We start from the raw sequence: 72,089 nt of genomic DNA on the forward strand, positions 1-72,089 counted from the left end.
TCCTGTCTAAACTAAAGTCTCAGCCTGTCTCTCTGACATCTTCTTGTGGATGTCTAGCCCTCAGCTAATTCTTAACACAGCTAAACCAGAGCTCTTAATTTTCCCCCAAGCTTTCCCTGTTACCTCCTTTCTTGATCACTGTGCACAACACCACCATCCTGACCGTCATTCAGGTATGTTCTGGGCATCATTTTCAAAGTGTACTTCTCTCTAGGTTCATACATCCAGGCTATATCTTTCCAGTTCTTTCTGTATAACATCTCCAAGATACAGCCTTTCCTATCCATCTACACAGCTAAAAATACCATCATCTTGACTTGCGGAACATCCTTCTCTCAGGCCTTGACAGTGCACTCTTGCTTTATTCATATCCATTCATAATATCATGGTAAACATCATTTTCCTACCTGTTGTATGGAAGCCAGCACACTGGTCACTTAGAACAGTGCTTCTCAAGCTATCTGATGTGGGGGACCCACAATTTTTTTTCCATTGTGCGCGCAGACCAGCAGCCGATGGCTCGCGGACCGGCACCGGTCCGCGGACCACCACTTTGAGTAGCACTGACTTAGAACACCTAGGGCACTTTGTGTGGTGAAGACAGAAGACTTGTATTGTATTACACCTGCTGGTAGCCTGATGAGTTAATGTAATAATTAGCTCACCATCTGGAGACCCAAGAAGGAAAGCAGACAGTAATAAAGGCTCTCCCAGGGAGCAGAAAGGGGCTGCTTGTGACTGTTGCTATATGGTTGTTTTGTACCTGGAGCTTAAAGAGGCAATGAACAATTAACACATGTGGTGAAGGTAACTTGGCGTACCTGTGTGCTGCTTAATTCACCAAGAAGGCTTACAAGCCAGGGTTTTCCTGGAGAGGAAAGGGGAGGTGTTCACACTGTGCTTTTGAACATATAACCTTTCTCTTTGTATCCCTCCACCAGCTCCCCACTTCCTATCACATCAAACAAAAGTTGCTTGTCTTTACTTTGAAGGCCTTATATTACCCTTTCCATGATGCTTACAAAAAACGTGATAATGGTTAGACCATTGGTGTGCTGAGAACACTAACTAGTGTGTACATCTCTATTGTTTCATTGTTTCATTTCATTCCCTGTCTGTCTCCATTTGTTGTCTTTTGTTTTATACTTTGTTTTATATTTGGATAGTCTAGGGCAGGGACTGACTTTTTGTTCTGTATCTGCACTGTGCCTATGGGATCCTGGACCATGACTAGGTTCCTATGCACTACGGTAATACAACAATAAATAATAATAATAATTCTAGACTTGGAATTGCCCAAGATGGTGACATTTTTGTATGTAGAAAACCTCTTTAGATCATTTTTAGAGGTTTTGCTAGCTTCGTATGAGCCTTGTTCCTTTGGATTAATGATAACTAAGGCTTTTGGTTTTATAGTCAAAGGGATATGAACAACAGACTAAAAATTTTAAAACTCTCTAACATTTCTAAAATGGCACATGGCCTATCCAGCCCACATGATGATGGGGTATGGTAAAAACGTTATACTGGCACTCACTTGGGATGAGCTATGTAACATGCTTGTGGCTTCATCACTCATGAGTGACACATCCACCCTTCATGGTAATAAAAGAGTGAAATTCTGACCCTTTTGAAGTTAATGGCTTTTGGTCATTCTACCACCCCACACCATCATCATGTACTACCTCCATGAAAATGACCAAATTACTCTACATAGAAATTCTGCCACTTTCCACTGTCAACAGTTATTTCACAAAAATGCCAGAAGTATTCTATCATCCAGGCTTCGATACGGGGTATACACAATAGCCATGATCACCACAGAGGTTTGATCTTGTGCTTCTTACTGAAAAATAAAAAAGGAAAATTCTGCTCCTGGAAATAATTCTCACCCCTACTCCATGCCCTAGATGTAATAAAAACCTTGATACTGACATGAATAATCTGGCTGTCAGAGAGGCAAGTAAGACAATGGGTACATCTCCCTGTACATTCATGTGGTTTGTTTTGCACCATTCACTGACCTCAATCTTGTAGTTTACTGCTTGGGAGGTAAACTGCTGTGCAGGCTGCTTGCATTGTGAATATGTCTTATACAGCACACATTAGTTACAAATCCCACTTGAGCCCCAATACTCCACAAAGGAGCCCAGGATTGTTTATGATTGCTATTGTATTCATTATACTTATTTATAACCATCATCATAGTAACTGGGCGTAGTTGACATGGTCTAAAGTTAGGCCTGTAAACATTGCCAAAGAAGTGAGAGCAAGTTAGGGAGAGGACAGGATGATATGGGTGTGTGTACATGTACACATGAGGGGGTCCACTGGGTTAGTCAGACCACTGTACACCGCCAAGTCTGTTATCTACAGTACCGGTGGAGAAGGTGATTGTTCTGTGGATTGTTCTGTTCCCACCTCTAATTTTAAATAAAGTATGGCTCTTGCTTACATGCTCAGGAGCTGTTGTGAGTTCTTTGTGTTCAAAGCATATTCAAGGAGGCCTGATTTTCAGAGATGCTGAGCGCCTATAACTCCCACTGCAGTCACTGGGAACTGCAAGTGCTCGGAACCGCTGAAAAATGTTCCCACTTCTATAGGAGTTAGGTATATGGGGAAGGACTTCAGGATCAGGTCCTTATTTACTGGAGCTGGGCAGAAAATGGTAATTCTGTTTCATGGAAGATTTTTAGATTTTAAAATTTGGTTTCAGTTCAGAATGAAAACTAAGTTTCCAAATTCTTTGTGAAATATAATTACTATACTCTATCCATCTTTATTGGCAGCCCCAGGAGGGTTCCCCAGAGCCAAGGACTTCACAAGGATTTGGGGCTCTCACCTCCCTGTCATCCTGCCAGGCAGCCTATGGAGGAGCCAGGAGGACAAGCTGGCAGGAAACCAGGCATGTTTCAAGAACTACTTAGCAGGCAGGCTTCCATCAGAAACCTGCCTGGTTTCAATGGAATTTCATTGAAATTGACATGGTCCTGGGGAACATTTTGATTTTGACGAATCAGAACATTCCCACAAAAATGTGTCCTAGAAATTTCATGGGACAGCTCTAATATTTACATTTTTGGGGGCATTGGGCCTGACACTTCAAGACTCATTGGTTTGCATTACAAGCCTAATGATACTTACCCTTAGCTCCTTCTGCGTGAGATTTCAACACCTTTGCAGTTTTCCAGATATTTTGTACGGAAGATTACAGCACCTGAGCAATAAAATCACAGTAATAGTTTCTCACTGGCTTAGAAGAAACACATTACTGTTAAAAAAAAAAAGAGTAACAGTTAAATGGCCTCTATCCTATCTAGCAGCTCAGGCTCATTATAAATAAAGACAACCAACTGCAACATAAAATAGCCCCCAAACATTTATTCTTTTAAAATTTATTTTACGTCTGTTTCTAAAATGGTTGACAAATCTAATAAAATTAAATTAAATGACAAGAAATGTCAAGAAGGAAACAAATTTAAAAGTTAACAAAGCCCAACATAAATTTGCAATTGCATGTCCATTAAAGGTCTTAAATAGGGTTAATTTTATCATGGAAAGAATTAACACTATTGGAACTTTAGCAAGAACAATTATTTTCATTGCAAATTACTTAAACTATTAAACTGAGAATAATTCAGAAATATCATTAGCAGTCAAATTACTTAAAAATCCTTGTTTTCTTTCTCCTTTGTTTAATTTAAACTTAATGTCTGCTTATTCTCACACAAGCAGAAAATGCTGATAAATAATTCCAGAGCATGCCTAAACATCTCCCTTCACAGCAAGCTTCTAATTTGATCTCGGGAGACCCTTTCTTGGTAGCTGAATAAAATATTTTCATTTATTCTAGGAGAGGCTACATCACCATACGTTTCTAATCTCATGTTGCTTGGTAATGCTGCAAGATGAGGTCCTCAGCAAATCATTAAACTTGTTCAATAACAATGTTACAAAACACAAGAGATTTGCCGTTAGTGAAACAAAGACAATTTTCAAACGGGGGATAGGTGGGGGGAGCTTTTAATAAGCTAACTTGTGTTTCTAGGGCAGTTTCAGAGATTATTTAACACTTTAAACTTTCTAGCATGCACAGTGCAGGAACAAAGACTTCAATGCATAATGTCAGAATAGTTTGAAAGAGCCATATTTTCATGTTATGGAAGAATACATCGCTTTGCTGATAGAATCAAGTGTCAGCTCACTGTGCCATTACATGTTCCCTGCATTTGAACAAAATGTGGCCTTTTAAAATATTCAAAAATTTAATTTAGCAATATTCATCATTTAATAAATATCTATATTACCTAATGATTGGATAAAGTAAATGACTTTGCCATGAGATTCATGAATCATCGAGTCCTGATTTGATGAGAGGAAATTAAACACTTGATACAATTAATCTTTCTTATTAGGCTAGGAATTCACGATTCACACTTCTAATAAATATGATGTTAGATTGCACATGAATTAATCACGTGAGATTAGTACCTTTTATAATAGCAAATAATATTGGACTTAATTGACCTGGACTCTGGCTTTTCTGCTCTAGCAGGGGCTAGGAGGGTTGTGGAAGTGGTACACTGTCCTAGGGGATGAAAGACTCGCCTTGCTTGACACTCATCACTCTTGTTTTGTTGTTGGTTTATCACATTTCTTCTATATCTATCAAACAGTTTGCTCTCTGAAAAAAGTTTGTTGGGTCAGATGTTTAGGATCAAATCTAACGCCCCCTCACGCAACAGTAGGTAATAAGACTGCAAAGACGCCAAAACTGGACGTAGGAGCTTGCATTAATTCCAGTCTGTTAAGCCTTGTAATACCTTTGAGTTCATGAGAATGTTTAATTGAACCTTGCAGTTTTTGCATTTCATAACACGCTGGGAAAGGAGAGCTTCATCTGAGATTTTCAGTATTTCATATGTCTTGCTATAAAATGTGTTGCTATAAAATAATGTTTTGCACATTTGTGCTCAAGCAAAGAATGCAGCTGATTAGAAATTTTCTTGCTGCTGCAAATCCATCTTATGCACTGATAGTCTTCATCTTGAGCCATTCTTCCTCGAGAGTCTTTGCCCTGAGCACTTCTTGTCTCTCCTCCACTCAGCATGCAATTCCTGAAAGATCTTAAACTGCATTAAAGAAAATGGTCAGCACAGATGTAGCTAGTATAAAGGAGATCTTCTGCTAGGGTGAGCTGGTGTTATTAGCCCACACTCTGCCATCATCTCAATAATTACCATATGAAGCTGGAGAGTAGCTGACATGCCATGTATGTATTTGGAGTTTTCTGCAGGCAATGCAGCTTTTGGGGCTATTTTTACACCGAATATTGAAACCAAATTTATTTGGTGACTATATATAAATAATGAAACACACACCTGGCTGATTACTGTATAAAATATTATTTGATTAATTTTGCCATTGTTTGCTGAATAACATTTTCAATGGATAGTATGATGGGGTATAAAAACTCTACATGGGGCAACACAGTGTTAATGAGTTATTGTGGGCTCAGCCAGCCCCACCTCACCTGTGAGAAAGTACAGACCTGAGCGAGGAGCTTAAAAAGGGAAAACATCTCACAGTTGGTGCCCAACCAAAGAGGAGAGCACCCCACTAGTCTTCAGCTCCTGGAGAGATGGATGGCTGAAGGCAAGAGATTCTTGGATGACTTCTGCCTGACAGCACCTCCCTGAAGGAAGGGATGGCCTCATGGTGACTCACTTTTGAAGGGACTATTTTTTTTAATATTAGCCTGTGAGCCCACTTGGGGCCACAATTTAACAAAAGTCCTCTGAAGAAAGAGGTCCTTAGCTCATACGTGGGACAATTAATTTGTGTTTATTTCTTTTTTATATTTGTTGGCAAACCAGGGATGGGTGGATTGTTCAGGGCTCAGTCAGAGGGCTGAATCTTTTGCAACTGGACGGACATGGTGGAACACCCAGATATTGTACCACAGAGGGTTGGGTGAGTCCAGGATCTAGGGGATAACCTGTGGAAGGAACGTGGTGACATGTATTCAACTAGCTTGTGTGTGTGGATGCATGTGTTCATTTGAGCGATGCTTTTGTTTTGCAGGCAAATATCACCCCAGACTGTTGTCTCATCAGATTTTACAAGCCAAGCATGGTTGAGTCTGGTCAGTAGTGGGTGACTTCCAAGGAAAACCTAATATGCTGCAGCAGGTGGCATTGGCAATTCATTAGTGTTGCTTCTTCCTCAGAGTCAGAAATCAACTAACGTAGCCGGATAGTGCTAAGGGACACATTGTTATTGAAAGTACTGAAGTGACGGTGAAACATAAAATGGAAGCCCTGACAAGTTGTAGTAATTAAAGACTGCATTGCACATTTTACCATCCCAGCCTGGGTAATTATAGTCTTACCTACTGAAATAAAATCTCTGTTTCATCAGTTGGATAAGGTTTCTTCTTCACTTTCTGTTCTTCCTCTCTTGTGTACTGTTGCTGGTGCCATTATCTGAGTTCCACAACCCACTCCACGTCCATTTCAGTGGTTGCGAAGAAATGTTGTCCTCCTATTTAATGAGCTGCAATTCTGTAAATGATTTGAAGCTTGTGAAAAGTGCAATATACACCATTACATTATAATCATTGCATTTTGAAATTTTTAACTGAAGCAGGTGTCAAAGCTATTTTTGCCAAGTAGGCAGGTAATGGAATATTAGGATTGCCATTGGGCAGTTATACAGGACAGTGCTGGTTTCACACAGGTCATCCCACATCCTGCCATGAGGCATGCTACAAGTCCAGCTCTCTTCAGTATTTATAAATCCCAGAAATCATGAATTGTCAGAGCAGATTTGATTATCTGATATTTTTTTTTAATTGAACAGGTAACTGAACTGATTCACTGCAATGTGCCCCTTGCACAGAAGACATATGGAACTACCTTAGCTTTGACCAAGAGAGTCTACAGATAGATGGTATAGCCACAACTATTTGTGATTAAAATGTACCAGAGAGAGAGAGAGATCTGCTCAAGATAGTGATAACTGAAATTATATTTCCCTTTGAAATGCATGTGCAAGTCTTTGAATCTCCTATACTACTAACTGCACACTGATTGCCATCTGCCAGAAGTGTCTCTTCCTGTTTTACTCAAACAATTAACTAGGTTTCATTCTTAGGACCTTGGATTATCACCTGTCCCCCCACCCCTTCTGAAAAAATGGAGGGAGCAAATGTGTAAGGAAAAATAGTATTCTGTATACTCCTGTGGCTACTCAACTGACAGAAGCATCCCTGCACAATTTACTTTTATTATTGTGGTAGCACCAAGGAGTTATGAACAGAACTCAGTTGTGCTGGGCACTTTACAAAACAGATAACAAAAAGATTGTCCCTGCCCCAAGAAGCTTACAATATAAGTATAAGACAGGAGACAACAGGCAGATACAGACTGAAGGGAGAACACAAGGAAGCAATGAGACTAGACTGGTCAACATGACAGGCAATGCTCCCCAGACACCAGCTGTCTAACTGTTATCAAGTTTTTTTTGGAGGCATTACAACAAAGGAAAGTTTGAAGAAGGAACTTGAACATGGCTTTGCAGCTGTTGGGACATCCTGCCTTCAGATCTCCAGTACAATGCTGGGGCCTGGCTGGACTTTGGAGCAGTTTCTACACATGGCAGAAATGAAAATTCCAGGGCAAGTTGCTTTTACAACACAGCATTTCTCCACCACGGGACTTGCAGATTTGGTACTTGGTTTTCCTGCAAATTACTGACCTATTACCAATTCATCTTTCAGGAGGCCACTAATAATGTTGTCCAGGGGGAACAACTGATACAAGTACATAATTTTTTTGTATAATATTTTTGGAATTTTTTTTCCAGGGAAAGGGAAGATTTGTGCCCTAGTGTTTAGGAGCTTTGATCTTACTCTGAATCTGAGGGCATAATTTGTCCATTAATGGAAACTCGTTGTGCCCTGTAACTTTTGGAGGTAACTGAGGGTATTGACGCCAAGAGCTCAACCAGTGGTACACTGAAGGGGAATTGCACACTGGTTATTGTGTTCCTTGTACTTTGTTTGATATAGCTATAAGAGTATATGGAGATGTTATTTATTGAGCTGCTAATAACCCTTTTCTTTGTGAACTAATTAGCTATGTTCTTTCTGGTTTCTTTTATATGTAAAGAGTAATCCGAAACTGCTTTACAGCAATTCTGCTCTTTATAGAGCCATTACTATCTACTATTTAAAATAAACCTGGCTAGTTAAGCTTTAGTTCAGACCCACATATCTTTTTCACTCTCTTTTAAATTAAAGCGAATCCTGAGAAGTAAAAGTGATGAGGGCATATAGATGGAGATTCCCTGTTGTCAACCTGGCAGTTCTGCTGAGCTTTAGCTACAAGGCATATTACAACACTTTGGGTGGGTTATTTTGGGCACCTAGCTACTTTCATCTTGGAGGTGCCAATGTAGAAGCTGCTAATTAGTGAATATTTTGTATCAACTACATGTAGAATTCCATATCTTGCAGTTTTAAAAGTGTACATTTCCTTTGTGCCAAATTGGACTCCATATGAGTATTGCGTAGATCCAATTAATGTCATATAGCATTGCATACTGTTTTTGTACATACTATAGCATGATATGCTTAAATTAGGCCTCTTTTTCAGGAGATGTGCTCAAGTTTAAATGGGGGTGAGATAACCCACATGCCTTTCATCAGAACCAGATTGAAGCCTTATTTTATTCTAAACTAGATTATTCAGATAAGGATATCACATAACCTCATCTGGCTTCTTTCCCTCCTTTATGATTCACATATTCCCCTCCAATCTCAGTCACCTCTGGTTCCCTCTGTCTGGCTGTGACAACTGTCTGGCTGTGACAACTTTCTAGCTACCTGCTACCTTAAAATGCCTTGTAAGGTTCACATGCTTCATTGATGGGCCTTGGATATGCCATTGCAGCTGAAGGTGAAGTAGAGGAGCTGTTCCTAAGAAGCTCAGATAAGCCCTCAACTTCTTGACTTTTAACTGAAGTAAACTACACATCCAAATATTGTGAGGTCTCATCACTAGTCATAGGTGAAGGGAATTGTTTTTTCTTTTTTTATGAATAGACAGGCATCACCAGGCAGAGATTAAGATATTCAGTTAATCAGTCAGAAAACATCAAACATTACAGTGCCAGCAAGGGTGCAGATGCTCCGTTTCTAAAGGAGACAGGATAGAATAACTTCAGCAAACTTGGGATGAAAGCTGGTAGCAAAGTGGATTCATGTGAACAGGTTAATCACATGCAGAGATTTTGGTTCAGATTCGTTTAAGGAATGCTATGTACATACAGAGATTTACAGACACTCGTGCATGGTATCTACCCAAAGGTGCTGATACTCTTATTCAGACAGAAAAATATGATACATAGAAAAACAGTGCAGGCAGAATATAGCAAGGGAATGTAATATTAGCAGGCTTCATAAAACAATCGGATTTCAGCGAGGAGAGAGGGGACACTTGGAAATGAAAAGGAAATCTGTTGCTAACATTGTGCGTGGTATGAAACAAGACACAAAGATGAGTGTGGGAAGGAGAATGAGGGCATATTAGAGAGGACTTGGAGGATTACAGGAAGTGCACAAGAGAAAGTTGTAGGAAACTAAGAGAGATATGGCTGGGGGAAAATTCTAAAGAGCTATGAAGTAGTAAAAGAGAGGAGCCAATGGAATTCAAGAAGGAGGAGCCGGTGATGTGGCTGTTGATGATGTGGTTAGAATGATAGCCCAGGAAGGTGATTTTAGCAGCAACAGTTTGGAGAGATTGGAAGAGATGTGATATGCAGGAAGTCCAGAAAGGAGGAGGTTATGGTACCAGGGTGAGAGAGAACCAAGGCATGGATCAGCATTTTAACAGGAAGAAGATGAGGAAAGGACTAGACTGAATCACAAGATAAAATTATATGATTGCTCATAGGGATCCCCTGAATGGAACCAAAGATCAGGACTGGAGGTCCTGCAGCTCAGGACTGAAGAACACAGCAGGGAATTCCAACAGTACGTGTACACCTTCATCTTTGGGTATAGACCACTGGTATGGGAAATGGACAATTAATTCTCCTGTGCTACCTGCTCCTGCTGCCTGCCTCTGACCTCCTGATAACCTGCCTGCCTCCTGACCTCTGACTCTATCTCCCTCTGGCCTGCCTCAGATTCTGCTCTCCCAATATCCAGACTGGGCCTGCCTCCTCGCTCCCAACTCCTGCTCAGACCGCCCACATCCATGTCATGACAGCCACAAACCTGCTTCACATGATGTGGCAGCTGTAGGTCTAAGCATTCAGATACAATACATTTATGGGGGTGGTGTGGGATTACCCCACATGAAGGTACCCATCAATGAAACATTACTAGCAATCTGATCCAGTTCCCACTGAAGTCAATGGAAAGCACTCATTGGTACCAATGGGAGCTGGATCAAGTCCTAAGTCTCCTAAATCTTTGTGACTGGAGAGTGGTTGAGCAGACATTAGCCCATCTGGAAAGCTGCACTTAGTTCTTACTTCTGGCTTTCCAGTTTATATAGAGGTTACCAATGGGTACAGGAATCACCTCTGGCTAATACAGTTCACAAGGAGGCAGGAGGGGATGTTATATGTACAATGAGCTGGGGAAGAGACTTGGTGAAAGGTGGGAAGCTGGTGGGGTGGGAGGGAGGAAGAACAAGCTACTGAATAGCCTTCTTTGTGTAATTCCTGTAAAAAGTTGGGCCCTTGTTTACCATGCCGAATACAGCAAGAGGGTGTTCAATGCATGTTCACTGGGCCATATATGTGCTATTATTCTAGATATCCATACTACAGTTTATATACAAAGAACACTGATGGGGTTAAAGTAACCAACACTTGAGCTGAACATATTTCAAATAATTCAATCGCTAAAAAGGAAAGACTATGAATTTGGTAATTTCATAGTCTTTGTGATTTATCTAAAAGTTCAGGTATTTTAATATTTATGCATATATCTCAAGTTGTTAAAAATAAACCCTTCTATTCATATCCTCAGGGAAAAAAAATCAAGCCAGATAGGTCAGGTCTGTTTCTGTTTATCATGATTTATCTATCTTTCAGTGAGCCCTTCGGTAGTTCTGACAATAATCCATTATCTCTACACCTTTCTGAACATCTGAAGTCATGAAATGACTGAAATTTGAAAAATGAGCACAGAGAAGCATGAGACTTCTATCCTGCATGAACCTTAAATCACTATATATGCCATATAAAGTGCTGGTACTTACCTTAAATGCTGTGTTCAGTGCTGGTCATCGCATCTCAGCATATAGCAGTAGAAGAAACGGTCCAGAGAAGGGCAGCTAAAAGGAAGTCTTTTCATTATGAGAAGAGATTAAAAGGACTATGATTCCTTAGTTTAAAAGAGGAGGTTAATAAGAAGAGACATGATAGAGGTATATAATTTAATAAGGAAGAATAATACAAAGGGTGCTAAAATTACAAATGTATATCTTGGTCTTTATTCTACAATTCCTAATAACAAGCTGCCATGTGTATGATAGGAATACAAAATGCCAGCCAATTTTCTTCTCCAAAAGTGATAATGTTATCAGCGCGTGAAATGATCCCTGTATATACAGCAAATCTGATTTTAAAAGTTTCTACCCACTTTTACCCCTTCTACCTGTAGTCTCCATTTTACGTTTATGGGATATTTCTTGCACTGATTATAAATGAAAGGAACTTTTAAAGCATGACACTATCTAATTCTATAAAGGATTTCAGGATCTTTTGGTGATAAGTTATTATATAAATTACTGGTGGCTTTACTTGATTATTTTGGACCAAATTCCTCAGCAAACAAAACTCACTGACTTCAATAGAATATGTGCCTGGTAGGGAACTATGGCCCCGGTTCAGCAAGATACAGGAGTAAGATAGAATATACTTAACTACCAGGATCTGACAGATGTGGCATTTGTGGGGTGAAATCTTGTCCCTATTGAAGTTAAAGCAAAACTCCCTCTGACTTCAGTGGAGTCAAAATTTCATTCCACGCACTTTAAAAACCCATCTGTAACAAGTCTTCCTTAAATGGCATGACTGATAACTTGTTCAATCTGTCTTTTCCTGTGACTAATCTTAGTTTGATTATTAATCAGAGCTATTCTGGGAAAGAGCGATCACCTTCACTGTTTGTGGCAGCAAGAGTATATTCAGGTAGATTATGAAAGCTGCATCTATGTTTCAAAAAGTTAATTGAAATTCTGTAGAGGTTAAAGATTTTGTTTCTTTGTCCTTTACAGTTACAAAACTGAACATGTTCCATACAATTGCTGTTGGGTATGAATCCTGATTTTTCAAGATTTTACATCTTGTGTATTCCATAACACGTATAAAGAATGCAGTTTGAGTATAAAATTCTACCATTCTAATTTGCACCCACTGCATATGTGCATAGGTGCAAAGACAGTGGAGAATCAGGCCCTTATCTTGCTAATTTTCTACCATAGGTTGGTATACTAACTGAATGATTAATATAGATCGGCATTTCAGGGTAGACCGGCATTTCAGTATAACTGCAGGTCTTTTAAGCTTCTTGGCAGTGCTGTGATTCATCTCTTAAAAGACTTATTTCAAGAATGACAACACTGAATATTTTGTTATAAAATCATATCAGATTATAGAGGGCTACTGGGACATCAATTTTTTTAGGATAATCAAATTGCTTGTCTCTGAAATCCTCATTAACACTTTTTTTTTCTTTTTGGAAATAGGAGTGATGTGTTTCTCCTGGACTTGACCCAGGGTTCCAAAAAAGAAAAATAAACAAACTTGGAACCAACAAGACACGCATGCTAAATTTTACAACTCAGTCTATTACCTTTTGTTTCAGATTATCTCATCATTCCTCTATACTTCAGCTATTTAGGATGTAAAACTCTTCAGGACAAGGATTTTGTCTCCTTACTTTCTGTAAATCACTGGTGTGTGTGTGTTCATGTTCTTTTCTGGTGAAACAGTTAATAAAACTTAGGGTTTCCCCCTTTTTTTCTTCATTTTTTTGGGGGGTTTCCTTTTAAAATAATTGTTGTTTCAAATTGAAAAGAATGGTTCTGTTTTGAGATGAAAACCTGATTTTTTTTTGACAAAAATGATAGTATCTCGCAGATTTCCCATTTTGTCAAACATGCAATATTTGGTTTTGTTTGTTTTGTTTTTGCAAAAAGATTTGGAAAGAACATTTTTAACCAGCTATAGCCTGTGTTTTATTTGGACAAATTCAAAAGAAACAGATGGTTTTGTGATTGAACTCAGCACCACAAGCTCTGGTCAAGCTAGAACAAAATACTGCATGTGATAATATTATATCGTAGTTGTTTGTTTGGAAAGCACCGAGAGATGTTGCTAGTATTAAACAGGTACTAATATTGATATCCATGTCATGCAAAAGAGAAATTTGAAGAAGCTTTTCCAGGATGGTCTCAACTGGCAAAGATTTAACAATCCTTTTTTTTTTAGTTTGACCTTTGAAGGTAACATAGTGGGCAATAACCATTAGTTACTCAAATACAAGAAGTGTCAGATGTGGAATCATCACTGACAGAAATATTACATCTTTTTAAGCTCACGAACAATCGCTGACAAAACCTGGAATCCCATTAAGATTATACACTTTTCCCCCACAAATGTTCAGTGATAAGTATGATGAGTTGTGTCTTCCACCATTGCCCTGCTCAGCTAAGCGTTCAGCTAAAAAGTGATCAGACGGACTAACGTGTGCTATAATTCTAAGAAATTAATCATTGGGTGATGACCCAGTTTATTCCTCATTATCAGCACCTAATGCCAGGCCCCACTGAGAAATAAACAGAACTTTAACCACGCACTTAGACAATTTTCTGTAATATGTACAGTGCTTCACTTAATTGTATTGCTTTCTATTAATCCAAATAATTCAGATTAACACTGAATTTCCAAAATTGAGTGTTCACTAATTAAAGCAAGATGCGTAAGAAGTCTGATTTTGAGGACACTGCAGATTACTCAAAAAATGCAAGCAAAGAGAAACTTGAACAAGTGAAAGATAAACCAGAACCTATGTTGTAGATTTGTGGGCCTGATTCTTTCCATTTTATTTTGGATTCTCTGCACGCGTTATTATTTTACATTAGGGCAAGTTCATTGTCTTGAATTATTTATTTCTGATTTACACCAATGCTATTTAGAGGTGAATGAGGTCCATAGACTCACTGTTCTAAAGATTTCAAATGACTACAGAAGGCAGGATGTTATTCTGGCAAATTGAAGGCTTCTTTTAAATGCAGTGCAGGGTCACCAGTTCAAACCGGGAAGCCATGTTTGTACTGAAAGACTTGACAACATTATGCATAAATCTGAGATATTGTTGCTTTTAAATATAGCCATACCATTGGGCTAAGCTATAATAGTAGGAGCTCCCTAGGCTGTTTTGGGATTTATCACCATTTGTATATGTTACTTCTGATTTGACTGCCTTTCTGTGTGGTTATGTATCTATCTGTAATATTTATAACAATTTATTTTATGTATCAAAAACTGATGAAAAGACGGGGCAGATCCTCAGACCTGGCTCCAGCTACTCACTGTGAAGCAGCTGGAAGACTGCCCTAAAGCAGCAGCCAAAGAATACCCCTGACCGAAAGGAATCCTTGAGAGGATTATAGATCCAGCATAGGTGGCTCTGCCATATGAACTCCTGCACAATCTGCAGAGAGAGAATGTTGAGGGGGCTGTTGGGGGCATGCCAGAGACACAGGGTAGCAGGAATGGAGAACATGGAACTCCCCCTGATCACTGGCTGTTGCAGCAGTACCCATGAGACTACCTCTGCTCTCATAACTTAGAGCATTCCTTAGGCTGTTCTACATTACACTGACACTCGTTTCAGCCACTGTCTGGCACAGCATCAGGGGAACAGCAAAGTGGCTTATGTACTGTGACAAGGATAGGGCTCTTCAGTCTGTAAAGGGTTAACAGGTTCCTGCCTGTCCTGCTCGGGAAGGTTATAAACAGAAGGGGAAGCTGTGGCAAAAGGGAACAAAGGGGAAGGAGTGTCCGGTTCCCTCCTGATGGGTTAAAGCAGAGAAAACCATTGGCCATTATTGCCCCTGTGTTCTTCAGTTGATTTGATTTTTCTTTTGTGATGTGCTTTGTGGACAATAAAACTAGCTAGCTAAAGTGGAAAGGGCCTTAACAGACCAATGCCTGAAGTTTTATTTCCCTTCTATGGCTGGTGAAACTGCCCACCAGCTTACAGTACAGGTATCCTTCCCACAACTCTCATTAGCTGTACTGAGTATAAACTTAGCACAGATGAAGATCAGACTCATTATATGTAAAAACATAGTAGACCAAACCCAAGCTGAATTCTGTACTAAGAGTAGTCTTGCCAGAAGCAATATAAACTAAAGACCTGCTGGGTACAAGTTCAGGTTCTGATTTGGCACTGGAAAGGCCAGAGGAGTGGGCACTAAAACTGAATGGTAGTCTGAGGGTGATTTTTTTTTAAAAAAATAACAGCTGTTCTGTTTTTTCTCTGACTGCAGTTTTATTTTCTTTGCATTGTTGTACTTTCAGCTTGATGACATGGCTATTATTTTATAGCAGTTTCAAGCAGTTAATTAATTAACTGCACACAAGTGACATGACACCACCTTGCCCAATTATCGCTGGCATCTCGTTTTATGGTACAAAGTACTGCCACTTTGTGAATTGTCTCAGATTGCAAATTGGCTCTGGAAGCAGTTATTTTAATAGCCAAAACAATACAACAATAGTGCTTTAGTGGTGACATGTACCAACACAAATTACCATGCCTGATCTCATGGAATTCACTAAAGAACTTTGAGACATCTGATAAAACCTCTTCGTTCTGTGGTTAAGCATCTCTCTTTTGTATGCCACAAAATCTCATGAATTGCCATACTAATGGAATCCCCTATTAACTGGCAATCACTACCTGTTATGTCTGAATGATAGAACATTAGGGAGCAGAGAATGAGGGAGGCCTAGGATGTGAAAAGACATAGGGTCAGATTCACCTCAGGATTGTGCTGACTACATAACAGGTAAATATTGTTAATTACTAGAAACCAAACGTGGTAAACGAATAATATTTTAAGGCCAGATTGTAGCTTGCACTGGATTTTCAAGGAAGGGAGAGGATACAAGGAGCCCCTTACAATCCATGCCTGGACCTTGTGCATATATAGAATCCTAGCACTCAGGAAGTACAAAGACTGCAGGACAAGTGCTATTGCCAATGACAGCCACATTAAAAGGGTGGAGAAGGGTGTGGACAAGTTGGTAGGTCGCTGGCTCTGCCCTTTCTGACTCCACCAAGCAGCAGACCTAGCTGGCTATGGAGGACATATTGCATCTGCTTGGAAGCTCTGGGATGCACTGTGTTCTGCACTGACCTTATGCATGACTGTGACTTAATGCCACAATGTGAACAGGTGTCCATCTCAACCTGCTGTACACCCGTCCCCACACTATGTGAAGTCCAAACTCACCCCCTTCCTGGGGTTTGGCTTCATTTTAAAAAAATCAACCAACATGATAGCATGCTGGTGAAATTCACCTCAAACCTTCTCCCCCAGGTTGTCAGCTACTAAGGTTCTTCCATCAGGACTTGTCATAAATATAAAGGGAAGGCTAACCACCTTTAAATACCTCCTGGCCAGAGGAAAGAACCCTTTCACCTGTAAAGGGTTAAGAAGCTAAAGATAACCTCGCTGGCACCTGACCAAAATGACCAATGAGGAGACAAGATACTTTCAAAGCTGGACCGGGAGGGAGGGGGGGGGGAACAAAGGGTTCTCTGTGTCTGTGTGTTTCTTTTGCCGGGACCAGATCAGGAATGCAGGTCAGAACTCCTGTAAAGGGCTAATAAGCAATCTAGTTAGATATGCATTAGATTCTGTTTTGTTTAAACGGCTGATAAAATAAGTTGTGCTGAATGGAATGTATATTCCTGTTTTTGTGTATTTTTGTAACTTGAGGTTTTGCCTATAGGGATTCCCTATGTTTTGAATCTGATTACCCTGTAAGGTATTTACCATCCTGATTTTACAGAGGTGATTCTTTTACTTTTTCTTCAATTAAATTTTTTCTTTTAAGAACCTGATTGCTTTTTCATTGTTCTTAAGATCCAAGGGTTTGGGTCTGTGTTCACCTATGCAAATTAGTGAGGATTTTTATCAAGCCTTCCCCAGGAAAGGGGGTGTATGGTTTGGGAGGATTTGGGTGGGGAAGATGTTTCCAAGAGGGCTCTTTCCCTGTTATATATTTGTTAGACACTTGGTGATGGCAGCAATAAAGTCCAGGGGCAAAAGGTAAAATAGTTTGTACCTAGGGGAAGTTTTAACCTAAGCTGGTAAGAATAAGCTTAGGGGGTTTTTCATGCAGGTCCCCACATCTGTACCTAGAGTTCAGAGTGGGGAAGGAACCTCGACAGGACTACTCAGTCCACACCCTAAATCCTCTCTTCCCAGAAAAGCTATTGTAACTTTCACCAGTGACTCAGAAGAGCACACTTACCAGCTTCCAAGCAAGATGAACATCTACTAATAGCGTGGGGGTATTTCAGGCAAACGCTCCCTACTTGTTAAATTCACTTTAGACTCCGATGCTCACTCTATTCAACTCTTAGCTGTGTTTGTATTTATAATGCTATAAATGCAGCAAATTATCCCCACCTTGTTATTTTTATGCGCTACATTGCAAATACAACATCAGCTATTTACTTCCAGTGTTCATGGGAAAGTTCCATCAACTAAACTGGATAGAAATATTGCTAATTCTCTTCCTGACACTTTATTCTACATGTTTAATGAAACATATGTGTTTTCTTTAATTAATTTCAAACAAGTGCACAAATTACCAATTATAAATGAGCACAGAAATATGCTATAATTGAAGAACAAATTTGTCTCCCAAATTGTAGGACATACACACACAGTGAGTATCTCTCTCTCTCTCTCACCCCCCCACCCCTTTTCCTATATGAAAAGTACAGAGCTGAAAACAATGAAGGTTTCTGTTTTGAAATGAAGTACTTACATAAGCATTTCCTTATTGTAACATGACCCTGCATGTCAGCATTGTCTGATTGTGAAGAAAAAGTCAGATGAATTGATTTTACTAAGTTTAGCAAACCAACACCCGAAGCATGCATTTTAAGTACTGATGGGCTGTAAGAAACCTCCAGAAGCTCAGGGTTCACCCTTGATCAACATCCAAAAGTCCACATGCTTTTCTGAACCTTTAACAAATTTTTGACCAACCTGAAGAGCTCCTGTTCACAGCCATGGAACCTCTTACTGATCAGCATTCTCATCCAGGCCCACAACAATCTTATTCCTCCACTATCACCCTCAACCTAACAAAACTCTCAGGACCCGCCTTCCTGGTGACACTTCTTTATACCTTTGGGCTTGTCTGTACATACTAACATTCAGCTTGCGGCAAGATAAGGTGTGAAACCACCCCACTGTAGCTGACTGCAGTCCAAATGTCCATGTGGACCTGGGCTGCCATGCATTAAGTTTGTTAATATGCTTTGATTTAGTCATATTTGAAATGGGAACTGTTAATGCACATCAGCAGGGTCCACAAGGACAGTTAGTCCATGGCAAGCTAGCATGCTCTCACCCCTGCAAGCTAATTGTTCGTTTAGACAATCCTTTAGGTACAAATGATGCCCATTACTTTAGGATCTGAGCACCTGGTGATATCTGAGATGGTATGATGGGATAACATGGTTTTGGTAATTAAATATTCATGGTAAATAGGCCCAATGGCCTGTGATGGGATATTTGATGGGGTGGGATCCGAGTTACCCAGGAAAGAATTTTCTGTAGTATCTGGCTGATGAATCTTGCCCATATGCTCAGGGTTTAGCTGATCGCCATATTTGGGGTCGGGAAAAAATTTTCCTCCAGAGCAGATTGGAAGAGGCCCTGGAGGTTTTTTGCCTTCCTCTGTAGCATGGGGCACGGGTCACTTGCTGGAGGATTCTCTGCTCCTTGAAGTCTTTAAACTACGGTTTGAGGACTTCAATAGCACAGATATAGGTGTGAGGTTTTTTGCAGGAGTGGTGGGTGAAATTCTGTGGCCTGTGTTGTGCAGGAGGTCAGACTAGATGATCATAATGGTCCCTTCTGACCTAAATATCTATGAATCTATGAATCTGCAACACCCTTGTAGGATAGGGAAGACAATATGTGGGAGAAAGGAAGTATGATCCGCATTTTACAGATGGGGTTGAGTAGAGACTTAGTAACTTCCCAAAGTCATACAAGAAGTTTGTGGAAGAGCAGGGAATTGAAACCAGGTCTCCCAAGTCTCAGGCTACTTATCTAACCATTAGACAATCCTTTCTTGTCCCATATAGATTTCAGGTTCCACACTTACACACCACTTTTTAAAGTTTAGCTGAAGTCAAGTTGAATCTCTGCTGAAACTGAGTCACTTTGTCTTCAAGTTGTGCGTGCCTTGGTGTGCAGTATGGTTTGGGGCACATCAAGAGGCAGAGTGAACCATAACGTAAGTTTAGTAAATAAGGCACTGTTGTTCATCAGAGATACAGCAGCACCTATCATTAATCTTTAGAGGGAAGGACAATCTCAAAGGCCTGGAAGACAATGAAAAAGATTATTAGAACTGGAAGAGGGAAGCTGGAGACCAGGAAGAGAGGCCAGATAGCTCTGTATGGAACTGGATCTTGGACTAGGGGAGGGAGGTGACATGGGGGAAGAGAGATGGAGGCTGTAATTGCTCTTGGTCTATTTAATCTTAAAAAAAGATTTGAGTTTTTTTATGGATACAGAAGACCGAGACCAGAGAGTCCCACCACTTAGAATGGCGCAGCATGCTTCCCTCTGTGCTTTTTTGCTGTTTCTCTCTTTCGCCAATATACTTCCACAGTGGCTTGGCAAAATATTGCTCTTAAAGGAGACTGGTCACTTACACAGTTTAAAACAGACACCCCATTAGGATTAGACCTCATACTTCGCAGGATCTGAATACATTACACAGCTCCTCTTTTTATAGGGCTGCTCTGTGATTTTAGTAATGTTAGGTTTTAATATTAAATGATGTTTATTTGGTGGCAGAGAGAAAGAGGTCAGATCTTGCAAGTGCTTGGGGAATTATGATCAAATAAAAGGGATAATAGAAGCTCTAAATCTGAATACACCAAAATAATTCTTAATTCCCAATTGATGGCATATGGAAAGAGCATGCAACTCCGTAACCAGTTATCCTGTGGAAGTGGAATTCATACAGGGACCCTTTTTGAAGAAGAAATAAACACATGCATGACTGTAAGTGTTTTAAGAAAAAATAATGATCAGAATCTGCTCATAGTTGTGCTTCTAATGCAATTGTTTTAAAATAGCAGAAATACAGGAAGTATATATGCAACACATCTGCTCAAAAATCCCTGCTTTTCAATATGGTAATTCAATGCAGGTGCTCTAAATTACTGCAATGTTTGAAGTCACAGTTATGCAGACCTCCACGTATCGAAAACTAGAAAGTCTATTTCAGCCTCAGAGGGTTTTTTTCTTTACCTCCTTATTTAATTTATCCTAGCTGCAAAAGGCCTCAATTATTATATAGATGTCCGGCTATACCAGAAGGACTGGGGACACTGCATGTGGTTTAATTATGCTGCAACTTTATTCCTAAATGTCAGGAGTACCTGGCAGACACAAGTGTACAGTACAGGTAATAATGATCATAATCATTTACATATAAGTGGGGGGTGGGGCTGCTGTCAACCCTCCCCCTTTACCCATCCTGGTCCCCAGCCAACATGCTGCTGGGATCTTGCCACCTGCTCCCCACAAATGAGGCTAAAGATGGTGGGGTTGAGTCCATGCTGTACCAGTCATAGGGGCCCCAAATAGCCCCATTCCCCCAGTTTCCACTCCTTTAAAGAATATGTCCTTTAAATCCTTTTCCAATCCATTTTATCTAATCATTGTATCCCTTCCCTATGGAATACATGCACTGGACATCCACCACAAGGAGGTGCTAGCAATTAGATTTGCTGCCTTTCCCCATACCTAGCCTGGTTCCCAGACATCTGCTAATACCCTCTTTAATAACTGGTCCAAAACGTGTCAGCTCCCAGGTGGACCCCATCCTCCCTGAATAATTCTGGTGTACCATATTCTATGTTTGGATGAGAAATTAGTGACCCGCACCCCGCCCCACCTATGAATTTGGCCACCTCCCATTCACATACCTCCTAGTGTTGTCAACTGGAGGGCTCTTCACAGCTCCCCACCATGCCCTGTATTGTAACATGTCAAACCAAATAATTTTTTTCCTGGGAAAAGTTCCAGGATCTTCCCCAAGTTCCTCATAGCTCTGATCATTAAGTCTACCCTTCTACACTGTCCCAATCATTTTCTCACAATTGTATCTGGTGTCTGCTCATGTACCTCCATGATGTAGAGAAGGGGCAACAGCTGATCCCATAACATGCCCCTCCTTTCATGGTAGCTCAGGACTGCTTCACCACTGAGGCCCAACTGCAAACCGCAGGCAACCTGGAAACCTGCCTATGTGCCTAGTCAACAATACTGTGCCTGCAGATTCACACCACCATCTGCCTGGCCCATCTGCTAGAATCTGGAATGAAAGCACAAACAAAACACCATCTAAGTAATGTACTACCTGCCATAAACCAGGTTTCTGCATCACTGTCCATCCCATGGGCATAGCTTGATCAAAATAAAATTGTCCTTCAAAAGAGAAACCCAAAAGGTTAAAATCAGAAGGATTCACTGGCAGCAGACAGAAAGGAGACTTGATATCACACTTGGCCATCAGCGCCCCTGGGCTACAAGTCCTTACCATGCGTATAGCCTCATCAGTGGAGGAATAGCATATGGAACATGAGGCCGGGCCTATTCCGTTGTTAACTGAGCTACCCCATAGGTATGACAGGTGATGAATTAAGAATATTCACCTGGGACTTTCTTAGGAACAAAGCCTAGGGGAGAAACCTACAAGTTCTGCATAGGTAGATGATTGCATGGCCCTGCTAACCTATTCTTTAATTCTTGGATAATCTTTTCTTTACAATATGATCCATTTCCATGAAGGACTTCACATTTTTGGACAGCACATGACTTCTTTCCCCTGTAAAGGGGATCCAAGACCTCACAGTAAATCCATCCCACAGCTATGCACCATCTATTTTCTTAGGGTAATTCCAAAGGATCACCCTTAACATCTCCAGCTTAATCGGAAATGGTGCTCTTGTCCAGCCCCTCCCATTTGCAGCTCGCCTCCCACACCATGCCTTGGCTCCCAAATGCTACCCCAGGAGTCTGCAAGTGGCAGCTAACTTATCCCCATTCTGTTTCCCCCCGCGTGGCCTTCTCTGACTGCTGTGGCAATTGAGGGCTGCACATTTCACAAGCAGGCTTAAATTTGCAGATGCTATGAAAACAACCACTTTCATTAAATGCCAAGCAAATGTCATTATGGGCCTCAGGAGGGTTTGCTGCAAATGAATAGGCCACTGTCAGTGTGAAATCCAGGCCCGTGCGGTGTCATGCACTCTAACCACAGCATATATGATATGTCCTGCTGGATCCCACCCTCAATCTAAACTGTTCATCATAGTTAAACCAAGCCAGACCCCCACAAGTCTTATAGGCCCTCCTGATTATGTCCATATATTTGAACAATGCTAGGCTTCTTCTGGGTAACCCTCTGCAATAATGCCTGCATAGATCAGGAAGGTGGCTTCCCAATTTTTCCCATGTTCTAGCCACCATTGGCCACTTGGGTATTTCATTGCCCTGCTTGTTCTTCCCCAGCTTACTCTTTGTCAGCACCTCCCTGTGCAACGTAACAATATGTCTACATCTTTAGCAGTACTGAGAAAGTGAGCTCTCATTGGGTCAGTCACTCCAGCATAACCACGCTCGTGACTGATCACTGGGGTACTCTCAGTGCCCTGTTGCCCCCTAGCTGCTCCTGAGGCAGCAATTCTATCCCAAAAATTCACATTCCCTATCAGTGGGTAAATTGTAGGATGTCTTTAAATTAAGAGCTTCTGCCCCCTGGTGAGGAATCTGCCCACGTGACTATCTCCTGTCTCTCAAACTCTCAGTCCACGCTGGATATCCATTATTTCCACTTCCAGATCCCCCACCCATGAAGCTCCTATATGCTGCAACAATTGAAGGTTAACTTGCAACAGCTGTATAATGCCATTAGCTTCTGTAGAAGATGTGTATATCCCAGACATCCCTGACACAGCTCCTACAGCAACAGATCTGGCTAGACCCTATTTGCTAGTTCCACTATCCTGTTAAGTTTGGTGTCTCCTGCCCTCTGTGGGAGTAGGGAGGGATAAGTGACTCCCTCCGTTCCCCACAGGATCCCCAAGAGGAAAAGTGGGCAGGTTCCTTGAACCCCACCCAAGTCCCCAGTACAGACACCTCGTGCAGCATTGGATGGAAGGGGCTCACTTTCACACCCTGCCCCTACAACCTCCCTCAAGTGCCACTCACACTCCTGTCAGCCATGTCACTCTCTTGTTCTACAATCTGTTTGTTCCAGTGTCCTGGCTCTGAGCAACCCACTGCACCTTGTAAGCCTTGTAGTCCTGAGGAAACAATTTTGGAAGTAATTACCCAGATGACTTGAATCGATTCTCTGTTGACTTCCCCATCCTGAATGCAGGTAGGTCACCACTGGGAACCTTTGCTGCCCCAGGATTCATGTTACTTCCCAGCAGACGAGAATGCATTTCGTAGATAGTCAGACCACCCTGGGATCCACCCATTCTGGTCTTGGGTTCAAACCTGTGAACATGCAGTGAGGATCCACCCCCTCACCCTCCCCTCCAGTCACCAATGGCCCCTCAAGCCACACTCTGTCCCCCCAAAGCTGGGTTTGGAACTCCCACCGCTGTCTGCTCTGACGTGCCTGCTATGGCCAGCTGGAAGCAGGGAGGGTGGGGGACACCCCTTCTTTTCTCACAGGTATGCTATGGCCCCAAGCTGATTAGTTTGAAACTCCCTCCTCTTCCCCTTCTGGTACAAAACACCTGCTTCTGCTCCTCTCACAACTCATCTGTTATGGTTCTGAGCTGAATTCGAAACTCTGTCATCTCCCCACTCTGTTACCAAACACCTGCTTCTACCACGGCCAGCTACAAGGGTGGGCCCCCCCACCCCCATTCCCTGTTCTTACCAGCCTGTTACCGTGGGGTGCCACGAGAGACTGAAGTCTGCTATGCTGCTGCTGTTCCTGCTGCCCCCCCGGCCTAGGTAAAGAGGGTTTTTCTTGCACTGGTGTGAACCTAAATATTCCCCGCTCTCTTCCAGTCACCTGTGTGGGGGATGGGTCAGCATCCCCATGCTAACCTGGACTGAAGCTGCTGCAGCAAGTCACTCTCTGGCTATCTCGCCCTTAAAGGGACCACAGACCACCTCCTACAAGCCAGCCTTTGACCTCCATTTCTTAATGCGTGAAGAAGTCACATTGTACACTTTCTCCCCCTTTAGAAAGGCTCAGAAAACTTTGTTTCTATTTCATCACATTAATAGGTGCCTGTGATTAATTTTTGTCACATGTTGGGTGCGATGCTTCCCAGGTACCAAGGGTTGTGAGGCACCTCATTACCAGCTTCCCTCAGAATGAGAAAGCCTTGCCTGCTGTGGGGTCAGTTCCCCAACTTCACCAGCCACGGACAACCCAAACACTCCCATCTAGACCTACACAGGCCCTGATATCTCTCTACAGTTCAGTGAGAGGCACATTCTAATCCTCAAGTCCTCTGAATGTCTCCTGGGAGAGTCCAGCCCTTTTCCCACTGGGTATTAGTAGTATTTGCTGCTTCCAAAGAAGCATTACTCTCTGCTTTCTAGTTCCACCTCAGATCACCTCTCCACTTCATACACAGAACTTAGATATGTTTATAGGGAAAATAAGTAAAAGTTTATTTAACAAAGTATAGAGATTCAAGTGAAAGCCAGAAGAAATATTGGAAACAAATGGCTACATATAAAATAAAATCACAACATGCATTCTAGGAATTAGACTTACTTAACCACCTACGTACCTATCTTATAGAGCAATGTTCATCCAAAGTCTTTCCAGCATTTTATAGCTAGGCATGGCTGTGAGACTCTGTTCATAAGAGAAACAGGCTGTTAGCTTACCTCCTCAGTGAAGGAGTCTCTTGGTGCCTGTAGATATATCAGAACAGTCCTCTTTTCCTTTGTATAAACAGGATACCTCTGCTGATTTAGAAATCAACAAAAGAGGGAAGCCAGAGGAAAAACAATCTATTGATTAGCATTAGGCTCAGTGTCCAAATAGATCACCACTGAAGTGGAGTGACTCAACAGGGAGATCAGAACCTGTTACTCCCTGCCTGAAAGGAGCCTCTCCAAGACATGTCATCTCCTGGTTATTGCCTCCAGGACATAAGTTTTAGTCTAGACACATAACTCCTTAAATATTATCTATCTATACATTTCACAATGATTTTGTTGACCAGCAGGCTACTGGCTTTCAGTAGAGATCTCACATGACAGCCTTCAGCGAATGCATATATCTGACCCAGGGGATTGCTGTCAGTTCCATGTAGCTCCTGTGCCCTCTACCAGTTGGTACAAAGTGGTTCTTAGGTCACAGTGGGGGAACAACATAAGAGTGGAAATCATCTTCATAAGGCAAGAAAACTTTTAACACTAGCTAACTGTTTAAGGGCAGAACTGCTGTCTACCTGTTCCATACAGTTTCTTAAGTATCAAATAGAAATGTGCAGAGAAGTGATTGGTCATTCATTCAGACTCAGCAGGGCAAATTCAGAGGGAATATGAAAGAGGAAAGCAGCAATTATATGAGAATTTGGAAAGGGAGGGTGGTGGAAAATAAGGAGAGTGAGAAGTGGATTAAGCCCCATGATGGCATATATATATTGCCAAAAAAGAAATGTCCTACTTTGAGCAAAAAAGCAGAAAATAAGCATAGAAAAAACAATTCTTCAAGTCTTTGGAAAATGTAAAAAGTCACAGATTCAAGATTATTCAATTTCATACACAGAACAGCTTAGATAAGATCAACCGGATAAAAACCTGTGATATTTTTCATTTTAATTCCAGTAGTTAAATGCTGTTCTAATTCTATTTGAGAAGGCCTCAGTGGGATTATATTAATGACATAATGATGGTAACAAAAAAAAAGAGAGGATCAGAACTGCTACAAAAAGACAGGAGATTGAAAAATTCATTAGACACATGCAGTGGTTATCTTTAAAAGGTTAAATTTTGCCAACTGTTACTCTAACATGGAATAGTGTCCAAGGTGTCACAATTACCCCATGTATTTCAGGAAAGGAAATGACCATAGTATCTCAGATACCACTTTGTGGTAGCCATTGGAAACTTTTTATAATAATTGTGACAATTTTCTTAAATAGAACGAAACTGTCATACTAGAGTGAGGACTCCTGGAGTGACAGAAAGCCATATCCTTTCTAGAAAACCATATCGCTTCCTGCCATTAAGTTCCGTGGTACGTTACTGTATATCACTGTGCCTCATTTTCATATTACTTCTCATTCTTCTACCGCAGCCTTGTTATTTTGCCATCTTTGCATTGAACCCTCCCTACCTCCCTGTCCCATAAAGGGCATAATGTGTAGTCCTTATTAAGATATACATTAATGGAAGAACCCAGCGCTCATTAAAAAGACTAACTTGTATTAGAGTACACTGCGATTCTCAGAGCATTCACAAAATACGAAGCAAATATTGTACTTGTAATTGCATTTTAATTGAGCCATATCTGGCATAAAAGATAGTTGCATATGGACTGTCAGCTTGAATATTTCAAGGTACATCTTTTAATTTTACTGCTTTTATTGTTACTGTTACAGTTTGAGAAAATTTCCCCACAGCTGTTTTTATTTTGTGAAAATCATTCATCCCATGAGCATGACTGTAGCTGTAAGCATTATATAATAAATTCTTATGATCATTAAACACATGTAGTTAAGGACTGTTTTGCATCCATACATGTTTCATTTCCTTGTTTTTTTGTTTTAATTTTTCAGTGTCTCTCCTCATTAATTCAATCTATCAACTATGGCACAAAAGGGAGATCCAAGAATTAACTCAGTCTGCTGCTCCCCATGTCACTTTCTGTTCTTCTACAGCTTCTTGGCTCCATCCCTGCACACACTGATCTTTCTTCTTCTCTTCCCCCTTGCATATAGCCCCTAGTGATGTTCCAGTCATGCCCTGCTTACACTGCCTGTGCTCCACTCTCCCACACAGGTTCCCTGACAGCTTCCTGACTCCCTCACACCAACTGCCTTTTTCTCCCTCTGCATAGATTCCAGTAATTTCACCTTTTCTTCCCCTCTACAGAGTCCCTAGCGGTTTTCTCTCTCACACCTCCTGCTTCCTTACACTGTACAAAGTTCCTACTGGCTTTTCCTTGCTCTGTCTGCTCCAAGTCTGATTTCCATTCCTCAGATAAAAACTGCGGGCTTCCCTCCTGCCATCTCTTCTCACACTACTTCTTTCCTTGGCTCCAATCTCCTCTCTCTCTTCTCAAAAAGAAAAGGAGTACTTGTGGCACCTTAGAGACTAACACATTTATTTGAGCATAAGCTTTTGTGAGCTACAGCTCACTTCATCGGATGCATTCAGTGGAAAATACAGTGGGGAGATTTATATACACAGAGAACATGAAACAATGGGTGTTACCATACACATTGTAAGGAGAGTGATCACTTGAGATGAGCTAAAAGCACAAGAACAAATCCGCACAGACACACCTCTGGAACCCTGACCAGGGGTATTCTATCCGCTACCCAAGATCCATAAACCTGGAAATCCTGGATGCCCCATCATCTCAGGCATTGGCACCCTGACAGCAGGACTGTCTGGATATGTAGACTCCCTCCTCAGGCTCTATGTTACCAGCACTCCCAGCTATCTTCGAGACACCACTGACTTCCTGAGGAAACTACAATCCATCGGTGATCTTCCTGAAAACACCATCCTGGCCACTATGGATGTAGAAGCCCTCTACAACAACATTCCACACAAAGATGGACTACAAGCTGTCAGGAACAGGATCCCCGATAATGTCACGGCAAACCTGGTGGCTGAACTTCGTGACTTTGTCCTCACCCATAACTATTTCACATTTGGGGACAATGTATACCTTCAAATCAGCGGCACTGCTATGGGTACCCACATGGCCCCACAGTATGCCAACATTTTTATGGCTGACTTAGAACAATGCTTCCTCAGCTCTCGTCCCGTAATGCCCCTATTCTACTTGCGCTACATTGATGACATCTTCATCATCTGGACCCATGGCAAAGAAGCCCTTGAGGAATTCCACCATGATTTCAACAATTTCCATCCCACCATCAACCTCAGCCTGGACCAATCCACACAAGAGATCCACTTCCTGGATACTATGGTGCTAATAAGCGATGGTCACATAAACACCACCCTATACCAGAAACCTACTGACTGCTATTCCTACCTACATGCCTCCGGCTTTCACCCAGATCACACCACATGATCCATTGTCTACAATCAAGCTCTACAATACAACCGCATTTGCTCCAAAACCTCAGACAGAGACAAACACCTACAAGATCTCTATCAAGCATTCTTACAACTACAATACCCACCTGCTGAAGAGAAGAAACAGATTGACAGAGCCAGAAGAGTACCCAGAAGTCACCTATGACAGGACAGGCACAACAAAGAAAATAACAGAATACTACTAGCCATCACCTTCAGCCCCCAACTAAAACCTCCCCAACACATCATCAAGGATCTACAACCTATCCTGAAGGACGACCCATCACTCTCACAGATCTTGGGAGACAGGCCAGTCCTTGCTTACAGACAGCCCCCCAACCTGAAGCAAATACTCCCCAGCAACCACACGCCACACAACAGAACCACTAACCCAGGAACCTATCCTTGCAACAAAGCCCGTTGCCAACTGTGCCCACATATCTATTCAGGGGACACCATCACAGGGCCTAATAACATCAGCCACACTATCAGAGGCTCGTTCACCTGCACATCCACCAATGTGATATATGCCATCATGTGCCAGGAATGCCCCTCTGCCATGTACATTGGTCAAACTGGACAGTCTCTATGTAAAAGAATAAATGGACACAAATCAGACATCAAGAATTATAACATTCAAAAACCAGTCGGAGAACACTTCAATCTCTCTGGTCACTCGATTAGAGACCTAAAAGTGACCATTCTTCAACAAAAAAACTTCAAAAACAGACTCCAATGAGAGACTGCTGAATTGGAATTAATTTGCAAACGGGATACAATTAACTTAGGCTTGACTAGAGACTGGGAGTGGATGGGTCATTACACAAAGTAAAACTATTTCCCCATGTTTATTTTCCCCCCCAACCCCCCGCTGTTCCTCAGACGTTCTTGTCAACTGCTGGAAATGGCCCACCTTGATTATCACTACAAAAGGTCCCCTCCCCCCGCTCTCCTGCTGGTATTAGCTCATCTTAAGTGATCACTCTGGTTACAGTGTGTATGGTAACACCCATTGTTTCACGTTCTCTGTGAATATAAATCTCCCCACTGTATTTTTCACTGAATGCATCTGATGAAGTGAGCTGTAGCTCACGAAAGCTTATGCTCAAATAAATTTGTTAGTCGCTAAGGTGCCACAAATACTCCTTTTCTTTTTGCGAATAGAGACTAACACGGCTGCTACTCTGAAATCTCTCTTCCCAGTCTCTCAACTGCTCTTCTCTTCCCAAAGTCTCTAACTGCCATTTTGCCAACCTTCAAAATGAGATTGATATTTAGATGGAAATAACCCATCATCCCTCAATAAAAGAGAAAGCTGCCAAGCTTCACCTGGTTTTCACATCAAAACTATGCAAAACAGTAATTTTTCCTGATTACAGTGTAAACCATATGTTGGCCAAAAGTTGCCCCAAACTAAGTTCTCCTGAAAACCATAGAACCAAACAAATTGTCTTGTAAATTTGGTCTGAGTATAAACTAAATATGAAATTCAGAAAAAATTGTGTAGTTTTAGATTCTGTTGCAAATATTTTGCACTGATTTACTCCATTTTTATGAGCATTGAAAAATGCACCAGCATTTTGTTTAGATTTAACTAATTTAGCAATTAACATTTAGCAGCCTGAATGTCTCCCCCCAACCCAAGAACACAGGGCAAAAAAAATGTTTTGATCTTTAAGCTCATTGCAATCTCAAAGCTCCTATAACCAAACTTCTCTGTTCTTATCATTTTTGCTGATGCAGGAGCAAGTCAAAACTATGCTGCAAATGGAAAACCTCCCTTCCCCAAAACCTGCACAATGCTTCCCACTCAGACATCATTTATTGTGCTGTAATTTGTTCCAAGACAATGAGGGAGATGCAAATTCTAGAGAGGCGTATTAATCTGTAGGTCAAACAGTAACAAAATATTGAAAAAACTGTCAATGTTTTTTTCCAGTGCAGTGGAAAAGCACATAATTCCACAGAGGGGGGCTGGTGATCCCATAAAGCTGAGTGGTTTATTAATGCCACCAAGGCACTGAAAAGGAATTTGTTTTATGTCATGTACAACTGTATCAGTGTTGATTATGTGTAACACATTCTTTATGTTTTTGAAAAGGTCTCCATTTTAAGCCCTCTTCTGATGCTCCTTGCTTTTTCCCCATTGGTTTTTAAATGGCATTTGTATTCCAGATGCAGTTTTATATGGCACTTGCAGGCAGCTGCATTAGCTGTTGCTTTTAATTTTTGATTACAAAATTTTGTCTATAATACTAGCCACATTTTTCATTGAAAAGTAAAATTTATAAATCACTGACTTCTATGGGAGGCAAAGGTGCTCTGTGCTTGCCAGGTGGTGCTCAGAACCTCTTAGGATCAGGCCCTGAATGCTGGTAAAGTGTTGCTAGTTGATAGCAAGTACAGCACCTGCAATAACAGTACGAGCTTTCTCATGTAGCCCCACCAGTGAGCCTCAATCCTGGCTCGGAGCAACCAGCTCTCAGGCGAGGGGCTAATAATAAATGCTATCCCAGCACCGGCCATCACTGACGTTCTTTGGCTGTGGGGTAAAAAAAAAATTAAGTTATTATCACATGGGGCCAGATTGTGCAATGCCTTGGTGCACAATGGTGCAAAAGAGGCCTCCCTCTGTTTGCATGGCTTGGGGCTTGTCTACACTGGCAATGTACAGTAAAAAAACACACCCCTGAGCGCAGCAGGTTTCAGCTCTGTAAAGCGCCAGCGTAAACAGTGCACCGGCCCGGGGAGCCACGCTTCCAGCACGGGGAGCTATGCCTCTCATCGAGGTGGTTTTTTAGAGTGCTGGGAAAGCTCTCTCGCAGCGCTCTACCATGACTACACAAGCCATGTTAAAGCACTGCAGAAGTGCTTTAGCGTTGCCAGTGTAGACTATTCCTTACACTTACAGGAGCAGCCTTATGTGGGTAAGCCCTGGAATAAATTGCCCAGGGAGGTTGTGGAATCTCCATCACTTGGAGATTTTGAAGGGCAGGTTAGACAAACACTTGTCAGGGATGGTCTAGATAATGCTTAGTCCCGCCATGAGTGCAGGGGACTGGACTAGATGACCTCTTGAGGTCCTTTCCAGTCCTACGATTCTATGTTCGAGGCAAACAGAAATTGCTTGCTGTTGGCTTCCTCTCTGGGAATTTGATGCTGAAAAAGGAGCCTGGAAGAGAAAGAGGTGAAGTCATAGCCCCTCCCCGCTTCTTAATGGCCTGCAGAGCAGGACTGGTAGACCAAGTGGAAACCATCCACTACAGCCCGATGGATGGAGCTCATTGTTTACTCCCCATATGTACAGAGCGACACTGGGAGAGGCTGTGTTACCAGAGGCATCTCCTGCCCAGTGTTCCCCCACAGCCAGTGCAGTCTCACTCTGTTTCTTATGCAGGGCAATGGCATAACTGCCCCACCCCCCCCCAATAAATGGAGCATAAACCTCAACAAAAAGCACAATCAAATACACAGTAGATGTGACTTTAGCCCTTTCTTTAAAAATGAAGAGTGGTTGACTAATCTCCAAGCGCGTTCAGTCCTTTTCTGCTGAGACTGACAAGAACGGTGACAATTTGTTTCAGTTGTGGCAGTGGTTTCTGTGAGTAATGTGAGCTTCTGTCCAGAAGGAGCTGAACTGAGAGAGACTTCCAGCTCACTTCACAAAGGCCCCTGAACAGCTGTCATCTGGTAACTTTCAGACTAGCCAGGTCCAGATACAAAGTGGTGGCCAAGAAGTGAAGGGTTCCCTCTAGATCCCATTAATAAATTTCCCCAAGCTACCAAAACCCCCTGAGATGAGAAGCTCAATGTTAACCTTTTAAAATGTACTGTTATAGGCTTATTAAGGAAATGTTGACATTTTAAAAATTATTTACAGTGGTGACATGGTTTCTTATAATTGTTCAGTACCGGTGCTGAGTGACGATAATTTTATGAAATACAATGACTTACAGCAGAATTAAGCTACTATCTTGTGCTGTATATCTAAAATATTACACAGAGTGTACCCAGTAAGTTTCATGAATAAGAATTACTTAATCGGTAGCTTCCCGCTCCCCCCACCTCTCTCTGTTATTTAACCAGACTCAACTACAGGCTGGAGCTGAAGGTTTGGGGGAGGGGGGAGGGGTAATGCAGTTCAAGCTAATTGTAATCAAGTTATTCCATAGCTGTAGTAATTATAAAGAAAGCTATTGTGTAGCAATAAAAGGAAAAGGGTATTCTGAAATTGTCTCCAACCTCAGTCTGATCCAAAGTTTATATATCCAGAATGCTCATGGAAAAGATCAGAGTAAGGTGGTTTGTACTGGCAAGAGGTCAAATAAGTTTTGCTCAGTATTCCTTCCCCGTGTCATATCATCCTTTATAAAAGAAGCCTGAACTTTATTTCTAGAATGCATGGTGTCTTTTGTACAATATACATCTTTATTTATGTGTTTTATGTAGAATTAATACACCAGATTAATTCCCCCACTGCCTAGCTCAAATATTTCCCAAGAAGGAAGGATCAATTCCCAGCTGCAGCAGAACTGTCCCACAATGGCTCTGCAATAGCCTCTGCAGTCCTAGTGCTCTCTGATTTTCAGAGTGAGGACAGGAAGATTTGCACAGTGGAGGATTCTCTGGCCTCTAACCTACCCTGCTTTAGACACCCCCTGTGCAATGCCACACCGTGCGTCTCCAATGAACTGTGCTTCACACCTTGCAGGCAGGGCACACTTTCCTTTACACATCCCTTTTAATCCTTATTTTCCTCACCCCCCAACTAAACTGTACCAGTTCTGCTGCCAACCGGCCCTTTGCATCTACAGAGTTGAGGGCAGGATTTGTCCCTGTATGTGTATAAATTTCATTCAGTGCTTATGCTTAGTTTAAATTTGTAAGTGGTAGTTGCTTGCCATTTTACTTAACACTTTTGTGTGCTTAGCAGCAGCAATGCCTCCCCCTCTCCCCACAAAGTATGTGACCTATTAAAATGAAAGATTGCCAATTCATGTAATTACAAGTAACAGGAAGCCTGTTGGTGCCTTGTTTGTTAAATTCCATTGACCTCTTTAAAAAAAAATTGCACAAAAAGTCATACTTATTAGTACATCTAGAGCTAAGGGTCCTGGTCTCTGCACATATGTTAGTCATTTACTACGTTTTTTTTCCCCCTTCTTGCTAGAGCTGTAGTGAATTGATAGCCAAATATTCAAACTCAGCTTCAATCCCCTTTGGGCTGGCTTGAAAGAGTTTACTAATAACTAACCGCCATTCTCCCCTTAGGCTCAAGCTCTGGGCCACCATGAGATTATAAAGGGCCTATTTCTGATAAGGTGCAGTGAATGGCAGTGGAAAATACTATCTGTGACTCACAGAGATGGGTGCCGAGTAGCATTCAAGTAACTCATCAAGCCTCAGGAAGTGCTAATGGCTTTGGAAGGATGAGCACAGGGGCAAGATAGTGGGACCCTTGCTGGAGGAAAGGCCATCAAAGGCAGAAGAGTAAAGTCATACATTAAATCAGCTGCCACAAACTGCCACAAACCAGCTGCAACAAACCAAGAGCTGCCACAAACCAGAGAGAAGGCAATGGGAAGCCAGCCTCAGTTTTCATGAGAGAAAGCATGACAGAACAAAGGCAAAACATTGATCCATGTGTGAGGGTGCCATGAGATATCCAGGTCAGACGGTGCAACAAATTATTCTTGCCATTAAGGAGTACAGATGGCAGTTATGATGCTGCTGTATCAAATCCTTTGAGAAGTACAGTGCCTGTTTGCACCAAGGAAAAGAATGACCTGAAACTTCATAAACAAATCAGAGTAGGAACATGGATAGTGAGGAGTATGCACAGAGGGAATCTCAGCCTTGTGACTGAGCAAATTGGAAAGATGTAAGATAGATATATAGACGTCAGATAGATGTGATGAAATAGTAGAGGTCATTTCATGATGATGGAGGGATATACAGTGTACTACTCAAAATCCAAGAAAATGGAAGATAAATTGGTTGCTTTTATCTTATCCAAGGAGTGACAAAGTAACAAAGTGAGTGCTTGGACATAACCAAATCAACAATAGAATCATCACAATTCACCTTTGAGCAAAGCCAGTCAATATATTGATCTTACAGGTTAACTCATTCGACATCCGCTGATGATGATGCAATTGATGAGTTCTATGATCAGCTTGAAGAGACACTTATTAAAATACCAAGCAATACCCCTTGTAATTGGGGACCTGAATGCAGAAGTTGAAAATGTAACATCTCAAAGTAGTAATGGGAAACAATGGTGTAGATTTACAAAATGAGAGAGGAAGAAGTTTAGCTGAATTTTTCTGTTCTAATCAATCGGTCATTATAAACACATTTTTCATCCAACATCCTAGATGTTTATATTCATGGAGGCCATCTGACAACATGACAAAGAACTAAATCAACTATGCAATGATACAGCAACATTGGAAATTGAGTATCCAATGGACAAAGACTTATTTCTGGGTGCAGATGCTGGGTCAGACCCTCAACTACCAGCCTCAAACAAAATTTAAAACTTAAAAAGATGAGATGTTTGGAAGACCCGCTGTTGCTAGATTTGTCCAGAATGGGTTTGAGGCATCGTTACAGGTGAAAGAGGAGAATGACCCAAATGAACTTTGGAAGCCACCAAAGCATACAGTGGAAAAAGTGAACATACAAGGAACTGAGCAGACAGATCCAAAGGTAGATGAGACTACAGTGAATACATAAAAGCAAAATGTGCAAAACTTGAGAATTATGAAGAGAGTAATAATACAAAAGGTATGTTTACAGTGGTCAGACTTCTTATCAAAATGTTTTTCTCATGATCAAATAGAAAAAAAGATCATAATGGTAAAGTTTTCAGTGAAGATGATCATATCATATGCTTGTGGATTGTTGTGTCAATACGTATGCCTCATTAGAACCATCTTACAATGCAGGATGTCAGAGAAAAGTACAGATCCATAGCCATCAATCTTACGAGAGGAAGTGGTGCATTTTATTGTGAAAATGAAGCCTTGGGAAAGCACTGAGGCAGATAACAGTACAGCAGAATTATTAAAAGTGATCGGTGACCATGGTATTGATCTTTTGTCGAAAATTTGCAAGGATGACTTTACGAAAGACAGGAGACAGGACATGTCTTTCTGATATCACACATGAACAAAGTTCTGATCTCCACAACCCAGGATCACATGAAGAGATGATAGAAGCAGAGCTACCACCACCATAAGCTGGTGTCAGAGTGGAAAGAGGCATACTTGATCAAATCATGAAGATCTGTCACATCGCTGAAAAATGCAAGGAGGATAATCACCCATTGATCTGTTTCATTGACAATTCAACTGTGTTGGATAAAATCCAACATGACTATCTTTGGAGGATATTGGCCAACATGGAGATTAAAAAGCATCTCCTCAAACTCATCATGAGTCTTTATTGTCAACAGCAGACCATAGTGTGAACAGCACATGATAGCAAGTGGTTTTCCACTGGGTAGGGAGTGAGACAAGGTGCATTCTGTCCCCAAACTTCTTCAACATATACACAGAATTTATTATGAGACTAGCCTTGTAAGGTTTTTACAAAGTGGGTGGAGCTAGGATTTCCATTGGTGAACAGCTCTTAACTGACCTCAGATATGCTGATGACAAAATGCTCTATCTACAACCACTGATGCAATGCAACAAATGTTGGAGTCTGTTCAAACACTTAGTGAAGAATATGGACTATCCATAAATGAGGCAAAAATGAAATGGATGCACAGACACAATTAACAAAAACATGAGGCAAGTAGACATCATTATTAACAGTCAAGTTTAAGATGAATTCAGTTATCTGGGATCATAGATATCAGATCAAGGAGGTTGTTCCAAAGAAATCTAGGAGTGGCTCGCTTAGCCATGGACACGTCATTGCTGTGACTGCAAAGATAAAAGAGACAGTTAAATGGAAGTCAGTGAAGCTACTCCACACAAATGATGCAAATGAGAGCACAACAGTGTATAGGTTTTATTAAATAATGTGCTTACATGCTGAGATGAACAAATGGGCACATTTAGAAATTTAATAAATAAATAAGATTAAAGGTAAGTACATCAATCCAGTTTGCTTCTAGGTGGTTACCTGGGACGAAAAGGATGTTACTCCCTTAGTAGATGGTATTACAACGAGATATTTTCCCCCAAGTGAGCTACATCCAATTCAGTGAGCTCCCGAACCATGAATGTAATTCTTGGATGCATATGTACAGGCAATGGCCTTTCCAGGAATGACCTTGCACATGTATGGAAACACTTGATTTACTGTGCTGCTCTTGTAAGTGGTAATGGTTTTATGCTTGGAAACCCCAGCTGCATGAAGTTTCCTTTCCAGGAGTAATATATAATACTAAATTAATTGGCAACACTTGCCCCATTGGCTTGAAACACCATTGTGAACTTGGAATTTGGGAGGTTAGTCGGCTGACATGGAGGCAGAACTATTCCATCTCTCTCTCGGAAATTGGCATTCATGTCATATACAATGTTGTCTTTAAGTCAACTACAGCGTCCTCCTGGGTGCTTGTTGCTAATGGATTCAGAAATACCATTGTAGTCTGGATGTAATACTTTCATATCCATCAAGTGCACTATTTTCTTAGCAGAAGTAGATATTTAAGATTTCTTGTGACTTTTGACATACCATCAGTCACAATGGAGGGGTCTTACTTCTAGGGAATGTGCACATATTCTTGTGCAAAATTTGGCAGTGTCTTGTTCACAAATGGATAAACAGCTGCTATTTAAAAGTATAACCTTCAAAAAGCAAAAACCCAATGGCATCATGTGAAAAACTGTCTCAACAAAACTGCTGTTGTTTCTCTATATGCTGACTGTGCTTCTTATAACCTTATAGCATACCAGTCTGTTCCCTCTTTCCCCTTACAGCCAATGAACACACACACATATATATTGGAGTTAGGGTGTTTGCTTCAAGGCAAAACATGGTGAAAATTTTGAAACACGGGAACCTAAATTAAAAACCTAATTAATTGGCCTGATTTTAAGAGGTGCTGGGCACCTCCAAGAACTGTTAATTTCAGTTGTAACTGTGGGTGTTCTGCTCCTTTGTTAATCAGGCCACTTATTTTAATGTGCAATTATGGATTTAATTGCACCTAAATTTGTAATAAAGTGGTCTCTCTTTAGAGCAATGACTGACAAACAGAAGAAAAAGAAAGACAAGGTAGGTCCTTCATCTACTTTGTGTCTCTCATATCATGGACCAAGACGGCTACAATACTTCAAACAAGCAAAAGAATGTACATGTGGGTTCCCACATTCACTGCATGTCTGTGATAGAAACAGCATCCCTGCACTGAAATTATGATAACTGTGAAATTGAGGATTAAATGGCATTGTGGTGCTTTGAAATCTATACAGGGTCAAATTGTCATCATGAACCACTCATTTTGTGTGGCAAACTGATTTCCAGGATGAAATATAGGCATGCATTTTACGTGATCAGATCAGACAATGGGCACCCAGCTGCACAATCTGAACACACAGATTTGCATGTCTTTTGGGAATTCTACTGGTGCACAGACACTTTGGCCAGTGCAATTAGTTGCACGTATGGAAATGAGGATGCAAACTGGAAACTGCCTTAAAGTTGGCTGAAAATATGACCCACAGCACAGATGAACAATACTGTATTCGGAAATATATAACCCTATGACAGAATCATAGAGCTTTTGGAAATTTGAGAGGCTAAACAATGCATCGATGTTTATAATGAATAAGTAGGGCCAGATACTTACGTGATGTAAGTTGGTCTAGCTCCACTGGCTTCAATAGAGCTAACATTAATTAAGAGCAATATTTGAGCTAAAATTCATTTACACCAGCTGAGGATCTGGCCCTTATGTTTTAAAAGCTCCAAGAATGTTTTCAGAACATCCAGGGGCAGACTGCGCAACCCTTATTTACCTTGGTGAACACTTACATGAGTAGTCCCACTGCCTTAAATAGTCTGTCTTGTGTGAGTGTTCAGCAGTGTGAATAAGAGCTGCACAATCTACCCTCTAGAATTCGTAGAAAAGTATGTTTTAGTTTTGAAAAAGCTTCTAAACATCTGGAAATGCTGGGTTTGTGCTATCCCTGCTCAAATCACATAAGGCTGGAGGTGACTGGGTTCTCACCCCCAAACAGGGGGTGATTTGTAAATGATACGAAACCTGCCATAGCAGTTCCCCTCATTTGCACATTTAAAAAACTGCATTTCCCTTTCTCACAGGGGACTTAAACCTTACTCAGATAGGAAACTTAACTCAAAGACAACTAGAAAAACACCATAGATATACAAATAGGACTAATTGGTGTTTGGCTTATAGCTACATGCTGACAATGATTAAGCTAATTACAAGGCATACAGTGCTAAATTACTAGCTTTTTTATAAGTTTAGTGTAAGTGAGAAAGGCAGAGAGGTTCTGGTTCAAAGTCTGATTGTGCTAAAGAAGAATCCTGTTGAGATCACTTGCAGAGTTGTCAACATACATAGAGAAATTGAATTAAAAATATTTGAGACTGAGAGAGACACTGATGTTGTGCTCTGTTAAACAGTTGCTTTATTTCACCCCAGAGGTTGCTTCAGTGCTAAGCAAAGTGATTCATATATATTTTCCCAGCATGTGCCCTCTACAGTTCCAAACCCAAACTCATGGGAAAAACTTGGAAGCTGTTGCCCACTAAGAAACAATACCTCCCACATCACCCATGTATGTAGGAATACGACCCTTGCTACACCTCTTAAAGTGGAGCAGCGTATGCTGTCCTGGGTGGCCAGCCAACTCTTGTGGCCAGTGAAGAGAGGGGATGCTGTCGTGCGCCATGCCAAAGCTTTTTTTGGTGTTGTTTGAATATGGAAGTGCTAGCAGGAGCAGTCTCTGTGCACAGGACAGACCCAGAACCATGACACGCTAATGAGAGAGACTTCTTTCATTTCCCCTTCTCTTACGTACTCCACAAGAATCTGGAACAATATTACAAAAGGGGAAGCCAAGCAAAAAACATTAGGCACTTAGTGACAGCTAGGGTGACCAGACAGCAAGTGTGAAAAATTAGGAAAAATTAGGGGGGGGGGGTAATAGGAGCCTACATAAGCAAAACACCCAAAAATCAGGACTGTTCCTATAAAATTGTGACATCTCTTCACCCTAATGACAGCAAAGAGCTCTTTCTAGAGCTGGTTAGAAAATAAGGTAAAAACTGCACCAAAATGTCTTTCTTCCACCTTTTTTGCTGATGCAGGTGTAACCCATGTGCCTAATAGGGAGATATCACTTTAATAGTTCTACTGGAGCATGAGGATAGAAATGAATTAGGCAGATGCACAATTAGCACTCCACAGTCAGAAGTTTCTGCAATTGGGTGTGGTGGTTTTGGACATGCTCAGTAGGTTCCTTGTAGCTGGACTCAGACGCCATGTGGGCAAGTAGTCTGGGCAGCTGCTTTACAAAAGGCCATGTTACTGTGTGGGTTGGAAGAAGTGGAGCCACAGGAACAGAAAACAGGCTGTTTTCCTTAACCCAAACATTTTGCAGCAGGGTTTTTTTTTTAAAAAAAATCTATACACTTAATCTGAGTGACTGGTTAGTTAGCTAGTGATTTCAGCAGAGTAAGAAGAAGAGTCTGCATGGATTTCAGGTGGAGGTTTCTACAAGCAAGAGGAAAGAAGATGTTGCAATGCTTTTGACTCATCAAACTGTATAGATTTTGGTAATCAAAGACTGTAACTGCGATGTAGGTGAACTCAACTTTAGCATTTGGGAACTCTCACTGTGTTTCTGTGGGGACTGACCTCGTAAGATTTTAGAAAGTTATAAAACATTTAGTTCTGCTTCACTTCAAGAAACTGGTTGGCTCTTGTACCTAAAACAATTGACCTGTCCATAGGTCAGCCCACCAATCTCATTGCCATTTGTGACAACAGCCAGAGCAGACTTAAGACTCACTCACTCGCCCTCCCACACCTTCACTCTGGTCCCCTGCAGCATCCAGCAGTGTCTGGCAATACTACAGCCAGGCATGCCAAGTCCTCATATACAATGTTAGGTTAATTCTAATAACAGATCCTACATGCATATGCCAGCCTTCATCACTACAGTGAATTGCTGTTCTTCCTCTCATTGAATGCAGTGTGTTCTGCCTGATTTCTGTTTGTTAGACAAGAGTAATATATGGGTATGAAAATTATCCCTTTTCAGCCTAATTCCAGACTTCTGCATTCATGGGGAATATTCAGCAGTGTGGGAGGCCAGGCTCAACAAATGGTCAAGTGTTCACAAACTGGGTCAGATCTTTCACATTTTTGATTTCCGCTGATCTTCTTGAAAAATTTAGAATGCTATTTGGCATCACTGTCTCTTGGCACATTTACAAAATGTTAAACACAACAATATATAGTAAGTGTGAATTCCACAAAAGAAAGGACTAACTCAATAATTAAATGACAAATTGAATACTCCCTCCTCACTTCACCATGCAAAGAGCCTGTGAGAATATAAACACTTTGCACCATGCTTTGGAGATGGATGAATTTGGGTCCTTTTGGGTCAATAGATTGTGTGCATTTTAGAATTATGGAATTTCCACTGTAGACAACCTGGCAACACCAGCTGGAGTTTTGCAGACCAACTTCACCCTAGCTATTGAAATCAATGGAGTCACATCATGGATTAAATTTGGCACTGAATCAAGAGGCTTTTAGCTCAAGTGTGTCAGCTGATCTCAGATGCTAAGACTGAACACAAGAAGAGAGGTGCCCCCAGCAGACTGCTGGGATGCAAATTATATCTGGTTAATCAATAACACCATATTGAATTGCTCCTGGCAGTGAGCAGGAAACCAGCAAATCCTTTGGAGCACTTCCTTACCACTAAGGATGTGGGCCACCACATTCTACATGGGCTTCATGCAGAGAACATTGTAATAATTCAATCTGCAGAGGCATCTTAATTGGCTGCAATTGTTGTGCCAAGCACAGATGTAAAAAAAGCACTTCCGATGATTGATGCCCCATTGGAATTGAGGAGCAATTGGAGAAGCGATCCTAGATTGCAAGCTTCTTTGGCAGAGAATGGACACACCCACTTAACACTGGGTAGGTATGAAACCTCCCATATGCTTGGATTGCTTCCTCTGGTCTAACAATATTACTGCCATCTTATCTGGACTGAGATCCAATCAGCATGCTCTCATCTAAGCCCATCTCCAAACACTGTTCAGGTCTGATGGACATATTGCTTTGAAGTCTGCATTTAAATAATATGCTGATGAAAACCCTAAGATGGTCTGGACACTACAATCCAAACTGTCTCACCTAAAGATCTCACATACATAATGAAGATGAATAAGACCGGTACGTGAAAACTATCCAAAATTGTACCATTGTTTATTATAGCTGATTCTCAAATTGTGTTTTAATGGTATTTTCTCACAACAAAGAGATCGCTTTTAGAATGCTAGATTCTGAACATCTGTGTCTTAAAACCTGACCATTAGGGAGCTACAGCGTCTCTGTAGTTGCTGAGAAAACAATGACAAATCAAGCCAAAAATCAATTAAACTAAGGAGACTGTTCCATATCCTTGTTTTCTGGGAAGAGAACAGGTGTTTAATAATTTACATAAATTATGCAAAATCTAAAGCATTTACAGTAACTAAACACTTAGCAACAGACAAAGTAGTAATCTAGCTGATGATGTTCTGTAAGACAATGGTGTCTGCTAGCACGTCTATAGTTATGGGCCTATCAGGCTATCCATTATATGACTTATTTTTCAGGGATTCATAATTCAATGCTAAAAAAACCCCTCTTATTTCCATCTTGGCAGACAAGGATCCTAGTCTATGACTAGATTTTCTTTTTTATTAGGTTGTGGAAAAAAGGCTGTTTTAAAAGTTATGTAAGTATAAAAATGGAATGTATTCATTTCAGACTCTTGAGTTTATGCTGCTACAACTCAAGAACTGCTTTGTTTTTTTAAGGAGAAATTTTACAAGCCATTAGTCTGAAATGTGGATTAGTGCATTTCAGAAAGCTGGAAAAAAACATTTAAAATGCCTGAATTGTTAACTTTTTATAAGCATGTTTTTTCCATGTGTGCACTCATGTTTTCAACCAAACTTTCCTCGGGATTCAGGGATTCAGCTCTGCCACCAGTTATGTAAGATGTAATTCACACTTTTGTGCATTTTACATGATAGGTGAATCACTTGGGTTTGTTATGCAATTTACATGAAAACTGTAGATTACCTTTCCATAAACCTTATGCATTCGTAAAGAGCTTGGAAACTGAGGTGAATGCTGGGATGAATGGGTAAAGTTCCGAGGGAAGGATCAGCAGTCTGAACTGTGCATGTAAGATATTTGAAAGCTAACCGGACCTTCCAAAGGAAACTACCGGTAGCTGTACAGAAAACACTGACCTTTTCGCTCACTGAGCTTCCTTTGTAGTATCCTATCAGGTGGCAGGGTTCATCCCTGAGAAACTGACAAGAGTTTCCTTCCCTTCGCTTGCAAATCTCCCAAGATCCATGGAGGTTTGGCCCATCCCTATAGATGGCACGCAATGCTTCTACACTGTTTCCTGAACTCTATGGTGACGTGCCTCTCTGCATGTCACTGTCCCAAAGCTCTCCCCAGCGTAGGCAGAATTCATTGTATGTCTACATTACATGTGATAATACTAATCCATTTAGCATTATCTTATGTGGGGATTTCCCAAGGGAGGGATGGTGTGGAAAGTTGTTGTTCACTCCAACCCTAGGACAGTCCCTTCCAAGTCAGGGATCCCAGGCTGCTGTTTAAAAAACAAACACACACACACACACACACACACACACAAACACAAACACAAACACAAAGCAGCTTCTGTAGAATCAGATGAAAGGAGATATTAATGGCACAGATCCAACACTATGCACTAGACTAGTTTCAATGGAGCAGCGTCACTCCACTTGTGGAAGTGTAGGCATGATTGATATTTCAGTGTATTTAGATGCCTAATTGGCTTTTTGCACATGTACACACAGCCACTCACATACAGGATCAGTGTGTGCTATCACAGTAACTATATACACAAATTAGACACAAAATTACATGAATGCTTTTGCATAAGGCTCAAGATGCCTGCCCTTGTGAAACTGCAGTCCTTCCAAATGAGCAATTGAAGATCAAGCCACGATTGTTCAGTTGTAACTGTACTTATCCAGTAAGCTACTGGAGGAATTCCTTTCTTTACAGAGCAACAAATGCCTTAAGATTTTACTGCCTGACAAATCTCAAAACCTGTTCTCCAAAATGAAAAAAAGTTCAAATTACAACAATAAGACAAATTTTCAGGTTCAAAGCTGATGCAGAACATGTTCGAGTCTAAGAGAATACCTTTACTTTTTCACCTTAACTATGAAGTATAAACCTTCACACAGCAATGAAGTGGAGGTTAAAAGAACAAAATTGTTTCTAGTACAACATTTGATTCCAGTATGTGCCGTCATACCTCCAAATATCTGAAGGACAAAGCGCACAACCACCCAGACACCTATGGTGAAAGTTGACATTGAATGTAAACTATCAATTTTTGGGGGGATGAGGGAGAGAAATAAAATGAGCATTTTATCAAATTGTTGCTTCAGCAATTCTGCTTGAATTGTATTCTACCTGCACTTGCCAACAGAGAAGGTTGCCAGAGCAGGTTGCCAGACCCATCTGGCCTGCCTAGTTAGGGCCACCTAAGGCAGGGTAAATAAAGAGCATTTACACTGACCTAAACAATCTTATTAGGGGCTGCAATAATGTTCATTATGGAGAAATGTTTCTGCCAAAATATGGAAATTTCTCCAAATACAATAGAATGTCTGTAGAGTGATGGAAGCTGAGAAATGCAGAGCATTTCTGCAGGTCCTAATGGCAATCGAATAGAGATTTCTTTGATTCCCCGCAGCATATAGCTGACTTGGCAAATCCCTAATTGCAGGCCCTGCAGGCAAACTGTACTTTTCAGCTCTCTGTACTGGATATATATGTGCATAAAAAATTCAGTGATTCCCCCTGGGGTTTAGACTGGGTAAGAGTAAATGTCATCTGAATACCAAAGGCAGTGAAGAAATATCTAGTTGGGTCCAATAGCATTCAACTCTCCTGAAGCTCCCAACCCTCAATGATATTGTTTTAATATAGCCTAAATATAATTCTCACTGTATCTTGAAATACACTATTGTGCAAACATTGTGTTATTGCATGGTATTCTCATGTACTACCAGGAATTGGTTCTGTAGTTCATCTTTAAACTTTGGCGGCTCAGACATTTCTCAGTGGAAAAAGAGAGCATTAGCAGGAGGAGCACCTGTATTATCTTAGCATTATGCATTTTGGGTATGTCTACACTGCAGTTAGACACCAGTGGCTGGTCCATGCCCGCTGACTCAGGCTTGCAGGGCTCAGGCTGTGGAGCTGTTAAATTGTCATGTAGATGTTCAGGCTCAGGCTGTATACTTCCAAGGATCTGAAGAACAGAGTGCACAACCAGCCAAGTTCCTAAAATGAACATTAACATTGAATGTTCAGTGGCAATTCAGTGGCAGTTCATTCCCACCTCTCAGAGTCCTAAAGCCCAGGCTCCAGCCTTAGTCTGATCATCTAGAACACAATTAAATAGCCCCTTAGCCCAAGCCCTGCGAGCCCAAGTCAGCTGGCACAGGCCAGCTGCAGGGTTTTCAATTGCAGTGTAAACATACCCTTTGTGTTTCTCTTTCCTCGGCCTTAATTTTCTAGGTATCAGTATATTTCTCTTAGTTTCATTCTCTTTTTCATGTTTGTTTCTCTTCTTCACTCTTACTTATCCATCTCAATCACTTTCTCTCCACTCACATGCTCTGTCTCTGCTGAGTGCAAATGGCCATAGCTCCACTGATTCTTACGGAATTTTGCCTTGAAGTAGGGAGGAAGTGCTTTGATATCTAGCAATGAAAAGGCTTATGAACATGCCAAGTAGTATATATGTGGACTATATGATGGTGTGGTGTGTTGTAAAGATTTTATCAACTTTAGTCACTAGTGGTGACAAAAGTGCGGTGCAGGCTGTCCCAAATGAGTCTGCAAATCCTCTATACCTCAATATATCATGTATTTTGGCAGAAGGGACCATCGTGAATATCTGTTAGTATGACCTCCTGTTTAACACAGTCCATAGAAGTTCCCCAAAATAATTCCTAGAGCAGATCTTTTAGAAAAAAATCCTATCTTGATTTGAAAATTGTCAGTGAGGGAAAATCCACCACAACACTTGGTAAGCTATTCCAGTGGTTACTTATCCTCTGTTAAAAATTTATGCCTTATTTCCAGTAGAAATTTGTATAGCTTTAACTTCCAGCCACTGGATTATATTATATGTTTCTTTGCAAGATTGAAGAGCCAATTATTAAATGTGTTCCCTGTGTAGGTACTTCTAGACTGTGATCAAGTCATCTCTTTGTTAAGCTAAATAGATTGAGCTTTTTGAGTCTGACATCTTTTCTAATCCTTCAACTGTTCTCAGAACCTTCTCCAATATTTCAACATCTTCCCTGAATTGCGGGCACCAGAACTGCACGCAGTATTGTATAGTGCCAAATATGGAAGCTAAATAACCTCTCTACATCTATTTGAGAGTCCCATATTTATGCATCCAAGGACAGGGGTGCTGGAACAATTTTCATAGGGTGCTGAGAGCCATTGAACCAAACCATAAACCCTGTATATAATGGAAACCACTTCAAGACAGGTGGTGCAGCAGCACCCCCAGCACCTCTACTTTCAGTACCTATGTCCAAGGATCACAGTAGCTCTTTTGACCACAGTGTCATGCTGGGAGCTCATATTCAGCTGATTATCCACCATTATCCCTAAATCTTTTTCAGTCACTGCTGCCCAGGCTACAGTCCTCCATCTCGTAAGCATGGCCTACAATCTTTGTTCCTAGATGTACATTAACCTTTAGCCATATTAAAATGTATATTGTTTGTTTGTGACCAGCTCACTGTGATGTTGCACTCCAATTGTTTTATTAAAATATGCTTATGAATTATGTAAGTTAATTATGTATGTATATTATGTAACTGGAATATGCTTTATGCAAAAGATCTCTTATAAGGTATCATTACAAAGCTTATAATCTATTGAGTGTGTTCATCCTATCTGTATGCACGTATCATTCTTGTATCTGAAGCTAGAAATATGAAGTATTACTCTGAGGTCCTATTGTAATTATGCAAAGTGTGGGCCATTAATGGTGGCTTAGAATCTTGATGGCTCTCACTGAGTAGGACAATTGATTGTGAATGGGTTTATTTACCTGCAAGCCTTCCTGTATACATGTAGGCCAGCCCGTGGGTAATGAAGAATGAGTCTCACAGGACATGTGACCATGTCACATGATACTGGAATCCATCTTAAATCTGGTACTTTTCCATTTAGAAGAAGGGGTGGGGACCCAGAGAGACAAAAGATTCCCACCTTGTGCCAAAGCTATAAACGGGGGTGGAACAGAACAAAGTGGGCTGCCAGTCATGAGAAAACCCTGAGTTTCCACCTAAGATGTCTGCTGGAACGAACAAAGACTGTACCAGGGGAAAGGATTGGGCACAGACTAGGAAGGAGTCTAGTCTGTGAAAGAAGCTTATTGCAACATCTCTGAGGATGAGATTTTACCTGCAATCAGTTTCTTAATGTATTAAGCTTAGACTTGCATGTTTTTGCTTTATTTTGCTTGGCGACTTACTTTGCTCAGTCTGTTATTACTTGAAACCACTTAAACCCTATTTTTATACTTGATAAAATCACTTTTGTTTATTAATGAACCCCGAGTAAGTGATTAATACCTGGGGGAGCAAACAACTGTGCATATCTCTCTATCAGTGTTATAGAGGGCGGACAATTTATGAGTTTATCCTGTATAATCTTTATACAGAGTAAAATGGATTTATTTGGGGTTTGGATCCCATTGGGAGCTGGGTGTCTGGATGCTGGAGATAGGAAACCTGCTGAGCAGTTTTTAGTTAAAGTCTGCAGCTTTGGGGAAGTGGACCACACCTGGGTCTGTATTGCAGCAGGCCATCGTGTCTGGCTCAACAAGGCAGGGTTCTGGAGTCCCAACCTGGCAGGGAAAACAGGCTCAAAGGTAATCTCCACACATCAGGTGACAGTCCCAAGGGGATCTCTGTGACTGAACCCGTCACACTTACCAAACAATCCAAGTGGCTATGTATCAGTGACCTGTTCTCTTCATTATTTACCACTCCCCCAATTTTTGTCATCTGCAAACTTTATCAGCGATTTTCTTTCCTTCCAGATCAGAAACAAAAATGTGAAATAACATAGGGCCAAGAATGTGGTTGATCCTGCAGGACCACTAGAAATATTCATCCAATGATGATTTCCCATTTACAGTTATATTTGAGTTCTATCAGTCAGCCAGCTTTTTTTCCATTTAATGTGTGCTATGTTAATTTTATATCATTTTAGTTTTTAGATCAAAATGTCATGAGGTACAAAGTCAAATGCCTTACAGAAGTCTAGATATATTACATCAACACTATTACCTTTGTCAACCAAACTTGTATTCTCAAAAAAAAAAAAAGCAAAAAAAAAAAGCAAGTTAGTTTGGCAGGAACTATTTTCCAACAAACCCATGTTGATTGCCATTAGCTATCCCTCCTTTAATTCTTTATTAATTTAGCTGCTTCATTATCTTGCCTGGAATCAATGTCAGACTGAGAGGCCTATAATTATCCAGGTTATCCCATTCACCCTTGTTAAAATGCTTGCATTATAGAAAATATATTTTAGGATGATTGTAGGGTTTTTTTGTTGTTTTTTTTTAACTGGAACCACTTTTCATTTCCCTTTGCTTGGGAGGCCAGCTACCTTAATTACAATGAGCCCACCTGCACAGGGTTCAGGGAGCCATAAAAGTATGGCATTAATCCATGCTTTTCTAGGCATGAACAAGTCATGATATTAAAGGCTGTTATTTTGGAACATTCCAGGGCTAGAAGCGAGTGCTGGAAATTTCCCCTTTTCAATGGTATAAAGTTCCTACTTTATAACTCTGTAGTTCATGAGACAATGAACTCTGAGGTCATGAGTTGTGACTTTTTCTATGTCTAGAAAACCTTTTCATGGTCTAGGATCAAGGGAGAGATTTTCAAAAGTGTAAATGGCAATTAGGCACCTAACTTTCATTGATGTTCTTATTGTAAGTCGATGGGAGTTCAGCACCTAACTGTCATTTATGCTTCTGAAAATCTCCCTTTGAATCTTGTCCATCCTGAGCACTGGGCAGGTGCAAAATGTGGGTAAAGGAGGAAACAAATTCTCTAGTGGATTTTTTTTTTAAATTGGCAGCTGATTGAGGCTGTCTTTGGGGTTCGGATGTGAGAATGAGGCAAATAGAGAGGAATTATTTGACAGTGTTTTCTTCTTGCTCTGACAGTGCTTTTTAGTACCAGTGGGTGAAAGTGATCAAATTAAATAAGAAATGGTTAAAGTGAAAGTTAGTATGGTCCAGTGGACAGGACTCAGGAGAACTGGGCTACAGTTATGGCTCTGACACCAACCGACTGTGTGACCTTGGAAAAGTCACATCTCCTCTCTCAGCCCTTCTACCCTTTGTCTGTTTTGGTTATTTACCTGTTCCTATTGGGGACTCTTGGGGTGTTGTACAGTGACTAACAGAATGGGGCCTAAATCTTGGTTACATAACACATAATACAAATAAAAAAATTGTAAGAACATTACTTGGGAACCATATTATTAATGCTTTGAAAAAATGTCATGCAATTTTTGTTGTATTTTTGTTTACTAATTACTAATATACACTTTAAAGATCTCAGCTTGGCCAGTCACATCTTCTGGTCTCAATATGGTGGGTCATACACTTCAAAATTGCTTTGAAAACATATGAATAACTCTCTGTTCTTCCACACTGACTGTACACCATACTGATCAATTCAGAAGAAAAGTTGGCTGATATACTAAACCAGTGTTTTTGGCCCACTGATGGCTCTTATAGTTTGAGTAATAAAGGGAATGGAAGGATACACTAAGATTTCCTTTTACTTTTTCGCATGCCACTGCATGCCATTCATTAAGGCCAACAACTCTCTTCAGCCAAAACTCAGTTAACAATAATATATTTCCTTAAATCTAGATGTGCCTGTGAAAGGGTGGACTAGGCCCTCAGGCCCCCTGCTGGAGGGCTTGGGACCCTGCCACACCCCACCCCGAAAAAGGGCAGTAGAGCGGGTCCTCCAAGCTGCCTCGAGCAACTGCGTGGGACACAGCCAATCAGAAAAAGAGGCTGCAGAGAGCAGGCAATCAGGGCTAAGCAGGCTTGTATGAAGGGAACTGCAGTTTCAGAATGAGTTAAGTCTACTGTCAGGGACTGGGGGAGCAAGAGGTGCTCATGGATGGCTGCAGGAGCTTAAAGTCTGGACAGAGCAGATGCTGGTGAGGACCAGGGGGCAAGGAAGGAAGGTGCTCCTGACTGGCTGCTGGGACTAGACAAAGATAAGGGCCACTGGGAAGTGGCCCAGGGAAATGCAGTAGTTAAAGGGACGCGGTTGCTACTTATAGGGTCACTGGGCTGCAGCCTGGATCCCCTCTCTCCAACAGCCATTGGGACAGTGGCTATGCCCTAAGAGAAGGGCGCTTAGATAGGCCCAGGGAAGGGACTGTATTTGGAACTGTATTATCCCAGCAGGGGGCTGAACTGAGACTGACCCAGCTTGGGCCAGAGGACTAAAGGGCAGGTGAAGAGTCTCCAGGGAGGAAGCCCTATGGGTGCTGCTCCACCCTAGAACAGGAACCTTTTCATGTAAGATGGCCAGCCAGGGTACTTAGATAATTCTCAATCTGAAGAACAGAGCTAGAGCCTGGAGAGGGATATGGTGACATTGTGCCAATGAAGGGGTACCATGATTGGCCTTGTTGAAGGACTGAGCCTGGGGAGGACTGCAGAATATTATTGAGGGCTTTGAGATAGGCCCAGTTGGACAGTATACCCTGGAAGGGGTTTGTTTTGTTTGTTTTGCACATGGACTATGTGTGACTCGGCCAGAGGGTTGAGTTACCGAAGACCTACCTGATGAGTGCTGAGGCTGACTGGGGGCTCTGTGAGTGGAGGAAGTTGAGAAAAAACTGCAATCATGTACACATTCTACCGGGGACTCTCATAAGAGGTGAGTGCATCCCATTACTGTGACATTTTGAAATACACAGTAGGGATTGCTAGGTCTCCTGTCATCTACCAACATTTACTACTGACGTACAACCTCATATCTGTGTGCACTTAGGAAATACAATAGAATTACTTTTGCTCACAGCTTAAGCATGTTTTTACCTAGATGCCAGGCAACCACATTCAAACACTGCAAAATAGCTCCCTGGAATAATCCAGTTTTAAAATATATTCTTCTTAACACAGGTACCTAATATACACTCAGTTTCAAATGTCTCTTTTAGTGACTATATAAAGCAATAACACATCATAAATAAGTCAAGAATGTACTGTCATATGGACTACCATAGTGCAACTCTAGCAATCTACTCTTTTTTATTGTAGATAATTTAATATTTAGATAATTTAAATGCCCTTTAACAAAAAGAGTAAAACCATAAAAATTAAGTCTTTTCTTAAAAGGAAATGATAATTTTAGAAGAAAAGCTGAAGTTATGACAACCTCAGGTCTTTTAAAGAGATCATGACCATACTGCCTATTGGATACTATATTGAGCAGTCAGTTGTTTTTTATCGTTTCAGCTTGTGAAACATGGGTTGCATAATCAGGGGAACATCTATGAATTGCCAATCTGCATGAGACCCAACACCTATCTCATCCAGTATCCTGTCTGACAGTGGCTAGTACCTAATGCTTTAGAGCAGTGGCTCCCAAACTTGTTCTGCGCTTGTGCAGGGAAAGCCCCTGGTGGGCCAGGCTGGTTTGTCTACCTGCCACGTCCGCAGGTTTGGCCGATCGCGGCTCCCAGTGGCTGCGGTTCGCTGCTCCAGGCCACTGGGAGCTGCTGAAAGGGGTACGGGCCGAGGGACATACCGGCCGCTGCTTCCAGCAGCTCCCATTGGCCTGGAGCAGCGAACCATGGCCACTGGGAGCTGCGATCAGCCGAACCTGCGGACGCGGCAAGTAAGCAACCTAGCCCGGCCTGCCAGGGGCTTTCCCTTCACAAGCAGCGGAACAAGTTTGGGAACCACTGTTTTAGAGAAAGGTGTCAGAATCTCAGAGTAGGTAGATGTGGGAGAAATCTGGTCTCCACATACATCTCATTCTGATCCCTAATAGTCAGACATTGGCTTAAGCCCTAAAGCACTAGATCTCTTCCAACATTTTTGTTAATTATGATAACCCTGATATTCCTGGTATCAATAAAAATATCTTACCACATTATTTAAGACACTTTTCACAGTCTTAACTATAGGACTATAGGAACGTTACATTACATGCTAGACCCTAGGGATGTAAATATCATTTAAAAAGTTAACCATTTAAATGATTAAAATATGTCCTTTAAACGGTAAACAATTTAAGTGACTGGGGACCAGCTGGCCTGCGCGGTTGGGGCTGGGGCTGCTCCAGCCGGGTGCTGCGGCTGGGCCCACTCTGGCTGGGAGGTGCTGCTCTGGCTGGGTGTCGTGGCTGGGCCTGCTCTGGCTGCTGGGGTTAACAATTAAGGCGGTTAACCGGTAAGACTATGCTTACAGGTTAACCAGTTAACCTTTTACATCCCTACTAGACACTTACTCAAGATTTATACTCATGACATGTCAAGCTGGGCTACTGTTCGATACTTGCTGTTCTTCCCACTCTTTTCAGTACTGCTGCCTGTTTGAAGTCATGCAGGAACAGTAGGGATGGAAGCCTTCCTGCCCTCACCTCCAAAACCACAATCAGTTTTGTAAGCCCTGTACATTATCAGTTATTTTGTGGAACAGATGCTTTCAACAGACCTGGGAAGACTTATTCAAACCAAAACCCAACACTTTCTCCTTGTAAACCACAACTCTGTCATTCCAAATGTTTTATCTTCAAAATGCTATAGAAACCTCCATTTCCAACATTATTTAAAGTACACATCTAGAATACAGTAATGCACATTCAGTACAGTACATCCACTTTCCCTGAGAAGTATGTACTGCTGCTTTAAGACAACTAGGCCTGCACCCATGAGTTCTTGCAATGTTGCTAATATATAGTAGATGTGCAAGTGGAGGTCATGCATGAGAATAAATAAGATTAGACGTTGACCCACTCCTCCTCATTGAGTCGTAGTAAGTCTGATTATCTTTTCTCTGATGTCCAAATGCACCTAGTAAAAAAGGGATAAATATTAGCATCTTTAAAGAGACATGGGTGGAAGCATGATCATCATGTTACTGAGATGCTTTGTTTAGTTTTCTGCTTTTAGACTTGTTTCCTGTTGCTAGGCAGTAGTTTGTGAGCTCTGGAGCAGCGCTCATTAATGTCTTCCCTTATCTGGTCCTCTCTTATCCTGCTTATCCCTTTTAACCTTCTGAGCATACATGCAATGCTCCACACCTGCACCATATAAGCTCACACCTTATTGCATAAAATCTGCTTCTTGGTCACTACAAAAGATTTCTCTTTATATGCACAGTCATACCATAGATGGATTTACATGAATGTCTGTATATTCATTCTTTCATATTTCATGGCAATTGAGAGCAAAGGCCACATGAACTTTATGCATCAGCACACACTGCTAGCTCTAATTTTCTCCCTGCAGAACTATTTTCTATCAAATTTCACTTAAGCTGGAGAGATGATGTGAGCAGATGGTTGTAAATGCCCACTGCAATTGGGATATAGCATACAGACATAAGTGTATGCACCAATCAGTATACCATGATATTCCTGAAAATAACGTCAGATGCAATAAAGGTGTCAAGATTATTTTATGATATAGTTTTTGTAGCCTATCCAAGATTTCAGGTTATTATTTCAGTAGTGCCTAAAGGTATCTGGTAGGTCAGGACTCCTCTGAGCTGGTTTCTGTACAGACACAGTAAATAACAGTCTCCACATCCAGTAGCTTCCAGTCTAATCAAATTATAGATTATGCCAAGATTTTCAAGAGTGATTGGTGATTTGGGGTATCTTGAATTTTGGGTGCCCAATTGAAGACCCGTTGACAGGGTTCTAAATTCCCAGAGGTGGGTGATAAATTAAATCTGAAAATTAAGGCCTTTTAAGGGGTTTCGAATTGGGCACACAGAATCACTATTCATTTTTATAAATCTTGGCCATGAACTCCTATTTAGTTTATTCCTTTCTTTTGGGACTTTACATTGCAGAAAAGTTAAATCCAGAGAAGTCCGAGAGACCACAAAGAAAACATAGTGAAAAGTTTTTGCATAAAGTAAGTAAAATCCCCTGTTGTCTAGTCACCTTGTGTGCCTCCTCATGGCAGGGCATGTTTCCGCAGCCATTCTGCCTCTGTTTCCCCATAGAGTTTCCAGATCACTCTGGTGCCTTATGGTTCAGCCCCTTGGCCAAGTCACTACAAAAGTTCCATCAATCCTAACTGCTTACAGGGATGTAAAGTCACAGTCCCAAAATACATACAAAATAAAGAAGTATTTATCCCACTTTAGATTAGTTCTGAGCCCCTCTGAAGTTAATTGTCCTCCCAACCTCTGGAAGCCCCTGAGAAACTCAGGTAATCCTATCTCAGGTCTGCCTTTCCTTTATGGAGGCTCTGACTGAGTGATGTCTCTCCTTCTTAGCACCTTCCAACAGGTTTGAAACTCACTGTATGTACAGCAGTCAGAGCTTATTGAACTGTGGTGAGCACATTAACCCTTTCCAACACATATGGGGTTTGCATATGCCATCACAGCCTCTCCAAGTTAATTTAAATTCTCAATGTATGCTTGCTACTAAACTTTTTAAAGACTTATTAAAGCTTTGTGTGTTTCTTGGAGACTATATTTTAGTCCTTACTTTGGGAATCAGATAGCACTAACATGCCCAGTGCGAACATCAACAAAAAGGAAGAAGCGGCAAAGAGTCCTGTGGCACCTTAAAGACTAACAGACATATTGGAACATAAGCTTTCATGGGTGAATACCCACTTTGTCAGATGCATGTGAAAAAGGAAGAAGTTATTCTAGTCCTTCTGGGCAATGGTCAGAAAAGCAAATTGACAAAGTTTAATATGCATCTTATTATTTCCACTTGTTTTGGTCATCTGTTTTGCTGACAGTCCTTTGAAGGGAGCATTGGGGTGTAAAGGCATCACAGAAGAAATGTGTTTTAAAGGAGCGACTCAAAGGAAGAGTTGAAGGAGACCTAATGGACCACATCTGAGAAGGAATTCAAAGTGTAGGTGCTAAGTGGGAAAGAATGAAGATAAGAATGAGAGAAGGAAATAAAGGATGTGTTTCATAATGTGACTATAGATACCTAAACTGTCAATTTCGGGTCTGCATCCTAACTTTCCTAAACATTGAGATTCAGATCCCAAGATTTGTTTCTGAACCACCTCAACTTTATTTCAAAAGATACAGACATATAATTCTGGCAGCAGAAGCAACCATTGTAGTTATGGTTGAAATATCATTTCTGTTATAGCCTCCCTTATTCAGCTGTCTCAATAATTCTTTTTGGGCCTCCACGTTTTATTCATGGTTTTGCCAATATTTTTTGGCCATTTTCAGTAAAATCCATTTAGCCATTCTTGAGTTCTGAAAGTATTTTAAAAAATTGCATTCATGCCATTAAGTTCCCCCACAACCAGAATGTTGTGCATGCATAACTAATTTTCTTCAAACTTGGTTTGTTTTTTACCTCTCAATATCAAACCAGATTTGACACATGTATTCACTGTGCTGTAACCTACTGAGCCAATATTATAGATCATAAGAACATAAGAATGGCCATACTGGGTCAGACCAATGGTCCATCTAGTTCAGTATTCTGAAATCCAATAGTGCCATGAAGTCAATGCCAGGTACTTTAAAGGGAATTAACAGAACAGGGGAATCATCAGGTGATCCATCCCCTTACATCCAGTCCCAGCATGCGGCATTCAGAGGCATAGGGACACCCAAAGCATGGGATTGCATCCTTGACCATCTTGGATACTAGCCATTGATGGACATATCCTCCATTATCTTATAAAAAAGTTTGAATCCAGTTATAGCTTTGGCCTTCACAACATCCCCCGACAATGAGTTCCACAGGATGACTGTATTGTGATAGTACTTCCTTTTGTTTGTTTTAAACTGGCCTATTAATTTCATTGGGTGACCCCTGGTTCTTGTAATATCTGAAGGGGTAAATAACACATCCTTATTCCCTTTCTCCATACCATTCATGATTTTATAGATCTCTATTATATCACCCCTTAATTGTTTCCTTTCCAGTGTGAATAGTCCCAGTCTGTTTACTCTCTCCTCATACGGAAGTTCAATACCTTTAATCATTTTTGTTGCCTTTTGCTGTACATATTCCATTTCTAATATCTTTTTAAGATGGGTGACCAGAACTGCACGCAGTATTCGAGGTGACGGTATAACATAGACTTATATAGTAACATTATGGTATTTTCTGTCTTATCTGTTCCTTTCCTAATGGTTCCTAACATTCTGTTAGCTTTTATGTGTTGAGTGGATGTTTTCAGAGAACTATTCACAATGACTCCAAAATCTCTTTCTTGAGTGGTAACATTTAAGTTAGACCCCATCATCAGGAACAATCAGCCTAGATTCACCAAAGGCAAGTCATGACTGACTAACCTAATTGCCTTATATGATGAGATAACTGGCTCTGTGGATAAGGGGAAAGCAGTGAACATGTTATTCCTTGACTTTAGCAAAGTTTTTGATACAGTCTCCCACAGTATTCTTGCCAGCAATGGACTGGATGAATGACTATAAGGTGGATAGAAAGCTGGCTAGATCATCAGGCTCAATGGGTAGCGATCAATAGCTCCATGTCTAGTTGGCAGCCAGTATTAAGAGGAGTGCCCCAAGGGTCGGTCCTGGGGCCAGTTTTGTTCAATATCTTCATTAATGATCTGGAGGATGGCGTGGACTGCACCCTCAGCAAGTTTGCAGATGACACTAAACTGGGGGGAGTGGTAGATACACTGGAGAGTAGGGTTAGGATACAGAGGGACCTAGACAAATTAGAGGATTGGGCCAAAAGAAATCTGATGAGGTTCAACAAGGACAAGTGCAGAGTCCTGCACTCAGGACGGAAGAATCCCATGCACTGCTACAGACTAGGGACCGAGTGGCTAGGCAGCAGTTCTGCAAAAAAGGACCTATGGGTTATGGTGGACGAGAAGCTGGATATGAGTCAGTGTGCCCTTGTTGCCAAGAAGGCTAATGGCATCTTGGGCAGTATAAGTAGGAGCATTGCCAGCAGATCGAGCATTCCTCTCTATTTGGCATTGGTGAGGCCTCATCTGGAGTATTGTGTCCAGTTTTGGGCCCCACACTACAAGAAGGATGTGGAAAAATTGGAAAGAGTCCAGCAGAGGGCAACAAAAATTATTAAGGGGCCAGAGCACATGACTTATGAGGAGAGGCTGAGGGAACTGAGATTTTTTTAGTCTTCAAAAGAGAAAAAATAGGGGGGATTTAATAGCTGCTTTCAACTACCTGAAAGGAGGTTCCAAAGAGGATGGATCTAGACTGTTCTCAGTGGTAGCAGATGACAGAACAAGGAGTAATGGTCTCAAGTTGCAGTGGGGGAGGTTTAGGTTGGATATTAGGAAAAATGTTCAGAAGGAGGGTGGTGAAACACTGGAATGCGTTACCTAAGGACGTGGTGGAATCTCCTTCCTTAGAGGTTTTTAAGGTTAGTCTTGGCAAAGCCCTGGCTGGGATGATTTAGTTGGGGATTGGTCCTGCTTTGAGCAGGGCGTTGGACTAGATGACTTCCTGAGTTCCTTCCAACTCTGATAGTCTATGTTTTATATACATAGTTGGGATTATGTTTTCCAAAGTGCTTTACTTTGTATTTATCAACATTGAGTTTCATATGCCATTTTGTTGCCCAGGCACCCACTATCATGAGATCCCTTTGTAACTTTTCACAGTCTGCCAGGATCACCTCTGGAGCCTTTTAAAAAAAATGATGTCACATTAGCAACCTGTCCAGTCATCTGATACAGAGTGATAGGCTACATTCCACAGTTTGTAGTTCTGCAATTTGAGTTCCTTCAGAACTCTTGGGTGAATACCATCTGGTCCTGGTGACTTATTACTGTTTAATTTATCAGTCTGAACCAAAATCTCCTATATTGACCCTTCAATCTGGGACAGTTCCTCAGATTTGTCACCTAAAAAGAATGGTTCAAGTGATGGTATCTTCCTTAAATCCTCTACGGTGAAAACTGATGCAAAGAATTCATTTAGCTTCCCCCAATGGCTTTGTCTTCCTTGAGTGCTCCTTTAGCATCTCACTCATCCAGTGGCCTCATTGATTGGTCGGCAGGCTTCCTGCTTCTACTTTTTTTGGTTAGTTTTTGTGCCTATTGCTAGTTGCTCTTCAAATACTTTTGTGGCCTACCTAAATTATACTTATAGATTTGACTTGCCAAAGTTTATGCTCCTTTCTATTTTCCTCAGTGGCAAAAAGACATCCTTTAAAAATAAGAAGTCAAATCCTACTAACTACTTTTTAGTCTGCTGTTTAGCCATGGTGGCTTTTTTTGGTTCTCTTACCATTCCTTTTAATTTGGGGGTAAACTTTTAATTTGAGCCTCTAATGGTGTTTTTATTCATATTAGTTCAAAATGTACAATGACCTAAAGAGAGTGTATTTTAAGATTAAGCACAATGATTCAAACTTAGAGGCCATTGGGCATAAACATCCATGTTTGTATTTGTCAGAGTTTAGATTGTTTGGGTTGATGGAAGAATGTTGCTATTATTTTTAATGCTCCAAGATAGCAGTGCTGGCTGATGTTCTTTTTTAACCATTACAGAATATAGTATACACATGTGGATTATAGACTATAAATATACATTTTATGCAAAAAAACAGCTTTAATACAATGCTAAGTTTAGAAAACCAAGAACTCCAAAAATCATGAAATGCAAAGTTCAGTTTTAATATGGCTCCAAATGTTTGCTTAAAGATATTGACACTTGGAAATCCTGGCAACCAATCAAGCTGAATGGAGTCACAAAAGGAATCCAAAGATACCAGACCTGAGACACATAGATAGAGAAGACTCACCTTGTTGTCCCAGGCAACTTAGTATCCTCTTTTCCTTTTCCCATTACCTTTACACAATGTCCCCTCTCCAGCCCCCCCATTAGCTGGCATTTGAGTTTGCTTGAAACAAATTTTAGATTTGTTTTTTGATAGTTACTGTAACAGATCATGCACTCACTGGTTCAGCACCTTCTGCTGGTCATTTGGGAATTAGCTCTTTTCCAGCCTCAGAGCACCCTCTGCTGGCTGGTGTCTCACCTGCGTCAGGCTCTTTGTCCCTCCCGGACCCCAGTTCCCTTTACCTCAGGGTTCTGCCTCAGCAGTACACCCACACTCTGGGTCTCCCCTTCCAGGGGAACCCCCTCCCCCTATGCCCACCTTGCCCCAGTGCCTACTGCCAGCCATCATCTAGCCCCTTTCTCAAGGGGCAGACTGCAGTCCAGAATGGCCACTCATCACTGGCAAGGGGGTTGGACCAGCTGCCTCTGCCTATCCCCAGGCTACACCTCTTTTGCCCCAGTACCTACCTTGGGCCTTTAACAAAGTCTGCAGCCTGGGGAGTTCCCAGGCTGGAGCTCCCCAGCTCCTCTTGCCTTTGCCCAGCCCAGCTTCAGGTACCCTTTTCTCCCATGCAGCTAGGTCCTTCTCCCTCCAAGGCTAGAGAGAGACTGACTCAGCTTCTTGATCACAACCCTTTTATAGGGCCAGCTTTGGCCTGCATGGACATGGCCCCAGCTGTGGCTGCTTCCCCAATCAGCCTAGCCTTTTCCACCAAAGTGGGGTAAATGCTCTGCTACAGTTACATTTTCAAAAATGTCTTAGGCTCAGGATGGAGTAAATTGGCATAGCTCCACTTGGGCTAACGGAGCTACATTGATTTATACTAGGTAAAATTCTGAACCTTTGTCTTGAATATCTGTTTTGAAAGACTAGTAAAGCAAATAATAGTTGTCTTCTCATTATAGGATTGTAGTACCATTGTTATAGTTATGGCTGAGAAAGGACTTCCCGTATTTTTCATCTGCCTCTAACTTTCTGGAGCAATATTTTTTGAGCTGAAATTTCTCATGCTTGTTCTTAATCTCAGAGGTAAATGTTTTGGAAAGTTTTATAAAATTACTTTTCCCTGTTTTTTTATGAAATATCTAAGCATCAAAAATTGGCCAGTTTCACCAGTTATTATATTTGTTATTTATATCATAAGCTCTTCTGAACAGGGATTTGGTTTTATGTTACATGTATTTTACTGCTGCAAAATGCAGCCTACAGTTTGACACTTTATAAATAAAGTTTAATTTTTCAAAAGCTTTTTAATGATTAATAACTCAGTGGCTTTTGTCTTGGCCTGATGGCTTTCATAAATACTAAGACAATTTACAAAGTCCACTATTTGAGAATAGCAGCCCAATAAGATGCACATGAAGAGCATACAATGACACTTAGGAAGGTGGGGTGAAGATGGCTTTTGAGCTCCAATCCTGGCGCAGCCATTTGCCATTTCCAGTCCCTGGGATTAAGTCTGTTCTAATTTCTACCATCTACCACCCATCCACAGTGGCAGTCAGGGATTTGATGGGGTGAGGGGCATCTAGCAACCTATCACCTTCCCGGCATCTCTGTGTTAGGTTGGGGTTGAAGCAGGAGATAAGATGGTGCTACGTCCCCAGAAGCTGTTGGTCCACTGAAGTCACTCTATATTGACATGAGGGCTGGATTAAAACTCTTCAGCTGGTGTAAAGTGGCATAAAAAATCAATGGGGCTATGTTGTGCCATCTGGAATCTGGCCTTGTACGTGTTCATTTCAATATTGAACTCTTTCCATTCTATTCAGTGTGCTGAAGCTGCACTGTTGCATGGTGGTCTCTCCTACCGCAGCCACGCCAAGAAAGGCAGCAGTGGTAGAGTGAGACTCCTCTCTGATTCCTGCAGTTTCCAAACCCTCCCTGCTACTTCTCCCATTTCTCCCTTCATATAGTTGTTATCTCCCCAGCTCCTTTGCCATTAACTTCCTCTCTGACACACTCCTGGCTTCCCCTGTTCTATTCTTCACAGTCACTGGGCTTCAGGATTTCAGCTTCCATGTCGGTGTCCCCTCTAACTTCTCCTCTCCTCACCTTCACCTCTTCATTTGACTTTCAACCGGGGATCAACAACCAGTTACCAGATCAGCCACTCACTAGACGCTTGTGAATTCATTTTCTTCAACCATCATTTCTTCTCCTTTGGCATTGCTCGCTGCCCCCACAGCTCTCCATCCTTACTGTCCTCCAATAGCCCTGACTTTTCCATCACTGAGTCCCTTCCACTCTGCTTTCTCCTTACTCGCTTTCACTGACAAAGAACTCAAGACCCTCCACTTCACTTTTTGCCCTCATCTCTTTTTACGTCATTCCCTGCCTGATGTGCTTTGTTAACAATGCCCATCTTGTTGCCCCATTCATATAATTCTTCTTCTTCACTCCCCAGGCATGGTCTACCATTCTCATGATTATACACCAGACCACCACCTTCTCCTCATTCAAAATGTTCCTCGAGACTTACTTCTGTTGTGATGCCTATGAGAAATTAGCCAGTTAATAATTGCTAGGTAGGAGAGAGACAGTGATAGTTTCTGCGCATAGAAAGAAAGTGGGAGGGAGGAACTAACAATGTGCATACCACTCATCACCCTGATTGCTCATTTTGTATTCCTTTCCCTCACCTTTCCTCAGCTGTTAGTTTGTCTTCCACCCTGTAAATTCTTCAGCTCAGGGACACTGTCTTCTAATATATTTGAAAAACACTTTTCATATTACAGTAACACCACAATACGCTAAGTAAAGTCCTTGTATTTATACCCTTGGAGCTCATCCTATGAGATGCTGACCAGCACCTTCAACTCTCATTGACATGTCTGAAGAGAACAAGTGTTGAGGCACTCAGGGATTCACAAGACTGGGCCATTATGCAGTGTTTGATTTGGATGCTTTGTAACAACGACAGTAAAAAGAACTCAGTATGTATGTGTATAGTGACATGTATCCTCATTATTAGTTTCCATTTGAGAGTATTCTCCACAATATGAGATTTCTTGGGATCCAATTACTTTAACAATTATGTTCACTTTTGTTACACCCCCATCTGCTAACAACACACAAAAGATTTTAGTCTCAAGGACAGTGTCACACTTAGGATGGAGGATACATATTTTTATGAGGTGTGGACCTCTATTTGTTTGACACTGTTCCACAAGGGCTACATCTAGCTTTATTAACTGTGAAGGCTAATTCAGCAGTAATATTTTCACAGCATTATGAGTCATTCATTGGAACCAGCAACTGAAATTTTCCAGTGCTAAATATTTAGTGACTACAAGGTACTGAACTTCCCCCTATGCATATATGTTCAAGGAAAAATATGTCAAAGTCTTTGTTCATAAATACATCCTTTACCAACATTCTGACTTCAGAAGACTGGGTTACTGGTGACTACCTCTTCTCATTAGTATTCTATATCACAGAGGCACCAATCAGGACTCCTTAGTTAAGCAGCTGATTATAATTGAATGACTAACTTCTAATAGATCCTTGTGAAGTTTTTTTGTGATGATTTTAAGTTAAGAGGAGATTTTGGTAGGGTTTCAAAAGTGCAGAGTATATAGGTCTGAAATGACAAGCCTCCAAATACCCCTTGCCAAATGTAAAAAATAACTCAGTTTTTATAACGATTACAGGGATATCTTAGATGAGCCAATAAAAATTAAAAAATCAAAACAAAGTCACTACAATCTCACTTCACTTTTTAGGATGCTCTTTGACTTGTGAAGGTTGGTGGTTATCTAGGCACCAATGTTTCCATGACAGGATTTTTTAAATAAGTTTACATCTGGTGTTTGGAAACTGGGCCCTTGTTCCCACTTTATGTATTCTCCCATTATTCCTGCACTTAAGTTGCTGACCTTCCTTCCACCACTCATTTGCTATGTCCAGCTTTTTAATAGCAAGAGAACTATAACTGCACTGTTTTCTGATTACCTGCAACTGAGATCATTGCTGGTACCTAATAAATCCTCTTTCTCATTGCCAGTATTTCATGGCTGTGTGATGACTTAGTAAATGTTAGTCAAAACATATAAAAGGTAAAAATGTACAGACCTTTCACCAAGGTTCACTACAAGGAAGGTCTTTGGCTGCTCACTGCTCCATGATGTTATGCAGTTAAGTGTCATTCTGTTTATGCTGTTATTGAGAAGCAAAGATACATAGAAAAGTGAAACAGAATATGCATGAAGGAATTGAGAGCAAAGAGGGCTCAATAGCCCCTGATATGCGGAATTACCTGGGTAGGCATTGAAGGAAGCATTAGGACAAGGACATTTGGGGAAAGGAAAGGACATCAGGGTGAGATGGGACACAGGAGCTGGAACCAAATAAGTCATCTAGTTAAACACAGATGCACTTTGAGGCTTATCCAAATGGAACCTCCAAGTCTCATGGGGGGTCTCTCATTATCTGTTAAAAATGCAACATGCTATCTGGATGGGCTTTTTAGAAGAAGCATAAACAGATTGTTTAGCAAACACGTAATAATGAAAATGCAATTGTAAGTAAGTGCAATATAATACAATTCAATCCAACATAATGGAATACATTTCAGCCACTTTTGAAACCACTAATCACAAGTGCAGAGGTATGCATGCACAAAACTTTTAATGAACACTTCTGCAGCAGACTTTATTCTCCCTAGATTAAACTGAAAGATGTACAGATCAGGAGTCAGACATGCAAGTCAAAGACAGGATCAGAGGAAATAGGAACATCATTGCTGCAAGAACAAACAGTCACAGTTAAGGTCCTTTCGTGGTCCCTAAGTGCGTACATCACACTGGCCTCTCCTACAGCTGGCAGAAAAAGTAGGTGAAGAAACCTACAAACACACCAAAGTTTCACTACTTACCTGTCCTTGCTTAGTTTCTGCTGTCCGGTACCACGAACCCCTGAATGCAGAGCGCAGGAAAAAGCCTACTTTTAAAACCAGTTGAGGCAAGTATGATATCACACCTCCCTTGCTTGTTTTGCCTCTGGCATTTCTGACAAGTATAGCATGTGGTACAGCCACTGTCAGTCTGACCATGCTTCTTTTTGGAGGGGGGGGGGTGTGCATGCATGTTTCAGGAGTCCAGTGGATCTTCTGCTTTTCACCTGGGAAACATAACAATGTAGAGTTCTCTGTGTTGCTTTTAGGTGAGAGCGATGCACGCTACATATTTTTGAGCTGCATGGCATTCATGGGATGGGTTGGCAGGGACCAGAGAGTTTTATACCTCAGTCCACTTTATTACATGTAGAGTACTTTATAGCACTAGCTCTTTAGATCTCGGTCTATCCCTAACTCAGTGTCTTTAGGGGGAAAAATCCCAAATCCAGGGAACATTAAATTCCCTTGTACTTCATTTTGCAAGAACTATACCCATCTTCAGACTGTCAATATACATGATCCCTTATTGTTTACATTTAGGCAGCTAGATAGGTCTGCATTTATTAGGCATATATGTATTTATCAGATGCCACAGTGACGGGAGTGGTATTAGAGCCTAAGGAAAGTCGATTAATAATATTGTTATTAACATTTCAACTGGCATTTAGAGACCTTAACTGTGTGTGATCAGTAGTATGTAAGAATATCTTTTTGTTACGACTAATTTTTGAAGTTTACACTCCAAAGATCATAGTACATATCACACCTTACAAAAGGATTATGGAATTATCAATGTCATTTGTATATGCATGGATAAGGAGAAGAGCCACTTTGCTTATGTGAACATAATTTAAATGAGCAAAGTACAATGAAACCCTAAAATCAATGAAAGTGTCAGTTTGGATGCAAAACTACATCTCAGATTGTAAATAATTGAGTTATTTTACTGGTCCATCCTCACTGGTGGTCAGAAACATATCTTACATGATACATTTTTGATAATAAGCTTCCCACTAGTAATGTAAAAGTTTAGTTAGTCCAGAACCATGACATGTAGTATTTCTATCAACAGTAATGGAGGTAAGTAAGAGCACTACAATTTCAGGGGTGGAAAAATGTGTCACATTAATTTGATATGTTTTCTAGCTACAATATGTACCAGTGAGATTACCTTTCCTGTGCCTTTACTAAACTGAACAAGCTAGAACTGATCTCATGATATAGGCGACAAAGGAGAGTGATCAAGTCTCCGCCCAGTAACCCTCTCCAAAAAACCTGACTCTGCAGCCAAAACTTGGCAGTAAGTGGACAGGACCACATACAGTGGAAAAACCACCCACGAGCATTGTGACAGTTATTATACATAGGAGAATATGCAACCCGTATTTGAACCCAATTGAAGGGGAACAAGTACTCTGTGCAATAATATGAGTCAAGTTTCCCAAACGTTAGGGCGTAGACAGATACGATTGAAGCCAGCAAAACATGCCTTGCATAAAGTGCTTATAATATTGCAGTTCAAGTCGTTCCCATTTCTGAGATGATTTTGCAGCAAGAAAGGTAGATGTCAATAGCTTGTTGGACTCAGAAATAAGAGTTGTAAATATATTAGATGTTTCTTAAATACATTATATAAACAGAACTGGTTCATTAAAGGTACAGGTAGCTTTTATATCCATAATGGCAATGTGATGTCTAGCTTCTGAAATAGGAAATAAGATACCATCAGGAACATTATGTTTAAGTTGAAAGTTAGGGGGATAGTATATTGTGAAACTAACTATAAAGGGTTTAAAGATCTTTAATGTTAATGAAGAATAGACACAAGGAGTTATATTTTAAACAGCCCAAGGCTTTTTACTTAGAGTGGGCATTAGATAGTGTCTAATCCAAAATTTCCCCTACACCACTGTTATTCAGTGTTGCATGCCTGTTGGTTGTGGCTCTCCACCCCAAAAGTAGCTACATTTCAGTGGTGGTGTACCTATTTCTGATCCAATTATTATACACACACACACACACACACACACATACTGAGGCTGTCAATCAGAACTTTCCTGATTTTTCTGTTTTCAAAGATTAAAATGTTGATGAGCATCTTTTACTCACACTCCTTCAGATAAACTATTACTCTTACTTTGTGATGCCTTATTGTCGTTCATGAGTTAGAAAGACATGTAGTGGACATAGGCAGTAGCTTTTTTCAGAGATAAATAATTCAGCTGATTTGTTTAAACTGGAAATGACTCACCTGTTCAGTGTGTCTGAACAATTTCACTCTCTAAAGTTCAACCATGTTATATCATGTCAAAGTGCTCTCAGATCACCAGCCACTATTTACTAACTCTAAACCAAAAGAAAAAAACCTAATGTGAGACATTTAGAAACATTGCAATAGTTCTGAGACATTGATTGTGAAATTGCAAATCAACACAAATTAAAATATAGGTATGATACAGTCCTGAAATATATGGCTTATAATGGAAAGAAAAATTGACCTTCACTTCTAATATAACAACTCTGCAGTACAATGAGACATGTAATATTTATATTTTATCTGTACAGTATTGTAAGACAATGTAAAATTTGGAAAAGCTGACAGCCTGTGTAGACTTGACCTGACATTGTCCTGAAACCGCCCTGACTCCAGTTTGCCTTTCCTCAAATCCTAGCCTTAACCCTATGGCCTGTATTAACAATGTGGCAATGTTATTTTATTCTGTCTAATGTATTCTCCATTTCTCTCCTTACATTAAGGTTATTTGAATGATCTAGTACTAAGTTACTTAACATTTTTTAGCACTCAAATATTTTAGAGTGAATTAAAAGGCAACGGATTGACAGTTCACGAAACCTAAGCCCTCCAATTCTGTACAGAACAGGTATAATTTAAGCAATGGTTAAGTTTGTCTCTCCAACCATGATCTGGGATCACATGTAAAGGTGAGAGGATAGAGTTAATCTCTAATTGGAGCATAAAATGCTCCAATCAAACCTCAGGTTTGCTCTAGTCATTTATGTTATGACATTTTTCTTATTCCCCTTGCTTTTGGTGTGGACACTCCTCAAGCTTTCGGAGCATTTGAACAAAGATATAAAATAGATGGCCAGCTTTGAGGGGCTGGTATTGTCTTTTTATGTATTGTATTAGTAACCAACATTCTTTGGCCACAGGAATAATATACAACAACAATAATCTTGATTCATATTTTGTAATTGATCTCCAGATTTCTTCCCAACTGTTCAGAGTTGCATGATGTAAGAAGCCCCCAAATCTTGTGGTCATGTGCAACTTCTTGGCAGTCCCTGCTAAACCCCAGGAAATCCAAGACAGTCTGAAGGGAGAGGACAAGGATAAAGTCCCATTGCCCTGTGCTACATCCCCCATGGCCTGATGGAGCCTTTTGTAATGGACTAAACAAAATCCAAAGATCCAAACTGACACCCTGATTCAGGAAAGCATTTAAGTACAGATGTTTAAAGTTAAGTAAGTGTTTAAGTCCCACTGAAGAGACACACTTGAGTATATTGCTGAGTAGGATGGATTTAAGATGCTTTGCTGAATCAGACCATGACAGGAGGTCTTGTTAAGGCACTGGGTTGGGATTCAGGAAACATGGGTCTAATACATGGCTCAACTATAGAGTTAGTATGTGATCTTAAGTCACAAACTCTCCTTGCTGCATTTTCCTCATCTTCTGCTTTGTCTTGTTTAGTAATGGCTTCTCGATATGGGGAAGTAGACCAGCATAGCTATAGTGGAATAATTATACTGCTATAACTACGTCGCTCTAATTCCCCATGTGAACGCATGAGCTCTCAATGTTAGTCAAGTGTTTTGATGTGCATTATTTGGTCCATTCCTCCAAGACATCATATGAAAGGTTCTATATGAACGTAGGGTTTTGAGTGGATTGTATAGACTAAAGTCACTTTTATTCTGGAATAGCATATCCATATGGGGAGTTACACCAGCACATCAGTATATTACTCTGCTATAGCTACACTGGTCAATTTCTCTATCCAGACAAGTCCAAAGAATCTAAGTTCTTCAGGGTAAGGACTGTCTCTTATGCGCCCAGCCGAAGGGGGTCCAAATATTGGCTGGGGCCTCTAGGTGCTATGCTAATAAATAACAAACACCACGACATTTTGGTGATGTTGAAGATTGGAAATGGATCCTAATCTTCCCCATCTCTGTGTATATATATGATACACATACAGAGTGTGTGTGTGTGTGAGTGTGTGTGTGCACGTGCACACTAGAGAGAGATTGAGATCTAGAAGTCCTTGGGGACCTATACGGTTTGTATGGAATTTTTATGAGAACACACATAAGGCAGAGTATTGGGGTTGAGGCTTTTTTTTTCTGGGGTGTGGGATTTCAGGACCAGACTAAAGGCTCTCAATGCTAGTCAAGTGTTTTGATATGCATTATTCTGTCCATTGCTCCAAGACATCATATGAAAGGCTCTATATAAATGTATGGTTTGGGGTGGATTGTATAGATCTGCAAGATTTTTCTTCCTTTAATACAGAAGCATATTGTAAAAGTGATTACATTACCCCCTAAGGCTAAAAGTCCCTGAAAAGTTGCAAGTCTAAAGTAAATTACAAGCACACGGTTTTCCTATTCATAACACTGTTCTCTGGTAACTTAGTATTTAATGTATCTCTTTCACAAACCAGACATGTAGCACTCCATTTGTAAACATTTTGCTTGAGAATGTAAATCTTGAAGATAACAAAAAAGCACAAAGGAGTTGTACAAACCCACCTTCTCCCAGCTGAACTGTAAAAAAAACGTCTAGAAATCTCTGGCTTTGGAACAAATTTCCATTATTTACTTAGAGCTGCTTCTGTAGTATCCCTCAGCATTCCATAGTTTATTTAAAATCTACTGGCCAGATTCTCAACTTGTGTAAAGTGGTGTAGCTCCACCGAAACTAATAAGATAGTAGCAGCTGAGGATGTACCCTCTAAAACACAGAAGCTCTTGAAAAATATATTGAAAACAAAATTACTATGCAAGCTGCCTTCTGTTTACTCTTGGCACTGTATGCTCTTTTAATCATTTATGACACTTAGAAATAAGACTTTTTTTATTCTTAAAAAACCCAACCCCAAACCCAGCTCATGTTGAAGAAACTGGTTAAAAGCTAGTGCTGAAAACTGGGCAATGGTTTTGATTTTCATTATGTTTAGGGTCACTCCCAGGTCATATGTGACACAGATTCAACATTCATATAAATTTAATAAAATCCGTAAAGGAAATTCAAATAACAGCTGTGAAAAGAATGTGATCAATAGGAGCCTAAATAAGTGTCACTTTGAAATTCACCAACTGTTAATGGATAGTAAATGGATGAAACTATAATGTCTCCACCAACATTTAAATGCAGAGAGCTCTAGCATTTTAGTCACTTAAGTGACAAAAATTTTGCATTCTAGCAAAGTGTAATCATTGTGCCTGTTCATTTTATATAAGTTTTCTTATTTAGGGTCTAATTCAAAGTGTGAATTATTATTCAGCATACTCATGACCTTTTGATAAGAGAATGGTTGAGTTAAAACAGCCCTTTTACCACAGTTATTGAATCTCCAAATATCTTTGAAAAAACCCCACACTTTATCCCTAGGTACTCTCCCTAGGTGTTCATAGTCTTCACATCATTCTTCTTCAACACATTCCCATAATACAGTTATTCTTGAAAGTATCATTGTCAGAGGTGGTATTGTATTTCAAGATGGCAGTATTCAGAAATGCAAGTGCAAGTAATATATTGTAGTGGACTGTCAGGGCTTGTCTACACTAGAAAGTTGTATTGCTTTGGGTATACCAATATAGTGAAAGTGGTAGAAACCCACCTAGTATGGACAGTTATTTCAGTGTCAACGTGCTTTATGCCAGCACAGTTTATTCTCATTATGGGATGATGTATATAGTGGTAGAGGTCACCTTTATACAAGGGCTGTCAAGCGATTAAAAAAATTAATTGTGCTTAATCATGCAATTAATCGCACTGTTAAACAATAATAGAATACAATTTATTGGAATAGTTTTGGATGTTTTCTACATTTTAAAATACATTGATTTCAATTACAACACAGAGTACAACGTGCACAGTGCTCACTTTATATTTATTTTTATTACAAACATTTGCACTGTAAAAAACAAAAGAAATAGTATTTTTAATTCACCTCATACAAGAATTATAGCGCAATCTCCTTATCATGAAAGTTGAACTTACAAATGTAGAATTATGTACAAAAAATAACTGCATTCAAAAATAAAACAATGCAAACCTTTAGTGCCTACAAATCCACCACTTCAGCCAATCGCTCAGACAAACAAGTTTTTTTACATTTATGGGAGATAATTCTGCCCGCTTCTTGTTCATAATGTCACCTGAAAGTGAGAACAGGCATTCGCATGGCACTGTTGTAGCTGGCACTGCAAGATATTTACATGCCAGATGCACTAAAGATTCATATGTCCCTTGATGCTTCAACCACCATTCCAGAGGACATGCTTCCATGCTGATGATGGATTCTGCTAGATCACAGTCTAAAGTGGTGCAGACCGACACATGTTCATTTTCATCATCTGAGTCAGATACCACAAGCAGAAGGTTGATTTTCTTTTTTGGTGGTTCAGGTTCTGTAGTTTCCACATTGGAGTGTTGCTCTTTTAAGACTTCCGAAAGCATGCTCCACACCGTCCCTCTCAGATTTTGGAAGGCACTTCAGATTCTTAAACCTTGGGTTGAGCGCTGTAGCTATCTTTAGAAATCTCACATTGATACCTTCTTTGCATTTTGTTAAATCTGCAGTGAAAGTGCTGTTAAAAAACATGCGCTGGGTCAGTTTCCAAGGCTTCTATATATGGCAGAATGCGGGTAAAACACAGCTGTAGACATACAATTCTCCCCCAAGGAGTTCAGTCACAAATTTAAATAACACATTATTTTTTGTAACAAGCAGCATCAGCATGGAGACATGTCCTCTGGAATGGTGGCCAAATCATGAAGGGACATACGAATGTCCCAGTTGCATCCCTGTTGCAATGTACAGAAGCTTCCCAGTTGCAATGTACAGGTATCAAGTGGAGTGCCCCAAAGGTCGGTCCTGGGGCTGGTTTTGTTCAATATCTTCATTAATGATCTGGAGGATGGCATGGATTGCACCCTTAGCAAGTTTGCAGATGACACTAAACTGGGAGGAGTGGTAGATACACTGGAGGGTATGGATAGGATACAGAGGAACCTAGACAAATTAGAGGATTGGGCCAAAAGAAATCTGATGAGGTTCAACAAGGACAAGTTCAGAGTCCTGCACTCAGGATGGAAGAATACCATGCACTGCTACAGACTAGGGACCAAATGGCTAGGCAGAAATTCTGCAGAAAAGGACCTAGGGGTTACAGTGGACGACAAGCTGGATATGAGTCAACAGTGAGCCCTTGTTGCCAAGAAGGCCAACGGCATTTTGGGCTGTATAAGTAGCCGCATTGCCAGCAGATCAAGGGACGTGATCATTCCCCTCTATTTGACATTGGTGAGGCCTCATCTGGAGTATTGTGTCCAGTTTTGGGTCCCACACTATAAGAAGGATGTGGAAAAATTGGAAAGAGTCCAGCAGAGGGCAACCAAAATTATTAGGGGGCTGGAGCGCATGACTTATGAGGAGAAGCTGAGGGAATTGGGATTGTTTACTCTGCAGAAAAGAAGAATGAGAGGGGATTTGCTAGCTGCTTTCAACTACCTGAAAGGGGGTTCCAAAGAGGACAGATCTGGACTGTTCTCAGTGGTAGCAGATGACAGAACAAGGAGTAATGGTCTCAAGTTGCAGTGGGGGAGGTTTAGGTTGGATGTTAGGAAAAACATTTTCACTAGGAGGGTGGTGAAGCACTGGAATGGGTTACCTAGGGAGGTGGTGGAATCTCCTTCCTTAGAGGTTTTTAAGGTTAGGCTTGACAAAGCCCTGGCTGGGATGATTTGGTTGGAGATTGGTCTTGCTTTGAGTGGGGGGTTGGACTAGATGACCTCCTGAGGTCCCTTCCAACCCTGATATTCTTTGATTCTATGAATGTTTAGTATATCTGGCACGTAAATATCTTGCAATGCCAGCTGCAAAAGTCCTATGCAAACTCCTGTTCTCACTTTCTGGTGACATTGTAAATAAGAAGTGGGCAGCATTATCTT

This window comes from Lepidochelys kempii, chromosome 8 (assembly GCF_965140265.1).
Source record: "Lepidochelys kempii isolate rLepKem1 chromosome 8, rLepKem1.hap2, whole genome shotgun sequence".
In the NCBI taxonomy this organism is placed as follows: Eukaryota; Metazoa; Chordata; order Testudines; family Cheloniidae; genus Lepidochelys; species Lepidochelys kempii.